Source organism: Glycine soja, chromosome 4, assembly GCF_004193775.1.
Source record: "Glycine soja cultivar W05 chromosome 4, ASM419377v2, whole genome shotgun sequence".
NCBI lineage: Eukaryota > Viridiplantae > Streptophyta > Magnoliopsida > Fabales > Fabaceae > Glycine > Glycine soja.
In genome coordinates this window covers 1,926,115-1,996,032 of record NC_041005.1, presented here as the reverse complement: position 1 = coordinate 1,996,032, position 69,918 = coordinate 1,926,115, and the positions used below count along the sequence as shown (strand labels likewise).

The 69,918-nt window shown below is 30.9% G+C and overlaps 10 protein-coding genes and 1 long non-coding RNA gene across 18 annotated transcripts in view; 4 read left to right on the top strand and 7 right to left on the bottom strand.

The window, feature by feature from the left end:
• The window catches only part of LOC114408585 (probable cytokinin riboside 5'-monophosphate phosphoribohydrolase LOGL10), a 2,937-nt gene extending 2,508 nt beyond the window's left edge, over positions 1–429 (top strand). Inside the window, exon 7 of one of the 2 annotated variants that reach the window (XM_028371682.1) lies at positions 14–429. In XM_028371682.1, the coding sequence (XP_028227483.1) occupies positions 14–109 (96 nt within the window). In that variant the 3' untranslated portion in view covers positions 110–429. The remainder of the gene's footprint in view (positions 1–13) is intronic. The other variant, XM_028371683.1, reaches the window with a different exon arrangement.
• A 7,002-nt stretch (positions 430–7,431) lies between these two features.
• On the bottom strand, positions 7,432–14,793 carry LOC114408584 (endoglucanase 2-like). Its single transcript, XM_028371681.1, has 6 exons — positions 14,049–14,793; positions 13,630–13,913; positions 12,543–12,980; positions 11,887–12,034; positions 8,161–8,327; positions 7,432–8,079 (listed from the first exon to the last, which is right to left on the bottom strand). The coding sequence occupies exons 1-6, from the start codon at positions 14,266–14,268 to the stop codon at positions 7,747–7,749; spliced, it is 1,590 nt and encodes a 529-aa protein (XP_028227482.1). The 5' UTR covers positions 14,269–14,793; the 3' UTR covers positions 7,432–7,746.
• Positions 14,794–20,609: 5,816 nt separating this feature from the next.
• On the top strand, positions 20,610–23,399 carry LOC114408583 (putative HVA22-like protein g). 2 transcript variants are annotated; one of them, XM_028371679.1, is made up of 7 exons: positions 20,611–20,956; positions 21,165–21,205; positions 21,322–21,420; positions 21,510–21,566; positions 21,664–21,727; positions 21,832–22,041; positions 22,860–23,399. In XM_028371679.1, exons 2-7 carry the CDS (start codon positions 21,174–21,176, stop codon positions 23,253–23,255), a joined length of 858 nt encoding a protein of 285 aa, XP_028227480.1. In that variant the 5' UTR covers positions 20,611–20,956; positions 21,165–21,173; the 3' UTR covers positions 23,256–23,399. The 2 variants fall into 2 exon arrangements, with proteins under 2 accessions (XP_028227481.1, XP_028227480.1); XM_028371680.1 differs by lacking the exon at positions 21,322–21,420 and having other exon boundaries at positions 20,610–20,956.
• A 4,363-nt stretch (positions 23,400–27,762) lies between these two features.
• LOC114408582 (transcription factor E2FC-like) lies at positions 27,763–31,614 on the bottom strand. Of its 4 annotated transcripts, none has more exons than XM_028371674.1 (14): positions 31,164–31,614; positions 30,878–31,064; positions 30,736–30,786; positions 30,556–30,641; positions 30,326–30,414; positions 30,184–30,238; positions 29,307–29,359; positions 29,169–29,219; positions 29,040–29,088; positions 28,892–28,957; positions 28,695–28,807; positions 28,376–28,574; positions 28,246–28,298; positions 27,763–28,101 (listed from the first exon to the last, which is right to left on the bottom strand). In XM_028371674.1, exons 2-14 carry the CDS (start codon positions 31,062–31,064, stop codon positions 28,059–28,061), a joined length of 1,095 nt encoding a protein of 364 aa, XP_028227475.1. In that variant the 5' UTR covers positions 31,164–31,614; the 3' UTR covers positions 27,763–28,058. The 4 variants fall into 4 exon arrangements, with proteins under 4 accessions (XP_028227475.1, XP_028227479.1, XP_028227478.1 ...); XM_028371678.1 differs by having other exon boundaries at positions 31,410–31,586; XM_028371676.1 differs by having other exon boundaries at positions 27,832–28,101; positions 28,241–28,298; positions 31,410–31,611.
• Positions 31,615–37,645: 6,031 nt separating this feature from the next.
• LOC114408053 lies at positions 37,646–38,387 on the top strand. The gene has a single exon (XM_028371179.1). The coding sequence runs from the start codon at positions 37,693–37,695 to the stop codon at positions 38,068–38,070; it is 378 nt and encodes a 125-aa protein (XP_028226980.1). The 5' UTR covers positions 37,646–37,692; the 3' UTR covers positions 38,071–38,387.
• Positions 38,388–40,932: 2,545 nt separating this feature from the next.
• On the bottom strand, positions 40,933–43,819 carry LOC114408581 (WEB family protein At1g75720-like). Of its 2 annotated transcripts, none has more exons than XM_028371673.1 (2): positions 43,192–43,819; positions 40,933–41,730 (listed from the first exon to the last, which is right to left on the bottom strand). In XM_028371673.1, exons 1-2 carry the CDS (start codon positions 43,336–43,338, stop codon positions 41,254–41,256), a joined length of 624 nt encoding a protein of 207 aa, XP_028227474.1. In that variant the 5' UTR covers positions 43,339–43,819; the 3' UTR covers positions 40,933–41,253. The 2 variants fall into 2 exon arrangements, with proteins under 2 accessions (XP_028227474.1, XP_028227473.1); XM_028371672.1 differs by having other exon boundaries at positions 40,933–41,736; positions 43,192–43,807.
• Positions 43,820–48,977: 5,158 nt separating this feature from the next.
• Positions 48,978–53,117, bottom strand: LOC114408579. Of its 2 annotated transcripts, none has more exons than XM_028371670.1 (13): positions 52,826–53,117; positions 52,527–52,678; positions 52,366–52,423; positions 51,905–52,011; positions 51,572–51,794; positions 51,232–51,469; positions 51,061–51,127; positions 50,919–50,979; positions 50,716–50,785; positions 50,543–50,633; positions 50,081–50,422; positions 49,774–49,989; positions 48,978–49,466 (listed from the first exon to the last, which is right to left on the bottom strand). In XM_028371670.1, the coding sequence occupies exons 1-13, from the start codon at positions 52,911–52,913 to the stop codon at positions 49,032–49,034; spliced, it is 2,148 nt and encodes a 715-aa protein (XP_028227471.1). In that variant the 5' UTR covers positions 52,914–53,117; the 3' UTR covers positions 48,978–49,031. The 2 variants fall into 2 exon arrangements, with proteins under 2 accessions (XP_028227471.1, XP_028227472.1); XM_028371671.1 differs by having other exon boundaries at positions 52,527–52,682; positions 52,826–52,955.
• An 8-nt stretch (positions 53,118–53,125) lies between these two features.
• Positions 53,126–53,647, top strand: LOC114408580. The gene is made up of 2 exons (XR_003665909.1): positions 53,126–53,226; positions 53,333–53,647. It is a non-coding gene; the product is annotated as an uncharacterized LOC114408580 (long non-coding RNA).
• Positions 53,648–56,940: 3,293 nt separating this feature from the next.
• Positions 56,941–58,199, bottom strand: LOC114408578 (gibberellin-regulated protein 1-like). The gene is made up of 3 exons (XM_028371669.1): positions 57,932–58,199; positions 57,752–57,791; positions 56,941–57,350 (listed from the first exon to the last, which is right to left on the bottom strand). The coding sequence occupies exons 1-3, from the start codon at positions 58,010–58,012 to the stop codon at positions 57,169–57,171; spliced, it is 303 nt and encodes a 100-aa protein (XP_028227470.1). The 5' UTR covers positions 58,013–58,199; the 3' UTR covers positions 56,941–57,168.
• A 3,786-nt stretch (positions 58,200–61,985) lies between these two features.
• Positions 61,986–65,444, bottom strand: LOC114408576 (putative ER lumen protein-retaining receptor C28H8.4). Its single transcript, XM_028371666.1, has 6 exons — positions 64,931–65,444; positions 64,504–64,703; positions 63,641–63,781; positions 63,365–63,445; positions 62,625–62,749; positions 61,986–62,263 (listed from the first exon to the last, which is right to left on the bottom strand). Exons 1-6 carry the CDS (start codon positions 65,301–65,303, stop codon positions 62,215–62,217), a joined length of 969 nt encoding a protein of 322 aa, XP_028227467.1. The 5' UTR covers positions 65,304–65,444; the 3' UTR covers positions 61,986–62,214.
• A 756-nt stretch (positions 65,445–66,200) lies between these two features.
• LOC114408577 lies at positions 66,201–66,961 on the bottom strand. The gene has a single exon (XM_028371668.1). The coding sequence runs from the start codon at positions 66,795–66,797 to the stop codon at positions 66,366–66,368; it is 432 nt and encodes a 143-aa protein (XP_028227469.1). The 5' UTR covers positions 66,798–66,961; the 3' UTR covers positions 66,201–66,365.
• Between the last annotated feature and the right edge of the window lie 2,957 nt (positions 66,962–69,918).

The window sequence follows — 69,918 nt, the reverse complement described above, 5'->3', positions numbered from 1 at the left end:
CCACTTTGAACAGGAATATGTCCCCGAGCACTGTGGTGTTGCCCCCAAACTAAGTTGGGAGATGGAGCAACAGTTAGTTAACACTGCAAAGTCAGATATTTCCCGTTGACTAACCAAATAATATTAATCTTCTTCAAGCTCACTAATGCACCTTCAAGGACCCTAGATTTAGTGTATAATATAACCTCAACCAAAAACAACTCAACCCATGATGTAGTTGTAAGCTCCACAGAATAGGGCGACCACAGTCGTTTTTAGTTTAGCTGTGGATCTATGTAATTTCTTTGTTGATTGGCTTTCATGGCTGAGACTATATGTATTTTAATTATTTCTTAGAGTTACGAACTAATTGTGCATTAGAATTTGACCTGGATGATAGATCGAAGACATATTTAATTATAGTAATATACTATGCATTAATTTTCTGTCGTGTCGGTGATTTGTAATGCTATAAGTTTCAAATAAAAAATAATCAGTTGTTGAATACAGCTCTTAATGGAAAGAATTGATGTGGATGGACAACAATGATGACACGTTGAAATTTGACAGAAATAGAACTAAATAAAATTGGTTGGAATGTTGACATGAATCACATGATGAGGTTCCATCGGCATCTATCTATCTATAATGACTGTTATCGTCCCGGTTATTTTTCATATGTGGGTTCGGGGACGGGACCCTATTCTTTTCCTTTTTTCTTTGCTAACTACTCGATGAGGAAAGAAAAAGAAGAAAAAAAAGACACTTTCTGAGTCTTATTCTAACCAATCTTATGGTCCCCGATCGGTGGAACCCACACAATTTGACCACATTTAATGGATAAATCAGCATAACCCAACCACAGTTACCATGTATTGCTCCATTCTAATAGTTTCAAGAATGTATATGAAATTTTTGTTTGCCCTCCTCTTTACATGATAGAACAACTATTACGTTGGGGCAAAATTTTTTTCTTTTCTTTCTAGAGGGGATCCTATTAGTTATGATCGAAGGAAATGGGAAATAGGCAACGGCAGATTCAAGGGGAGTAAGGGTGGGTCCGCCCTCCCCCAAAAATCTTTATTAACAGTTTGATTACTAATTTAATTAAAAAAATGATTTAATTATGTATTATTACAAAAACATCATATACATCAATGATAGTAAGTATATAAAGTTTGTGCTTATTATGCATGTGTTGTAAGTATATGTATATTAAACATATAGCTATATTGATAAAAGAAGTTAAAATATTATGAATATATCATATTGTTTAAATGTCCAATAAACATAATTTAATTGACAACACACACTAAAGGAGAACTTAAGATTCACATAATATATCTTTAAAGAAAGGTAAAATAAATTTTAAATGTCACTAAATTTTGAAAAAAAAAATAGACATATAGTCGCCCAAAAATCATCTTCTCTTGTTTTACCAAATTATCAATTCTTAAATGTTTTGGGGGAAAAAAAGTAGTCCTATTTGAAAATCGGTACCTCGTGTCCATTTTAGTTTGAATTTGTTTTCAAATGCATCGGATGCCGTCAAAATCAAACTATAGATAGTTTTGAAAAGAAAAATCAAACTCTACACACAAAAGTATACAGACGATCCTCTGCAGTCAAAAAATTAAAACCATGAGTAATTCACGGTCTATAGTTTGCATCATTATTTGTATCGTAGGACATTTGGAGACTTAGGCAACATAATTGGAGCAGCAATTTAGCAGCATGGTCGAAGTTATTTGGTTGATCTTGAATAATTGAAGGGCTGAAAGGACACCTGTCCTTGACCGTACCCAGTGGACAACATACACGATGCCTCGTGTACAAAACAAAAACAAAAGGGAAGGATAAATAAAGAGGTGAGGGAGTGCCAGTGTCCCCATTGGCCACAGCTTAGTAGGTTGGCTGGTGAGTCTTCAATAGACCTAGCTATAAGCTATTGACTTACAAGATAAAGAAGTCTTCCAAATTCTTCCATAACTAAGATGGATTCATATTTAAGTAAATATATAAATTTAAATATATGGGAAATTGAAAAAGAATAAGATATGCATACGAAATTATGGAGTATTTTTTAAGGGCTTGAAATTGATTTTTTTTAATTTTGAGACTTAAACACTCCACTTAAGAAATTAAATATTAGGGTTACAAGAAGTTTTGTAAATGTAACTCATTTATTGACATCCATCACTCACTCTTGAAGGAAGTCACACCCCTCTCTTATAAATAAGAATGCTTATGAAGAGTTTGAATATCTCATCTCATCACATCCAAAGAGAAACAAAGCAAGAGTGATAGTGAGAAAGATGATTCTAGTTTTCACAGTACTTGATGATAGTTGAGAGAAATTATAAATCATCCTTATTGGGCGATGTGTAAAGATATTCTCTTGTATTGAAAGAGTCATTGTAATCCTACTTTTAATAGTAGAGATATCTATCGACTTGGTCTTCTGATTTTTACCTTTCACATTGAAAGGATTTTTCACGTTAAAAATTCTTTGTGTCATTCTTTTATTCTTTATTCTTGTTTTTTCCTGTTTTCGCTAAGTGCCTATTTTAAGGAAACAAATCTTGGATCTTGTTCATTCAGATGTTTGCTCAATGTTTGAAAAGTCCTTAGGTGATGCCCGATACTTTGTTACCTTCATTAATGATCACTTCAGAAAGGTGTGGGTGTATCCGCTGAAGATGAAAGATCCAGTTCTTCAAACTTTCAAGGAGTTCCATGCCTCAGTAGAACGAGAGACTGGAAGAAAGCTGAAATGCTTGAGATTAGACAATGGTGGAGAATACAAAGGTCCATTCGAGGCATACTGCAAGGCTCATGGGATACGACATAAGAAGGTACCTCCCAAAACTCCTCAGTTGAATGGATTAGCTTAAAGGATGAATAAAACAATTGAAGAGAAAGTCAAATGTATGCTTTCACATTCAAAACTCCCCAAGACATTTTGAGGTGAAGCAGTAAAGACTGTAGTTGATTTGATCAATTTGTCTCCTTCAAGACCTTTAAATGGAGAGATACCAGAAGAAGTTTGGTCTAGAAAGAAAGCCTCCTATGGTCACTTGAGAGTCTTCAAGTGCAAGGCTTTTGTCCATATTCCAAAAGATGAAAGAGCAAAGCTTGATGCTAAGGTGAAGGAATGCATATACCTTGGTTCACCAAGAGATGAACTTGGATTCAAACTATGGGATCCTATAAACAAGAAGATTGTTCGAAGTAGAGATGTGGTGTTCTTCGAAGATCATACAATACATGATATCCAACTATTTGAGAAGTCAAAGCCTATAATGAGAAACTCAAGGGAAGAGACTCTTCTAAAAGAGGTAGAACCCACTCAGATGATAGAAACCAATCAGATAGAGCAACCTCCTCAGATAGAACAACTTGACTAGATGAAACAGAGTCAAATGGAGCATCCAACTCAGAAGATGGAAGAATCAACAATGGAGACTATTCAGACAAAAGATGAATCCCAACTGAGGAGATCAAAAAGAGTCAGATAGCCATCAAAGAGGTATTTCTCTAATGAATGTGCCAATCTCACTAATGATAGGGAACCTTAAAGTTTCCAAGAAGCCATTGAGATAGATGATAAAGAGAAATGGATGCAAGCCATGAAAGAAGAAATGCAGTTCCTGATTGAAAATCAAACATATGATTTAATGGAGTTACCAAAAGGAAGGAAAGCATTAAGAAACAAGTGGGTGTTCAAACTCAAGAAGGAAGAAAACAACCCAAACCCAAGGTACAAAGCTCGCATTGTGGTGAAAGGATATAACCAGAAGAAAGACATAGATTTTGAAGAAGTTTTCTCACCGGTAATGAAGATGACATCCATTAGAACAATTCTTGGTCTAGCTGCAAAACAAGACTTGGAGGTTGAGTAGCTTGATATCAAAACAACATTCTTACATGGAGACTTAGAGGAAGAAATTTATATGAAGTAACCAAAAGGTTTTGTAGAACCAGGAAAAAAACACTTAGTGTGCCGCCTAAAGAAAAGTCTTTATGGTTTAAAATAAGCTCCAAGACAATGGTACAAGAAGTTTGATCTCTTTATGGCTCAACATAATTTTAGAAAGACCTCCACAGACCATTGTGTGTTTGTGAAGAACTACAAGAATGGTGAGTCCATCATACTCTTGTTGTATGTTGATTGTTGGCAAAAATCAAATGAAGATTGATGCTTTCAAAAAGGCATTAAGCAAATCTTTTGCCATGAGAGATCTGGATCCAATAAAGAAGATTCTTGGAATGAAGATCACTAGAGATTGATCTAGAAGAAGGCTCTAGATATCTCAAGAGGACTACATTGAGAAGGTTCTTGAAAGATTCAACATGCATAATGTCAAGCCAGTGCATGTTCCTCTTCATGGACATTTCAAATTAAGCAAGATGCAATGTCCAAAGAATAAAGAAGAAAAAAAAAAGATGAGCAAGGTGCCTTATTCGTCTGCTATGAGTAACCTTATGTATGCAATGATCTACACAAGACCAGACATTGCCTATGTTGTAGGAGTTGTGAGCAGATTCCTATCAAATCCAAGAAAAGAATGTTGGAACGTTGTGAAGTGAATACTATGGTACCTTAGAGGAATCGCCAAAAGATGTTTGTGCTTTAGCAATGGAGATTTAATGCTCCTTGGATATACAGACGCAAATATGGCAGAAGATGTGAATTCTAGAAAGTCTACATCCAGATATCTGACTACTTTTGCAGGGGGAGCTGTGTCTTGGCAATCAAAACTTCAAAAGTGTGTTGTATTATCAACCACTAAAGCAGAATACATTGTTGTAGCTGAAGCATTCAAAGAAATGTTATGAACGAAAAAATTCTTAAATGAGTTGGGACATGATCAAGACGATTATTATGTGGTAAGCTGTGATAATTAAAGTGTCATCCATTAGCCAAGAATCCCATGTTCCATTCACGCTCCAAACACATTGACATCCATTATCATTGGATATGAGAGGTGTTGGATGAGAAGAAAATGAAGTTAGAAAAAATTCATACAGATTTTAATTGGTTTGATATGATGACCAAGACAATACCAACCAAGAAGGTTGAGGACTACTGTCAAGGTGTTGGTATAGTGGTGCACTCCAATCATGTTGGAAGGGGAAGATTTGTTGGAAATTCCTCCATAGTTAAGGTTAATTCACATTCAAGTAAACATGCAAATTTAAATACATGTGAAATTGAAAAATACATTTCAAGGCATGCATAGAAAGTTGTGGAGCACTTTTCAAAGGCTCAGAATTGGTTTCTTTGACCTTGAGACTTACACATTCCACTTAGGAAATTGAATATTAGAGTTACAAGAAACTTTGTGAATGTAACTCATTTATTAACATCCATCACTCATTCTTGAATGAAGTCACACCCTTCTCCTGTAAATAAAAAGGTTTGTAAAGAGTTGGAGAATCCCATCTCATCTCATCCAAAGAGAAGTAAAGCAAGAGTGATAGTGAGAAAAAAAGTTTTAATTTTCATTACACTTGGTGAGAGTTGAGATAAATTATAAATCATCCTTGTTAGGTGAGGTTGAGAAATATTCTCTTATATTGAGATAATCATTGTAATTTTACTTTTAATAGTATAGATATTTATTAACTTGATCCCATGATTTTTTACCTTTGACATTGAAAGGATTCTCTACGTTAAAAATTATTGGTGTCATTCTTCTACTCTTTATTTTTGTTTTTTCTTGTTTTCACTAAATATCTATTTTGAGTTTACAAAGAGAAAAATAATGTTGATATTTCCGAACAAGAACCAAGAGTCCATAGAAAAAAAATTAAAAACATTACATGATTTTAGATTATCATATGGTTATATTTTCACATGATATACAATTAACTTTTTTAGTTTATAAATGAAAATTTTTATAAGACTCAATTATGTAATACGAGTAAATTCATGATTGTAATGATACGAGAATAAGCAATAATTTCTTGGCGGCAAGGAACCACAACGAGTGCATGCCCACGTGGACATGGTGTTTCGCTACTAGAATGAATGGGAACTGGTAACGTTGTGATTCTTTCTTTATTCGACAAAGGGGGGCATGGCAACGGTATGAATTCGGAACTAGGACGTGTATGGAAAAGGAAATTAAAAAAAAAAACCCTCTTGGTCTAGCTTTTTATTACTTTTTATTTTCCCATTTTTCTTCTTTTGCTCTTTTTGAGTATTGGATAAGCATAAGCCAGGTCGATAAAATGTCCAGTGCCGGTGGGAATCATGTCTTCATAGTCTTTAATTGTGTGCATTGATCTTTCCCTCTTTCCTTTTTATTTTATATATATGCTGGTCAAAAAGATTAAAGGGAAACCAAAAGAAAGTAATTATAACGTTGATTAATTAAGTGTTGTTTAAGTTGTGCTAATAGCGAGCGTATAGCTAGTGACATAATGAATTTAATTGATGTCCCACCAAAGCGGGTTTGCAATTGAATCATTAATTAGCTTTTTCCTTACTTTTCAATTATTAATGTGTTTTTGGCTTCCGTTTTCGCATGTTCCTTTTGCTAGTTTCACACAAGTTTCACCGTCAAACAGAGTCGACATTCGGAATATTAATACGATCGGGTATATGTTAGTACAAAGCATGTGTGTATGTACGTAGTCTCTGAATTATGTGAAAGGAAACAAAATCATTGGCGTTTTGAATGTTTGGCGACCATCACGAACTTAAACTTGGACTTCTTTGGTCAAATTCCAAATTTTGGGGTCTCGACATGAAACTTTCTGCCACAACAATTCCTGTTGAACCCAAAAGTAAACATTCCCGTCTGGTTCTCCCTTTATGCATTCAAATCACTACTAGCTTATTTTTTTTCTTTCCATCAACCTCAAGTCCCTCCTGACTTTTTGTTCACCCTGTTAACGTCGGCTTCAACTCCATCTTAAGCCATCTATGATTTTTTAAACCTCCGCCATTGTCTAATTCATCATTTAATTGGTTTGAAAAACCATGCAATACAGCCTTTTCCCATTGCATAAGATTGACTGTTGATTGTTGACTATGCGAAAAGAGTTAGCAATACACTTCTTAAACCAAATAAAGCATTATCGCAAGATTCTTCATTTTTTATGCAATAGGTGTTACTCTACTATATTGTTATTGAATATATTTACTTGTCTGATTTATTTATTTATTTTTTACAAAGGCTGTAATGAAAATTAAATTTAAGTCCTCATGCATTTACTCTAACTCTCACCACTAAACCAACTCTAGTAGGCAAGTTATCCTTTCCTCGTAAAGTCATATTGGCAGAAGAAAGGAACACTGCATATAGGCAAGTGATCATGTGCCAGCGTTAGTACTAGGTAGTCGTAGATGCCAACAAAATGTACATGTCGAGGGTTGGTTGTGTCAAACAAAATGCTCGTACAACAGAATGAAACCAAAGATCAATAATGTGATCATAGTCTGTCTAATGATGATGATAATAATAAAAGCAGTGGTTATAATAATAATAAATTTTAAAGATTTGCTCTACATACTACAACAAAATAGCTCCACACCTGCTGAGCTAATAATGCCAAAGCAAACTACACCCGTACATATTCACGATAAACCTATCCAAACCTCAGGGTTTACACTCATACAATCATGCATATCGTTACAATATTATGTTTCGTGCTTTTGACAACACTTCATTTGTAAGGATTGGGAAGTGAATAAAGCAACAAAAAACATAAATCTACGTCAACAAGTGCAACTCAGGACGGATAGGAAGCTACAGCTTAGGTAAAGGATTGAACGGCAGAAGACGTGGTAACTAAACTTGATAAGAGACCGACTATGACAGCACTGTTGTACGTGCTTGGTTCTGTTTGCATGGAATTGTTCCTGGAATCAATGAAAGTCTCATTTAAGAAGGGTCCACCAACAAGTGCTCCAGTAGCTACATTGGGATTAGGATCAGATGACTCAAGCCACTGGAAGCCATCCTTGCAGCCAGTTTTTGCATCAGCAGGAATTGAAGCACCCCTATGATGCACAAATTGAGGGTATTTATCTCCATAGCCCACCAGAAAACTCATATGCATAGGATTCTTGCCCAATACGTAATCAGCCTGAAAGTATTACATAGATTTTCAATTTAAACACGGATCACTCCAAGCAGATAATGTGTGCAAATAATAATGGATGCATACCTGAGATTTGGCAAAGTCTCGAAGATCTGATGGGGTAAAGGAATCTGAACCACATTTTAGTTTTGGTGTCTGCGATGTTAGCATATAGTCACTGTAAACAGCAGCTAAGAATGCGGATGCAACAGGATGTTGCAAAGAGTTCCATTGGCTCACCCATATAAGACCATCTGTATCAGAGAAAAAAATAAAAAAATTAATTATTGAACATATATCAGTAGAAATATAATTCTAAAATGAATTTCAAACATTTAAATTTGAAAAAATATTTTCATCCAGGAGTATGATAGGCCAAAACCTGATTTAAGCAGTTACAATTCTGTACTAAGAAGTTACTAGGCAGTTATTTTTGTATTAATTTCATATTAGGGAGTTATTGGTTTTTGTGTGACAATTATAACTATATAAAAGTTGTTACAGACATGTAAAAGGGAATTAAGGTTACTTACTATGTTTTGAAATAGGAAACTCCTTATTAGAGGGAAACCTTGTATGTGTTAGGGAGAAACCTTGTGTTTGTACTCAAATCTGGCCTAAAAAACAGATTATTTCCATCTTTAGTCAGAAATCAGTATGTTTATTTCTTGAGTCCAACAATTGGTCCAACCTTCCTGTCGGATGTCATTGAGGAGGATGGACTTTAGAGTGGAAGCATCAGAAAAGCATGTGGAGGAGATGAGTGCTGAAGAGATACTAAGATCCCATTCTCAGTTTCTCACCACAATGAATATATGCGAGAAATGGAAGATGCAATCCAAGATGTTCGCAGAGATTTTGGAGAAATGAGAGAAAGGCTTGACAGTTTGTATACCATTCTACCATTGTTGAAGGGTTTGGTTAAGCAAAAAGACCCAATTAATGTAGAATACCCTGCAGGAAGTTCTGACCTGGTTAGAACTAGTCAACCACATAATCAAGGGCATTTCAGCACTCATTCATCCAGCCTTGACGGTGGGGATTCAGATGAGTTTAATTATAAAGGCGGTGCATAAAGTGGAATTGCCCAGTTTTGATAGGCAAGATTCAACTGGATGGCTGGCCAATGCTGAAAAGAGTTTTGAAATTCAAAAGACTAAACCAAAGACTAATATTAGACAAGTGGCCTCAATAACTTAAAAGAAAGGATGAATTAAGTTTCAAAATTTTTCACTAACAAACTTTTAACCCCCTTTTAAATGATAGACTCAGAATGCAGAAGAAGCAACAATCAATTTAATAATGTTCTTTAAACATGTAAGACAAAATTGATTGCAATAACATAAATGAGATAAGGAAAGAGAGAAATACAAATTCGATTTATACTGATTCGGTCACTTCCTGTACTTACGTCCAGTCCTCAAGTAACCCACTTGAGATTTTTCATTATCTCTGTAAATCCTTTGCAGATTTTGAACACATCTTGGGATCCCTCACCCTTGTGTTCAAGATTCTCCAAGAGACAATCCGTCTCTTGATTACAATTTTCACAATCCAAGAGACAATCAGTCTTTTGATTACAACTGATCTTTTGAGATGAATAGAAAGATTTCTTTCCTTTATAGAGTGGATGATACAAATTGAAGTTCCTAAAATAATTTCTCTCTTTTAGAGATAATAATAGAGGGCGAGCCCTGGTGCAGCGGTAAAGTTGTGCCTTGGTGACTTGTTGGTCATGGGTTCGAATCCGGAAACAGCCTCTTTGCATATGCAAGGGTAAGGCTGCGTACAATATCCCTCCCCCATACCTTCGCATAGCGAAGAGCCTCTGGGCAATGGGGTACGAAGTTTTTTAGAGATAATAATACAATTCCTTTGCAGATTTTGAACACATCTTGGGATCCCTCACCCTTGTGTTCAAGATTCTCCAAGAGACAATCAGTCTTTTGATTACAACTGACCTTTTGAGATGAATAGAAAGATTTCTTTCCTTTAGAGTGGATGATACAAATTGAAGTTCCTAAAATAATTTCTCTCTTTTAGAGATAATAATACAATTTGAAGTTCCTAGATGAATTCTCAATAGATTTGCAAGTGTTTACCAAAGAGTTGTTGAGAGAGCATTTGACAATTAAGTTCTCTTATAATATCTCTCTCTTGCTTTTCGAAATCAGACACACATATATATAGACCCTTCGTGCCTTCTCAAAAAGATTTTCTGAAATTCTTCACTAGTAAATCGATTACACAGTTATATTTTGAAAGGTCATGTCTTTTCAAAGTATTTTCTGAAGTGTCGTTGCTGGTAATCGATTACAAACATCTGGTAATAGATTACATGATTCAAAATTCAAATTTAAAACCCTTTTTAAACCCTTTGAATGTTTGTTGAAACAACCTTGTTATTTGATTCTATTTTGGCATCATCAAAACCTTGTATTCATACAATCACAACTAATACACACTAATTTAGATATTTGAGGAAGAGACTAGCAAAGATGACATGGGAGGTTTTAGAAGTAGAATTATTGAAAAGGTTTTCTAGAAAGTGGAACTGAAAATCCTTGTGAACAATTAGCAACCATCCATCAAACAAAATTTATGATGTCAAGGAAAATCTAGTGACATTATGATGTTGAGTTTAGGAAAAAAAATTGAAATTCTCAACCTCCTGTCTGGTGTGGTTTGCCTCGAATGGAGAAGTTACAGATCAACACGAGGCAATTTTGCACATAAGAACACTAGGTCTAATCGCTTGGCTGTTCAACATTCTGTTTCTTCTCTTAGTGTGAGAGCAGGTGGAAATACTTTGGGAACAGGTGCAAGTTTTGCTTGTAGTAATTTTGAAATTCGTTGTTAAAAACTGGCACTAGGCATTTACCTTATCAAGGGTATGTTAAAAGGAGGGAAAAAGGTTATTTTCCATGTTGCCAACCATTTGCCTCACTTCATTGTTGTCTTAAAAGGCAGTTAAGAGTGCTTATTTGGGGGAAGATGATGATGTGCGAGAACAAGGAGAATTGAAAGAGGTTGAATTGATGAAACCAAATTCAAATGTTAATCTGCAAAGAACAGTTTCCTTATTTCAGCCTTGAAGACAAGGCTGTTACTGTAGCAGGAGTCATTGATAGATCAAAATCTAACTTGAGCAGTTGCAATTCTGTATTGCGAAGTTATTAGGCAGTTATTTTTATAATAATTTTGGATCAGGCAATTATAGATTATGGTGCAACAGTTATAGTGATATAAAAGTTGTGTTGTAGACTTGCAAAAGGGAATTAAGGAGTCAAATTGTTATTTCATGTGTTTTTAAGAAGGAAACCCCTTTTAAGGAAGAAACCCGTGTTAGGGGGAATCCCCATCTCTGTACTAAAATCTGGTCTAAAAAACAAATTATTTCTATCTTTATTCAGAATTCGGTGTGTTTATTTCTTGAGTCCAACATCACAGGCAACCAAAAAAATAAAATCTGCATGTCAATTATTTGATATCCGTCTACAACTCAATTTAATTAATTAGAAACACTCAAATTCCCTAGCAGTTTAGACTTGAGACTTGGGGAAGCAGTACTGTACTGCTGCACCCTCATAACCATAATGGGTTCTAATAATGCAGACAGCTGGCTGCTCATGAGGGGTAAGGTTGCAAACATTTGATCCATTTTAGACCCCCTTATGTATAAGACTCGTGCACTGGGCACTTGGCATTTACTAACAAGATGTAAAGATGTGAAAAATGGTATGTGGCAGGGAGAAAAGAAAAATAAGAATATAAGTGAGTATCCTATCATATAGCATTCAAGGAGAATATTACCATCTGTTCTGCTTTTTGTGGCTGTTGGAGAATCCGGAAGAAGACCACACATTACAGCCTCAGCAGTTTTCCTGTAACTATGGAGCCCAGAGCTATATGAATTCGAAATGTCCTTTGCCTTAAAAAAGCTTAATCTAGATAACAAAACCTGCACCAAGAAGGAAGAATTATTAAAGGAAATATGTGTGAATAGCAAAAGTCAGCTTTGTATTGTAATATAACTAGAATAACTAGAAGCATGATCCTGAACACGAGAATGCCACAAGACTCTCAATATGGGCTCAACTCTGTTCATAGGGCAGAAATTTAAGCCAATAGGTCATTTTGTCTTATCCATGTGATGTGTAGGTAAGTAGGTTGCGATAAAATTTAAAAAGCCATTCTCTATAGCAACACTCATAACACTAATGATTGTCCCAAGTTAATAAAATCTCAAATTGGAAACGGGAAAAAAGATTGAGCTTTTTCTAATGCGTTCTACTGTGCTGTATGAACACTCTTTGTGTGAAATTTGACATGTTCAAACAGTATTGGTTGAATATCAAAGTAAAAACAAAACAAAACAGAGGGGGCTTGATGGAAATCTCTTGAGAAGTGTGTTATTCAGTTTTTGTGCAAACAAATTTGTACCATCTACCATTATCCTTTCTTAATACCTGAGTTCCAGCAAGCTTGTTATCCCAACTGAACCAGGTTGGGCTTCCCCATTGAGCATAGTCTTCTCCATCTTGGCCAGTCACAAACTGAAGGTAAGAATCATCACCCGTAGCATGATAGAGCCAACTAGCTGCCCATAAAAGCTCATCACCATATCCAGTTGAGTTATAATATGTCTGGACTTCGGGTATATTCTCACTATAGGAACCTCTATTCTTGTCAGCAAAAGTAAACAACTGTTTTGCATGCTTGAGTAGAGTGCTTGAATATGTAGGATCAGTCTTTTTAAAGACCAAAGATGCTGAGGCCATGGCTGCTGCAGTTTCAGCTGCAACGTCTGATCCAGGACAAGATGCATTCACTTGTATGAGTGGTCGTTCCTCAGTAATGGCTTCTGGTTTTTCCCAACACTTGTGATCTGCAACAGGATCACCCACCTGCCACAATGATTTGAATACATGGAACAAGTTAGAAAAGGTTTAACTAAAAAAAGGTTGTTAAACTTGAAGGCTCGATAGTCCTAATACACCAAAAGAAAAAGGCTGAAGTGGCTGAACATAAAAAGGAAAAAGAGTAATCAGACTTATTCAATCATCATATACACATACAACAAAGAATAAAAAAATGAAGTCTAGAAAATCTCAAATCAATAGCCTGCCCTGAACAAAATCCCTTATCTAACTTCATGGCCTGGCATGGGATTAACACCAAAATCATACCAATAACCTTACAAATAGGAAGAACAACAACATAGATCTGATCTTAAATTTGATTAACTGTCAATGTAACAGATTTTCACTGTAAGGAAACAACAATATGCTGCATAATTGTCGTAACTAATAAATATATTACACTGCTTGCTAAAGCATTTAATTGTTTTTCAAACAGGTGGCATCATATAATTCGCTGATTGTGTAAAATCTCTAGCACGATCGATGGATTAAAGTCAAAATCTTATAGTTTAACTATACAGAACATTCCAACAAATCAGAGTGTCCGTGTCCTTATAAGAAGACAAAAGATAATAAACTTATGCATTCACAGTAGCTAACTTGCAAAGAAACGAAAGTTGCAAAACACAGTAACCTGAATATAGAGAACATTCTCAGAAGGGTGAGCATTGATGAGATAATCAGTGATCCACTTGAGCGAATCTTGCGCAGCGTCTAACTGGCCAACGTGATCCATCTGATCTCCATATTCCAGAATGGACCACGACAGCACCGTCGCCGTAAAAGCCATGGGAAAACCAAACTTCATGTTATCCCCAGCATCGTACATCCCTTTTGTTAGATCCAACTTCGCTTGGCTCCCATCCTTAAGAGCCGAATTCCCTCTCCAAGATATTTTGTTGTCAACTAACTTCCCAGCTGAATCACATGACATTGTTAAATAGGCCATTCAATGAATCATTATAGGCATTAGCATACCATGTGTCAGGGGAAATAAAATAATAAATAATTAAAGAGCCACATTGTGAAATATTGAAGTAAAAGAATGAATACATTTCTGAATATCGAAGAATTGCATCGCAGTTTTGAGTGCAGTGGAATATTTTTGGTCAACGGCGCCAGGGGGACCGGGAACCGGAGCAGGCTTATCGGAACCGGAGTGACTAAATTTCTTCTTAACGGTAAAAACAATGGCACCGACGACGAGAGCCAGAATGATAAACGCGATAAACCAACCGCAGCACCCTCCTTTGGACCTCGATTTTTCTCCCATTTTTATTTATTTATTTGTTGAAATTGCAAAATGCGCTTCACAGCGGGAGCCTCGATCTGCGTAATATAATCAAACCCTAACGCAATGCATTGTTGTCGCTCACGGTATCGCTTTCTAAAACGCAATGGCTTCTCCTTCTGACAATGACAACGGCTATCTTTGGAATGTGGTTCGGTTTCAGACAGAACAACTCCAACAACTCTCTCTGTGTGTGGAGTTGTCTCGTCAATACCCGAACCGACCCGGTATGATGGAGGGTGACAAAAATGGTGGCGACGGCGAAGGATGTTCTCGCGGGAGAATATCTTTGGCAGTGGATTGGGGGGTAGGTACCGGTGGTTTATGACTTTTGTCTTTTTTGTTTGAGAAATGACGAGGATGTCCGTGCCAAAGAGAAGATTGTGTCGGTGGTAGTGAGGGTATAATGGTAAAAGGAGGGAGTCAACATGTGAGTGATGCCAGCTTCTGCGTCGGTGGGCTTTTGTTATTGAGTGAGAAGGACCCTCTCCATCTTAAGCAACCACCCTAAAACCATACATTTTACTTCAACTTCAATCAAACATTGATGTGTTGCTAACTAACCATCAGGATTTTGGCCTTTCTCAGTTAAATGTATCATTTCTTCTTCTTTTAATTTTAAAAATGAAAAAACAAATATTTTAAACACATTTTTTCTCAAAATAAACATGCATAAATTTATTATCATTAGAAAAAGGTATATATATATATATATATATATATATATATATATATATATATATATATATATATATATATATATTACTTTCCGTCCTTAATTTTACTGTGAATGAATAGATAAGATTTAACAACTAAAATCCTCTGCCCACATACCTGGTACGTGTTTCATTTGCAATTCGTAATCTATCTTTCCTTTCTAAAACTAGGAAGTTTATTCCATTCTCTCTTCTCACCTAATTTACATTTCTTTGATTTCCATTTTGATGCTTTGATTATAGAAACGATAATATAAATTATCACAAGCTTGAGATCGTACAAGTGAACAAAAGGTTACGATCGTTTAAGTTGATTTCCATTTCGTAATCAATTATGCCTTTTCTTTAAATTTGATAAATTTTGACTATTCTATTTTTTTATTAATTCAATTATCCATTTCCTAGATCTTGTCTATATAATTCAATAATTCATTTAGTGAACTTCCGCTGTCCTTCAATTATCCATTTCGCAAACTTGCTCTGTTAATTTTAATTTTCTTATTAAATACAATGATGGCAAAATGCTCTTTGCTACAATAACAATTAAATAAATTAAAACTGTAAATATTAAAAAAATGATTTTATTCTTATAAGTTCTATGTAGAAAATACTACGTAACGTAATATGAAAATAACAAATATAAAAAAATAAGTTAATAAAAAATGGTGAAATGAAAGTCTCAATCCAAAATTATTATATAAAAATAAGAGTTAAATATATTTTTAATTCTTTCAAATATGATAATATCCATTTTTTCTCTAAAAAATAATTTTCCTTCTTTAGGTTTTAGAGCCGGTTCTTGCCCTTCGTTAAAAAATGTTTCTTGTGTACCTTTTATTTATACAAATAATTGACTACAAAGAGTTCATTTGTTTTTTATCTCTAAAAAAAGAGTTCATTTGTTTTTTGTCACAAATAAGTGACTACAAAAAGTTCATTTATTTTGAGAAATTAAAAATAATTATTACCTTACTTTTAAGAAACATATTTTGTGCATATTTGTTTTGTAGTTGAAATTATTGCAATATGTAAGTGTATTTTAATATAGATCCAACATATAAAAACTGAAATGAAAACAAAAATAAAGATTCTAAATTTCAGATTGTTTGATAAAATTAATTTTATTTGAAAATTAGTTGTTCACCGAATTTCTAAACACTTCATTCATGAGATCGAATATACTTTGATGTTGCAACATTGGCATCATGAGCTACGATTTTTTTTTTATATTGGGCTTTTGTATGTTCCATTAGATCATGAAGTCGAATATTTTTTTGCATTGGGCGTTTGCGTGTCCCATTAGATCATGAAACGGAATAGACTATGGATCACTTATACTTTCAAAAGGCTTTTTTATTTTTATTTTCTCATTATTCTTTATCTCTTTTTAAGAGGAAACATCCACTTTCTTTAGCATCTGCAACTGCAATCTACACGTTTCTCCTTTCTGATTTCCTTTAGTTTTATGCTTAATATAATACAATACAATATTGTATGGAACAAATTATATTTTATTTTTTATTTTTATTTAAATAAAAAATAGTTTTCTTACTTAAAACATATTTTTCATGAAAAATAAATATAGATTATATTTTAGTATTTTTTTAATATAAATGAATCTCTTAATAGTTAATAGTAATAAGTAATTGTGAATTTGTTTATCAGTGATATTTTTTTTTACAACTTTTCATATAATTAATAACTAAATTTGAACAGCGTATTATTAATTTTAATTTTAAAAAAAGTAGAACGAAGTTTAAAATATTATTATTTTCAGTTTTAAATTTTTATCTTAAATCTTTATTTCATTTTTTGAAGGTTAAAATTGACAATTGATATTTAAAAATAGTTGTTAATTATATCAAGTAGACATGACAATGGAACAAAGTGAGAACGAATATTCTCCATCAGTTTTCCGATCTCAAAATCTCCAACATATTTTTATATTTGTCTTCAATGTCTCGCACTAGTTGAAATTTATTGCCCCTATTCATATACTTGTATAAGATAGTGAAATAGTTTTTTTAAAATTATATTAAATATAATTTTAGAAAAAATAAATTGATTGTTACACATTTATTTTTAACTATTTATATATCAATAAATTCATTTTAGTGTGTTTGTCTACAAAAATCATTAAGAAAATAATATTAAATTATATAAAAAAAAATTAAAATAAAATTAACAAATAATAAATAAAAATTTTAATAATTTCATATAGGTGAATACGAGGACGGGTATAGGACGGATAATGATCCGTCCTATTAAAAAAATCGGATAATCCCAAAATTCACACCCATACCTTGTCAACTCGAATGTTATTAATCAAAGTCGGAGCAGATTTGGACGGATACCTACAAGTACATATTTCGTTGGTATGTCTAATATCAAGAATTTATGAGAAAAAAATATTTACATTAACGTGAATCTATAACTATATATAAAAAAAAGATGAGTGTTTTGATATACATATCTTTATACCCATTTTATCACTATAATTATATTCATAAATTACTATTTTATTCTCAATTACAATTATCTCACAAACTAAAAACTACCTGCTATCTTCTATTATCTTTTTTTTTTTATCAAAAAAATCAAATATCAGTTAGACACTTCGGCACCTATTTTTCCGTGAGAATCTACAAATATATATATATATATATATATATATATATATATGTATAATAGGGATGTTTTGATATACATATTTCATATTTTTATATTCATTTTGTTTCCATAACTACATTCATAAATTATTATTTTATCCTCAATTATAACTATCTTTGCAATCTTGAAACTATCACTATCTTTTGTATTGAAAAAAAAAAATGAAAAGACAGTGAGGCACTCCGAAGTGTCTGTTTTCTGCTAGTTAAGTTAATACTTATTGATCTTTCACAGTAAAAAGAAAAGGTTAGATTTTTTATATATAGTGTATATATTAAAAAAAACATGTATGCATGAGATCCGTTGACAAAAAGAAGCATGAGATCCGTGGCCTCCGCTCCACCCCTAATGAGACGGACTGTGAGTTGATGGCCATTAAGTCCACTAAGGACATATGATCGATAATAAGACATTTGAATCCCATATTGGAGTAGTGCAATAATTAACTCTCGCAAAAGTCAGAACTCAGAAGCTTCCGTTATAATTATCACACTGTAACAGACTAATAGTCATGCATCCTTCCACTTTAACGTATAAAGACTTTAATTTCTTTATATATTATTAATCTAAAAAACTTTATTAGATTAACCAGAATGAATTTTAAAAAATAATAAACTTATTATATATGAGAATTTATCATTGAATAATGATGTAATTTTCTTTGCACTGTTTACTCATGCACAAATTACTAATATTAAATTTGTATTAATTAATATTTATTTTATTCATTTCTATATTATTAATTCGAGCTTTGAATTTTGAAAATACGTAAACTAGTTAATAGATGAAATCTTCCATAAAAAAAAGTTAATAGAGGAAGACTAATATAATTTAATTAAGTTTCGTCACAAGAGTTATATCCGAACTCGAATTGAAAAAATCTTTAATCTATATTTTTTTTATTAACGCGTCTTAATCTGTATTATGTATTCCTTCAAATAGGCGATTTTGACTTCAGTCCCCATCTATTTAACAGAAAGAAAATATTAGGCTTAAATGTAATTATTTATTTTGTTGAATTTATAATTTTGATTTTTGAATTTTAAAATGTAGATATTTAGTCTTTTATTTTAAAAAATTTGTGATTTTAATTCTTTAATTTTAAATTAGAGACATCTAGTTGTCTTATTTTCAAAAAATTATAATTTTAATCAAATTTTTAATTTTATCTATATTTTTTTCAATTGAACTCTAAACCTAATATAGTCATTTAAAATATCATCTTTAATTAATTACAAAATAAGAAATAAAATATAAAAAAATAAGTATTAAACAAAAGTTATAAATTTTTTAAAATAATGAAATCAAAATTACAAATTATCTAAAATATAAAGATCAAATACTTATATTTTAAAATAAAAAGAACAAACTTATAGATTTTAAAAATAAGAAAATCAAATATCTTAATTTTAAAATAGAGATATCAAAATTACATATTAAATAAAATAGAGAGTAAAATTACATTTAAACCAAAATATCATCCCTACTGAAAAATCATTAATTTCTTGTGGAATGTCTGGACATAAATTATCGTTTCAGTTTCTGATCATATTCTAAGAAATTAGTTTCTCAACTATTAAACGGAGGATATTTTTTCATTTTGAAGAACAAAAGAGCAATAAATTTTCCTTAAAACAATATTTCATTAGGTAAACAACTGTTTACAATCTTTTAAAATTTCAAATTTCTATGCTTAATATTTTTTTACAGTTTCTTAATATTTTTTTTTACAGTAATAAGTCTATGTCATAATTTAAAATTTTCATTATAAATATAAAAACATTTATTTATTATAAATTTTAAGTATAAAAAATAAATATTCATTCTTTATGATTTACTTCCATAAAAAAAGGGGAAGAGACGTAAAAGAGGCCACACTGAACCCAAATCCAGGGTTGGATAGGGTTGGGTTAGGTTAGAGTTTAGACTGTTACTTCCTGCATCATTTCCGAAATGTTTTATTTATGTTTTGGATTGATGATCATTTTGAAAGCAAAAAAAGAGATGTATTTCGTAACGTAATTCTAGAAGCCATAAAAGATGTGTTGAAAGCAACTTGGGAAATGCACGAAACAATAGTCTAGAGTTTAGGGGCTACTATTCTCAATAGTCAATCAATAGATTACTTTTCCTATCTCTTACTTTTTTTTTAAAAAAAAAAAAAGAGACAAAAAGACACTCTTATCCTTTCCTATTTTCTTGTAACTATGGATTTTTTTTCGTTGATTCAAAGGAACCGTGTTTTTGTTATGTTATTTGTGTAAACTCATATACATACCTAGGGAATCCAACTAAGTATTTTGAACAAAGTAGTGAGTTATTGTATATTCTTGATATTATTTTTATTTTTAGGAATAAAAAAAATAAACGCACAAGAAAGATTTTGTTATATATATATTTATACTTTTTAGAAAAACTGGAAATTTTGGCTCTCATAAGTTCAAAAACAATATTTATAATGAGGGACAAAAATCATTGATTTTGTAAAGTTAAAGAATGATATTGATCAAAATTGAAATCTGGAGACTAAAACCAAATAATTATGATATATATGATTTTGACTACACACGTTATCTGTTTTTAATAATATTTTTTAAAAAAAGGAAATAATAATAACATAATTAACTATAATATTTATAATTAAAAAAGAATGAATTTTATCTTAATTAATTTAATTAATATCAAAAAATAATTTATATCACCATTAAGTTGATTAATTTAAAAATTAAATTAATTAAAATTATTTTGTGCAGAAAATTAAGATAACAAAAACACGTTTTTGCAGAGTAAAATAATATGTTTCCATTAGGAAGGAGTATTTTGGGAATGTAAAAACAAAGAGTGGGGTGAAAAGAGCAAAAAGAAAAGATGAGAATAGGAAAGCCCTAGAGTGTAGAGTTTCCAGCAACGAACATATAGAATTAAAAGATTAAACGGCTCCAATTCCCAACTTCTGAACACATTTCATTTTTGGATTTTTATACTTCCTTCTTTCTTTTACACTGCACACACACACAGAGGTATTTTCACTTCTCTCGCTTTCATTTTGCGATGCGTCGATTAAAAATTGAACAACCTTCACTGACTCGTTCAGCGTTGGGTTATTGACTTTGATGGTTCCAAATTGTGTTCTGTTTAGAGACAACACCGCTAACCAAACGCCTTTCTCTCAACTTCAACGTCTTTGCTATTTAAATTTAAATCACTGCACAACCTATTGCAGTGTACCTCATTCTTCGTTTGGTTTTGGTTTCAATTTGCGTCGCACAAGTTGACGTTTCCTCGTAAGTAGCATAACGTTATATGAATATGTCTTTAATTTGTGTTGACCCTAATTTTCTGCATAATAGCGTGGTCTCTCATATTAAAGCATGCTTAATTTAAGATTAGTGTATTTTGAGACCCATGGCACTTCTTTAGTTTCAGTTTCTTGGAAGTTGAAAGCTATCTTGTTTGGCTTCACTGATTATCTTCTCTTTTTTTTCATGGCAGGGATACACAATGATAGGATCTTTTATTACAAGGGCACTTGTGTATGTTTAAGCTATTATACTAAATCTCTGATCATTTTTGTATAATGGGGTTTTGCCGTAGTTTTCAAGATTCACTGAATTTATTTATATTTTCATCTATTTTGTTGGCATGGCAGGATGGTTTTTGGCTATGCCTTCCCTGCCTATGAATGCTATAAAGCAGTTGAAAAGAATAGGCCAGAAATTGAACAACTTCGTTTTTGGTGCCAGTACTGGTAGATTGCACATCCATTCATCTGCATAAAACTTAAACTTATGCATAACTGTTGGTAAAGACTTCTTTTCGTACCCATTTGTGTTGCAGGATTTTGGTAGCTGTTTTGTCAGTATGTGAGCGGATTGCTGATGCTTTTATATCATGGTAATGGATACTAGTATCTTTGAGTGGATTTTCTGTATTGAACAGAAAAAGTTTATTGTGCTTTCATATTAAAATAATCAACTTGTTCTTCTTGAAGGGTCCCAATGTATAGTGAAGCTAAGTTGGCATTTGTCATATACTTGTGGTACCCGAAAACAAAGGTATAAAATTCATTACTGTGGTAGCATCTGAATATCTGGTATTGCTCTGTTATTTGCTTCTCTTCAGCTTGATGGTTGAATTTAATATCATTTACCTGTGTTAGGGAACAACATATGTGTATGATTCCTTCTTTAGACCATATGTTGCGAAACATGAGACAGAAATTGACCGCAACTTGTTGGAACTAAGGACAAGGGCAGGAGATACTGCAGTTTTGTATTGGCAAAAAGCTGCTAGTTATGGCCAGACTAGAATATTTGAAATTTTGCAGTATGTTGCTGCACAGTCAACACCTTCGCCACGCCCTGCTCAGGTATTCATTGAGCTTGTCTTGGTTTCTCTATTATTATATTTTAGGTGTGGCTTAACTATACTGGAATTTGTATGCAGAAAAACTTTCAGCTTTCCTTTGTTCATCAAACTTGGTGTGTTCGAGATTTAGCACGGAGAAACAATTGTTTTGTATTTTTGTCAACTTAAGAGAATTTCTGAAAAAAAACAGAAATAAGCTTTTCAAATCACGTGCTTGGTTTGTGCTGTTCTTTTGTTTATATATACATATTCAACATCTGTTAATCTGGGAAGGAGATTTATTTTGCACGTGTAAAAGAAACTTGTGCCTGGAATGACTTTTTTTTAAAGAGGGGGAAAAATCTAGATATCAAATATTTATTTCCAAAGGTGTTGCTGCTACTGCATTCTATGTTGTAGGGGATTATTTTTCAAATAAGTTCTCAATTTCATCCTCAAAGTATTATTCTCTCTCTTAAATGGTCACTAAAGTAAGAAAATTATCTAAGTAATCTCTCAAGTATTAGAAATCATAATAAATAGTCCTTCAAGTATTGAAAAAACCATCTAATTGATCCCCGAACACTAGTAAAATAAATCAATTTAAGGTCTAAACTGATAGATATTCAATACTTTAGAGATTATTTATATAATTTTATTACTTTAGGGACTACATATGAGAGATGGTAATACTTCACAGATTAAATTGATGGTTTATTCTTATTTTTCCAAAATAAGTTGTTTCGTGAATCTTTGCTGCATCAAATGTCATTTTCTTTGTCTTTATCCCATTTCCTTGCTGACTGACTCACGTAAAAAAACATTTTCTTTAATTCACAGCAACAACCAGCTATGAGGGTGCGTCAAGCCGCAACTAGTAATAGCCAACCAGCATCTGCGACAGAACCACAAGCTGAGAATCCATCTTCTCCTACTTCTAGTTCATCCAGTCAGCAACAGAAGGAAGTAGCAGAGGAGGAGTTGGGTTCTTCACAAGTGCCTAAAGCACCTTATACTGTAGCAGGTTTAAGTAGCCAGAAGTCTAATCCTATACCTGAAACGGCCAATCAATCGGTACCTGAAGAGGATGAGCCAATGCAGATTGAAGCAGCAGCACCTTCATCCTCTTCTGCAAATGAAAATGAGAACCCTCCCTTGGAAGATACAATAATGGAAGAAAGCATTAGGGTAACGCGTGGTAGACTAAGAAAAAATCGATCAGCTCGAATCCGTTAGATATCATTGTTTTCAAGTTTTAGCCTGGAAAACATGGGTAGATGGATAATAGTGGGTGTGGAATAGTAAAGTTGTGTGTATATTTTTGCCTCAGTTTCATTCCATTTATTGCTTTTTTTTCTTATGAATAATTTTTTTTTACAACACCTTATCAATCCCCTTATTAAATGAAAAATGCATGAAATGCTTATTTTATGTTTCTAAAATATTAAATATATTTATTTATATTTTAATATTCTATTTATAAAATATTAAAAAAAACAAAAGAAAAATATTATTATATTATTTTTTTATGATGTATTAAAATTATATACTTATCTTTTTAAATATTAAGCATGTTAAGCTATATAAAGAATTAAGCATATAAATTTATTTAAAGATAAATTTATGTTTTATTTGGATGTTTTATTATCACTCCTATGAGTAATAAGGTTTGAGATCGAGGATGAAGTATGATAAGATTTTATAAGGGTGAGTTACAACTTATTTGTCATAAAATTTGTGTTCAATATGTTTTTTATTATAAAGTGCATCTTATGAACTCATGATGTGATTGATAATAAGATAAATCTCATGTTGCTAACTTGACATGCATTGACGGAGCATTTTGGTATTGATTGAGTCATAGGAAAACTAGTTGTAATTGCAAAGTAAAGACTCCAAGATAGGAGAAGGATAACCTTGACTTAATTAACTCATTTGAAAACATATTAGTGACTTGGGTGAATGAAAACTTTCACTCCCCTTAATTTCAATTCGTTGTTCCCCAATTATGAACAATCATGCCACTTTACTAGGACATTTGGTTTCCCGCAAACAAGGCGAAAGGAGCCTATGATTGACTTAGTAGAGGCTTAAGAGAAGAAAATGTCAAGCGGAAATATTGTTTTGATAAATTGCATGATGTATATAAGTGTCAAATAGTAATAACTGAACAAGTTGTAACCATTGAGAAGCGTAATAAAATTTATCAAAAGAAACTGACTATATGCACAAAATAGACATATGTGTATATTGAAAGAGACGGGTGGGATACATTGACTAGGTTGAAAGTGATCCATCCATATTGCACCAAAGTGTTGTGAGTAATTTCTATGCAACAAAAAACAAAAGAAACGTCAATTTTTTTTTTTTGCGTGCCCCAAAAAGTGCCTAGAGTGGCTCTTTCGAATGAGGAATGTTCTAGTAAGGACGTTTAATACCTCATAAGATCTATTTTCACTAACACTAAATCTCATATGTTAATATCATTAAACCGTATGGCTAAAATTATTCTAATTAAAAAATTAAAAAAATAAAAACAAGACAATCACGCGAGACATTATGTTTCATTTTAGATTTCAAAATCCTTATCTCCTCTCACTTGTCAATGTTTTTTCTATTTTCATCCAAGATTTGAAATTTTCATAGCCGATGATTTTATTCAAGCATTGTCACCACCAAATTTTAAAACCAATTGAAATAAAGGAGATGGATTTTTTTTATTAGCAAAAAACTTGTATATTAATAAAAAGGTACAAGGAATACCAAAACCCATATTCACATATCAAAAGACATATACCTAAAATTGACCATTAGATTTGGCTAAACAAATGAATGAGATTTGATGTAAATCTAAAGACTTATATGTGATATAAACTGACCATGTCATATATATATATATATATATATATATATATATAATATAATATAATTAAAGTCATGTTTAACTATAAAATTTCTATAAGATTTATCAAACAGAAAATCAAATATTTTAAAGATTAATTTACATCAAGATCGTTATCACAACTATCACCATTATGATCGCTCGTTCCTATTGCCACTATCATCATCATCATGATCGTTGTCATGACCACTATCGTCGCCATCAACATGACTGTCACTATCGTCAGGGTCACAAGCGGTGGCGACAATGATATTCATGTTGGTGGCGATAATAATGGTTATGGAGACAATTATGGTGGTGGTGGTTACAGCGATAATAGTGGTTATGATAACCATCTCAACTTAAATTAAATATTTAAAATATTTAATTTTCTGTTTGGTAAATCTTACATAAACTTTATGATTAAATAAAACTTTAATTTGAATTTAAAATATTTTAATATTTATTCTTTATTTTAATTTAATCAATGAGAATAATCATTCTCATCCTTATCTAAGAGAACTACGTTCATATCATATGTCCTCTCTATATATGTAAAGTTTCATAATAGTTGGTTAAAGTGAAGTTATAGGGCTTCTAGGTAAGTTTAGTTATCTCTGTTTAATAATTGTGTTTAAGTTAATCATGCAGGCTATTGTTACTGCTACAAATATGGAATTCTTTTTCTAGTAATGACTAGAAAATGGAGTAATTATTAGTCTTTATCTATTCTAGTTTGACATGTTTTATGAGAGTAATTTGGTTTAATATATTGGTTCTGAAATCTTGCTATTAGTCTTGTCTACTAATATTGGTATTCCTATTATGTTTTAATTTATTGGAGTTAATTTACAAATAAAATATGTTAATAATGTAAGGATGTTTTACTTAAATTCAATCATAAATTATCATGTAATTAAAAATTATTAATTTTTTATAATGATTACTTTTAAAAAAATCATGTTCATGATTAATTAATTGATTGTTTAAATATTTTACCTAATAATATGTCAAAATCAAACTCTAATTAAAAAAAAGTTATTTTGTGTATCAAATAGCATACCACCAGATGGAAAAGGATTGAAGGACTTGAGGAACTAGTTCTTATCATCCACTATTTTGTACAATTCTCACACATTTACTGTTTTTTTTAACAGAAATATTTTACAGTTTATGCAACTAGAAAAAGCACATGCATTATATTCATTTTAACTCTTGTTAGAATTGTCTAATAGTACTCCACTATATTTTATGAAAGAGCTTTAATTTAAGTTGTACAACCCAAGCCCTATTACTATTATATTTTTTGTTACTTTTATTGATACGCGCTTAAATCAATTGGTGTTTAATTTGTAGGTGCAAATTAGTATGCAATTCATAAAATAGATGTCCTAGTGGTGCTGTGGAGAAACACAGAATGGCTTTGTATAGTGCACAAGACATAGAATGGTTTTCGATTATAACTTTTCCAAAATAATAATTTAATTCTTTTTCTTCCTCTTCTCTTTTTTTTTTCATATTTCTATTATTTCAAATGACCTAAAACTATATTTATTTTATCATCATTTTCTTATAATTTATTTCTATTCAAATACTTTTTCTCTTTTTTTTCTTATTTGTTTCATAAACCAAAGTGGAAGTGAAATTAGACTGAAGCAAGGTTGTATAAGACTCAAACTTCACCTATTTCTCAAATTTAAGACTTACACCTCGAGTATTTACTTAATATATAAATCCTTTTAAAGGCCTAACTTAGTATTTGAACAAAAATTATTTGACTTGAAAGTGTATTTAAAAGCCAACTTTATCATCAGAGCAGATCAAATGACAAATAAAGCCAAAAGTAATTTTTAAAGAATTTTTTTACTTTAAAATAAGATAGTTATATGTTAGTCATTTTTGTTAATATATATGATATTTTTTGTCAATATATGAGATCTTTTTTATTTTATAAAAATCAATTAATTTTTTTTATCTAAAGCTTTAACTTTGTCTTGTTTGTCATAAGACCCTTATTCTTGTAAAAAAATAAAAAAAGGCCTTTTAGATGGGTAAAAGAACTACCTCTAAATAAGCAAATAAGTTTAAACTTGTATGTGTATCAGTGATGTTAAGCCTTTAAATAGATAAACAAGTATATAACGTTATAATATTAAAGTAATAATTTAATACAATAAATATTATAGGTCATTATTATTATTTATTTAAATAAATCAATCTGTTAAGTCTTTTATTTTTTGTATGACCTAAAATTTGAACTTTTTAACTAGGTTAGATTTTTAAAACGTTTTGACCTAATTTGGGCAAAGCCACGAGTTCCGCCAAGCAACTTTGCTTATTTTTATACCAACTTCAAGTTAATTATAATGTTAGGGGCTAAATTGACCAATGATATAAATTGTAGTAAATTAAATTGATTGATAATTTTAAGTTAGTGATTAAATTTGCATTTCTAGTATTTAGGGATCCAAATTAATTGGTGTCAATTTCAAGAAATAAATTGATCTTTTACTCTATTTTATTATAGGATTATATTTGAATCTAGAAATTAATGAATATGTATAATGATACAAGAAAATTGTGTTCAACAAGAAATTAGGTCATAATAAAGAGCAACAGTAATTGTCGGTCAAATAATTTCTTTCTGTGAGATATAAATACTTGTAATGAAAATTTTTGTAATATGAAAATAAAGGAGAAAAAATTATAAGTGCTGTGGGGATTTTTTTTTTGAAATTGTGTTCTCATAAAAATTGCACTACTTAATTTGAAACTTTATTGAGAGAGGATTTATGTCTTTTTTTTTTATCAAATCAATCAAAGACAGATACAAAAGTTATAATAACTTATGCACTATGTTGAAACAACTAACTTAGACCCTTGGTTATATCTTTATCTATGTAAAGCTATAATAGATTTGAGACACTTCTATTTAAAAGTTATATCTCAATCTTATTCGTAAGTTACATTGTTGAACTAGGACACAATTATCCTAGTTAAGGCAACTGCTGATAGAAAAAAAAGCCAAAAAAAGGAGCCAAAATTTACAGTTTGAAATGTATCCTTTGTGTCATCTGGAACAATTAACAGTCTATCTCTTATTAATCGTATCTGTTAGTGAAGCTTGTGTTCAAGCAAATCCCGCACCTCTTATTGGATTAATCGTCTGAAGCACGTCTATCAGAACCAACTACTCCTTCCCTGAACAGAAAAGAAAGAAAGGGGGAAAAAAGAGCATTCATTAGTATGAACTTTAAACTGGTCACCTTGCTTCCTCGTGCAGTGCTAAAATCAGAGAATCAAATTCATATAATAAGGATTGTTTAGAAGATATTGCTACCCCACAATTCTGTTTGGCTCACTCCAGGATCTGATTGAAACCAATAGTCATCTTCCATCTGCAAATAAACACAATGACTTAACATTGTCTTTCTAGTTTTTGGTTTTATCATTTAGAGCTTCAAGTTTTACATACTTCAAAATCAGTGGGAGTAATTTCTTGAATTCCAAATGCTTGTGAACCCTGCAAACTGAAACGCTCAGAAGGATTATTTTCATCATTTTGGCTTTCTAATAATCCCACACCCCTCTTTCTGTAGAGATCACTATTCCATGATGGATTTGTTAATTTCATCGGTTTGGCACTATCATCCTCAAACTTGTGGTCGTCCTTGCTTCAAAGATAAAAAAAATATCAGTTATTAAAGACTCAAGAGAAAGAAGTAAAAAATGACCTTAAGCCAACTAAGAGCAAAGATTTTAACAAAAGCAAATGTCAGAGAACATAGAAATACCAAACTTTTGGTTGCAATGTTACAGCAGAGAAGTACCTCAAGAGGTACAAATATATTGGTCCAATGGCACTTCGAACAATCATTTTGTACTGCCTTTGCCGAAAACCTAATTCCTGCTTATTTGAGTGAGAAGTCAATTAAAAGCTTGTTATACCAAACAAGTTGCAACACCCATATTAGCAGAAGGTAGATCCCACCTCATCAGGATCAGGAACCTCGATGGAACTAGCTTTTGGAGCCTTGATTGCAATAATTTCTTGATTCTGTGAAAATAGTAGATAAAGGTCATAATGGATAAACAGATCATAGCTTTATAAAATTTTAAATATTTAGACAAAAAATCACCTGGAAGCATGGAAGGCCAAGAATATCTTCCTTGGTTATAAAGAGGTACCTAATCATCAACCAAGCTTACTATCAGGAAAAGAAACCAAGAAATTGTAACTTATAAGACAAGTTGTCAGAAGTTCATACTTTTGAGAGCTTTCACTTTCCTCCAGGTTTCTTAGAAGCTCCTGCTTTTTCCTGAGAAATTAAAATGATAATTGTTTAAAAAAAAAACTGATAGGTCAACCATCATGAAACTTTTCACACACAATATTAGTAGCTAACCTTATACAATCATCAAGTTTGCATTCCTCGGCATATAGACTATCAACTTCAGCCTGTATAGAACCAAGCTGTCAGAGTTGGACCAAATCACTAGCATACAGCAGCATTCAAAGATGGAGCTAAAATCCTACAACCAACATGCATTTTAAACTAAAAATTATAATCAGTTACATCAGTCCAAAGCTCAGGAAGAAGCTTGCTATGATATCTGCGTAGGTATATAAAATACAAGGCAGAAGTGGCGAGACCTATATTCCTTCCATAATATGCAATTTATACCTGGTCTATATTTAAATAGTACCATAAGTCATGGTATCATATCACATTTAGATTTTGCCTAGTCCAATAGCCTAAATTAAAAGGCGTCATATCGTATATTATTCTGTAAGATAAACTTGAGCTATTTGAAAACATGTCAAGCTTAAGTTTCTACAGAAAACAGATATCCACGCAAACAAGTGATCCTTTTAGATGCCTATGTGCCCAGAATTTTTCTTTTGTCTTCTAGAACAGTGCCTTGAGTAGTTCAAGTTTCACTTTACTGCCAGCAACTTTAATTTTATTTTGATCAATTTCTTCATCCTAAGCAGCCTTAACTGTACAATTACCTACAACTATTTTGGACAGGGGTATGACCATATATAAATATTGAAACCAAAGATTCCTTGGAGTAATGTGATCCCAAGAAGAAATCCAAGATTCCTATAAGTATAACCCATGGTTTGAAAAGAAGCAAGGTATGTTTTCATTTTTCACATATATGTTCATATGTAAAAAACTAAGTGATGCTTACAATTAAAAGCAACCATGTAAGCAGTCTAAAACCAGGAATTATGGAATACATCTGCACTAACTAACAAGTAAAAAAGATCAAAACCTTTAAACTATTAACTTGGTCTTCCAGTTCTCGAGGTCCAAGCCCATCACATCCCCTGCTCGTAAGGCACAGCGTTTATCATCATATCATATATATGATGATGAAAAGCCACAAAGTAACAAACAAAAGAATAGATATTTACTTCCACTTTATATGATTCTTTGATGTTTTCTCTATCAGTCCTACCCCTTCAAGAACATTTGTAATGTCATAAATTCTCCTTTTCTGAACCTGCCAAAATTAATTTTAGACATATTATAAAACCGAAGGTCAAAAAAGCAGGAAGCAGAAGTACACTATACTAATAGCACGTGTAAGAAAAGCTCAAAAGGAGCCATCAGTCAAGAAAACCATGAAAGACATATTATTTACCTCCAAGATTTCAGCGGTTCTATTTAGATCCAGGGTTCCATCCTTAGCATCCTGGATTAAGCTCACAAATTTCTTGGTTAACAGTCCTGCCCAAGTACGTGATAAAGAGAGTCACACTAACTCAGAAACTTGCTTAAAAAGGCATCACGGAGGAATACTCGAGTGTGGTCATACACATACCTAAGGAACTGTCATAACGACAGTTGTTAACCGCAGTCGAATTAGTGGAATCTGATAGGGAAAATCCACCCAGCATAAATTCAAGCAAAAAGAAATAAATGAACGAAGAGTTTCACAGAATCATAGTCTAAAAGACTGATACCGGCATAAGGTCTGTGAGCCGCAGATTTTGCATTTCTTGAACCTTTTGGTTTACCATTTTGCTTTCCTCTTATGGTAGGGTCGGTTTGAAGTGGGGGAGGAAGATGAACTGTTTGGGTCATACCGGGAGCAGCTTCAATATTACTTATGTGAGACTTGAAAACATTGTTTTCATATCTTTGACCCATCTGCACAGATAGTTGAATACAAACATTTAAAGCATAAGGGAAGTGCCTTATTTACAAGAGCCAAGATTTGCTGACAAACTATATTTTCAAATATTTGACCTTGGAATGCTAGTGCCCTAACAAAACTCTACAAATCCAACTCGGCGCGTGTAATTAAAATAATTTTTTGTAGAATTGATAATTAGAGCAGAGAAGATAAAAGCAACTAGCAGATGTGGTTAAGATTGTGAAGAATAAATCAAGCAATGATATGATGAGATTTGATAATTGGAATGGGGGGAAATGATCCGATAATGTATGTCATTGAAATAAGAAGAAAAGCAGAAAAGAGAGAAGAGAAGTCACTGTGAGGGAAGGAGAAAGCAATAGCTGGAATTTGAATGGGGATGGGATTGATCTTGGGCCGTAGTGGACATGAACACACTGATACTCGAGAAGGGTAATAATGGTAACAGTAACACTGTTATATAGCAATAGCAATAGAAAATGAAAAGTGATGTGGTGTGGCCGCCAACACCAGCGCAAAAAAAGCGGTCAGTTCAGTTCGAATGCACACGCCACCCCGCCCTTTTCTTCTCCTTTCCCTCCTTTTGGGCCTCACTTTCTCTCTGCCCTCCTTTTTGGGCTTCTCTTCTCTTTAAAAGTTCTGTTCATTTTGTCTATTTATCATTTCTTGAGAAATGATAATTTGTTAACCAGACTCGCAATGCTAAACTATCAAATTCTGCATTTTTGCTTGAGAACCCACCAAAGAAAATGAATTTTCCAGTTGAGAGAATGATCAATAAGAGGCGATAAAATGATGAAAAATAATAATTAAGAAATAACAAATTCTGATAAAGAAAAAAAAATATATCAAACCAAACAAGTCAAGAAACTACACCAAAACATCGATTAAAACCTATGGTGGATATTTACAATCCAATCCTCTTAAATATTAATATAAATAGTACCACAGGCGATTGACTGCATTCGAATAAAAAATGACCAAAATACTGGATGAAATAAAAATTTGGAAGACTGGTCTCCAAAAAATTAAAAGACCATAATAACAAAAGTAAAAAAATTCAAGAACCCAAAACATAATTTATCCTAAAACAAAACCATCAATGTATAAACATTTGTATTTTACATAGTGTGCGTTTATATATATAGCTAACATACAAACACTTGATTTTTAGTATAAGTGTGATATTAAGTTACACCATTGATTTATTTTAATAGAATTTTTAGCTATAGTTTGTTAACACAGACATACTAAAAACAATTGTGTATATATTAACAAATCTCACAAGGATTTTCTAACATATACATACTTGATTTTTAATATGATTGTATTAGTAAGATACACCATTGAAGACAATATTAAGATATAGTTTGGTAATGCATTCATATTAAAAAATAAACATGTATATATTAGCAAATTTTATATTTATAATTAGTGAAATATATTTATAACATATAAATGTAAAATACTAAATGTCAAATATGAAAAATGGAAAATTAGAAATACCTTTCTTTTATGGGATACTAAAATGGAAAATTATTTTATAGTAACTAAAATTAATAAACTATAACATTTAGATAATATTCCTATTAAATTTATCAAATTGCTATTAATTTTAAAATTTAGGAGATAAGAATTAATTATATAATAACTTAAATTTGATAAAATATAATACTTAAATCAAATTTCCTTAAAAAAGATAAAATTGTGATTGATTTTATAGTTTAAAGAGAATAAAAAATCAAGAGATAACAAACGATTGTATAATAGATAAAATTAAAATAATATAATCTTCAAATTAGATTTCTTAAAAAAAAAAAGATAAAATTACTATTGGTTCTATAGTTTTAAAAAGTCTAGCAATAACAACTTGATTGTATAATAACTAAATTTTGATAAAATATAATATTCCTTAAATCAATAGGATATCCCTTTTGTTAAGCCAGATTTAGATTGCTTGGAGTATTCAATTTTCTGATTTAATGTGTTATAATAATCGAGAATAATATTAACATCTTCCATTCATAGATTTGCACCAGCTTTTTCAGGCTTTTATCAAAACTGTTAATAGAGGAGTGTATTTTTTTGAAAGAGGATATGAAAAGGAAAGTGTATAAACAAATGAGAGGAGTGAAAATAGCAACTGCCATAGTTAATTGTGTTTTAGATGGATCTGGTAGAGTTCTAATCGTGGGCTTATTTACCAAGAGTGTCATTAATAAGGCTGATAACTTAGAAGGTGGCAAAAAGTATAAAAAGTATAAATGACGAAAAGTAAAATTTATATAAAAAAATAACGGTGAACATTGAATTTAAAATTTAGAAAATATTAGTGAAGGCCAAGGCCCCTCACCAGCCCACCCTTAAACGTGAGTCCACATACCCTGTGCCTGTGGACTAGGGTCAACCATAGGCGTTCAATAATGATTTTCTTTAAAATTAAAATAAACCCCAACTTACAATAATTTTTTAAAGAAAACATGATTCTGAGTTTTTTATATACGAAATTCTTTTTTTTAAAAAAAGAAAGGATATATTTTTTTAGGACTTAAATAAGAGAAAAAATAATGTTTAATTGATGAAAATATAAATAAATTTTAATTAATTTCATCTTATTTAATGATATAATTTTTATAACATTATTTATTCAATTTATATTTTAATTTTAACGACTCATTTCAGTCTTAATATCAAATTTTAATTAGGATATTTTAATAAAATATTATTTTTTAAAACGAGGTTATTAAATTAAATTTGGGCTAACTAACTTTCTTAATTAATAGAAAATAGTCTTTTTAATTATATTTGAGTTTGGAGAGAGTATAAAAAAATTAAACCATTAAGTAAAAAATAATGTTTATTTTTTTTTATAAATATATTTTAGTTATTTTTAGAGGTTAGAAGTTTTTTTTAATTCGCACATTGAAATTCAAATAATTGTTTCAACCTTTTTATAGTTTATGTGTGATGTTTGGTCTTTTTTATAAGGCTCAACCATAATGCCTATTGTATTAATTATTTTTAGACTAAAATATTCCTAATTAAATGAGAGATAGTAATAACAAACAACTAAAAGAAAGCGAAATAGAAATATTAATGATAATGAGAATTTTTTTAAAAAAATTATAAATTTGAGTCATATTTACTATTTTAAACTAAATTAAATATTTTTTAATCATAATAAATTAAATAATTTAATCTTATAAATAAGACCTAAAGGTACCATTTTCAAGTACTTAGTCAAAATATTTTCAAAATAACATATTTTATATTTTGTCAAAATATGACAACATTACAAAGTTTATGATTTTCATGAAGGGATGAAGAGTGTTTTTATAATATAAATATACAATTTATTATGTCTTTAATTTCAAAAATATTTTAAACACATCAAACATATTTATGACATTTTCAATAAATATGATTCATAAATATTATTTTATTCTCGAGCCTTTTATTGTTTCTTTTTCATCCATTACTTCTAATTTATAATTCAATTTCTTCAAAAAAAAAAGTTTTTATTTTCCTTAAATTTATGTTAAATATTTAATCTACCTTTAAAAGAATTTTGTTAAGATAATTTGATTTAAAATTTTAAAAATTATCAATAGATCATTGATTTAAATGGATCCGATTTGAATCTCTTAAATAAAATATCACATTTTAATCTTATAGATGATAAAAACATGATTGAGAGAATTTCCCACTAACCATAGCCTAACAAATTTTTTGATAAAAATTAATCATCAACAAATAATATTTCACCCTAATAATATGATAATCTATATAAATCCTAAAATTTTATTTATAATAATAATAATGTAAAAATAATATTATTATTTATGTCAATACTTGATAATAAGATCTATTTAGTATTTACCAACATTTGATTTTGTTCATATTTTAATTTCTTTATTAAATATCTATATAAAATTGAAGGGATAAATTGTTCTGTTTTCCGGCATAATCATTGATCGAACTAGTTTGTTAAAATTGAATGTATTTTTTTATGCAGAAATGACCTCATCCTATCCTAAGGGGTTATTTTGAGACGAAACAAGTACAAGACACAATGATAATGTCTTACGAATGAATCATGATTACCGCGAACCTTTGGCCTGATGATCAAATTCGTCCAACAGAATGCTAGCTGAACGATTCTCATTCATTATCATCACCACGTTTTACATTCTCGACCCCCGAGAAGTTATATAATACGAGATTGTTATATGCATATGATCCTTACTTATTGATTTGATGCTGTGCGTAAATTTGTGCTTTGATATGATGTGAGAAGATATAGCAAATCACAAAGCCAAGAAAGCAATTGGCTATTTTTCATGTGATATATATGTAGCATTTTTTTTATAATTTAGGGAAAAAAGTTAATAAAATTCAACAACTAAACTAATTACGCGATTAACCAAAATCATAGACAAAAAAATAATCCCTCAAATTCAATAATTTCTTCCCCAAAATGCTGGTAGTACGGAAGCCATTGCTTTAATCAAACTTTTATAACCCGCAGGTTAATTTGCCTCTACAGAGAGAATTTAAGCGAGTTTATTGTTTGGACCACTATTCGTGTAATCCTGCTGGTTTTAACTTCAAATGAAAATATCCATTGTTTCCCCTAAAACTTGCCAAAAGAATGCCAATCATTATATTCTTAGCTTCTAATCTACTGCCAATTTGTAAGTAATCACATGCTCTCACAAATCATTTATTAATGGATTAATTACTTCAACATAAACGGATTTAGCAATAACACTTAGGGCGAGGTCATGCCAATATGCTATTAGTATGATTGGTTGAAGGGAAATCTTAAAGGAAAAAGAAGGACTTTTTTCTCTCTTCAATTGTAAAGAAAATAGAAGGATTTTTTTTTCTTTTCATTTTCATTTTGCATAGTTTACAAATTTACAAGAAAGAAAATAAATATTATCAAAATCAACAAATTTTTGCTTCTTATTTTTATCTCTTCTTTAATATCCAGAAATATAGAGAAACAAGTAATTTATAATTTATACAACGTATTAATTAAACTGCCTTGGAATCAATTTTTACCTCACGTGCATTTTCTTAATATTTATAAGAGTGTGTATTTTTTTATATACACTATAAGAGTAAGAGTGTATATATACATACACACATATATGAGAGAAATTGACTTATTTTAGAAGTAAGTCATATTTATATATAAACTTAATAATGGAACAAATTTAAGTTTGTTCATTCATTAAAAATATATATAGTTGATAACTTGATTAACAAAATTTGGAAATAAAAAAATAGATAACTAATAAGTATTATTGAGGAATGGTAATAATTCTTAACACATCCTGTTGGATTTCTCAATTTAAGTATCAAATGAAAATATAAATTATTGAATGACTTAAAATTTTAAAAATAATTTATTATTTAAACAATTCAAATTTTATTAAAAAGATCAATTATGACACTATAGAAGTACTTATAAAGTTTAATTTTAACATACAGATAATCTAAGATTTGTATACTATTATTTAATCAAAAAAATTTCTAGATGTGTTTTTAAAAATTATTATTCTTTTCAGAAGAGAAAATTATTATTCTCAGTTGTATAACAATTCATGATTGAATGAAAAATGAAGGAAAAAAATCTTGAAACTATCTTGAGGATTCGAACTAATTTTACATTTGATGGACCTGCTCCGTGCTGATGTCATTTATCTCTTTTTCGTTTTATTCTCTCTTGTAAGTTGTACCCAAAAAAAAAAAAAATCTTATAAAACTACTCGAATAAAAGAAATGAATATGACTATTAACTTGCGTCACCGACATTCATATATGTCTGCGGATGTGTGTCTCCCTATGTACAGTTATAATTATGAAATCCCCACGTAGATTTCGGGTACAAAATGATTTGGATTGGTTGTGACAAATACAATATATAATTACACACACACAAATATTGGTGAGCTTATTCCTGCATTATTCACGTTATCTTCGCGATGATTTCCTAGTGAAAGCTGAAGCGTTTGCAGGATTGATGACTGTACAAAAAAAAAAAAAAATCCAGAAAGAGGGAATGAATTAGGTCAAAATCACTTGCTTTAACGTTGGACATGTTGGATGGGTTCCACTAATTGTTACAAATGATTGTTGTTGGAGATCCTTCAAGGTTTTTATATTTGAGGCAGTGTGGACCGATCATCATTCTTCTCCTTTTATTAATAATAAACTTGAAAATGATCAAATTTTATTAACTCTATCCAAAGCACCTAATTCTGCCACAATTTTAATTAAAAAGAGTACTAATTAATCCTGCTACTGATTATGAATTAGCTTAAGATGTTAATTGAACGTAATCAACAAACCTAAGCAAAGAAACCAAATTGTGAGGACAGGAAGGCCATGCAAATGATCATTTGGGCACATGGCACTTCTTACTTGTCCAATATCTTTTTGGCCTTCCAATATGGAATATATATAATCTCTCAAGCTTAATTAATTTAAATGCTCATCAATTTCTCACCCTTTATATATATATATATATATATATACCCTCCAGAAAAGAGAAACCAAACCATGATAACTATATATTTCAAGAGGGTGTGCTTGTGTGAAAGGGAGAGAAAAATGTACAAGAAGCACAACAACCCACATAAATCAGGAACAGAGGGTTTTGTTGTTATAAAAATAAGAGGAGGTACTGAAGAAGAAGCATACTTTGAACAAATCCCTCAGCCTCGTCCAAAGTTGAACCTCTCTGCCATGAAGCTCTTCCAACGCTTCCGCAAGATCTTCATGCGCCTAATGTTCTCGGTACCTAATTCTCGTCGCTCAAAGGATTCGAAGCACAAAGTTAATGACCGGTTTGAACCGCCCAAGACTTCATGCAGTTCCTACTATTCCTCTCAATCGCATTACAGCGAGGCCATTGCCGATTGCATCGAGTTTTTCAATAAGTCAGCACAAGATGGCGTTTTGGATGGTCGAAAATCTGATGTTGTCTGAGTCTGACATTAATTGACCTTCGATTAATGTCTTGTGCCCTCGCGTTCTTTGATTCGGTTGCCATCATATGTGCTTTGTTCATTATACTTATTATATTATTTAATTTCCTTATGCTATAGTGATTCATCTATATATATTTATATGGGAGAGCATTGTATTTTTGCATATATAATGGAATTACTTCTATTCAATCGCTGGCTTCTTTTTTATGTACTCCAATCGTGTGTATACAATGAGGGAGAATAATGTTGACTGTGTAGGTTTTTATTTTCTTTTATTAGTAAATGTTAATGGCTAGTATTATTAGTTGTTTGATAGCTAGAGATTCAAACTCACAGTTTTTTTTTTCCTTTATCACTGAATTAACATTATATCTCCATGGTGTAGTGGTTCTGGAACGGGATTGAATTGAATTAGTTTTCAGATTCTATTAACAAAACAACAAAACAAAACTAGTGTGTAAAATCATGAAAGAATAAAAAAATCATCACCAGACTAATTTGAAGTTGGATCTATCCACGCTAAATTTGAGGCTGATAGGCAGTATATATTTCCCTGACCAACGTAACATGTCAGGATCAGAAATATTAAATAAATATTATTAATTCAATTAATAATTAAAATAAATATTATTCTATTTTAATATTCTTTCTATTAGAGTAATATTTAATTTTTATTCTTTTAAATGCAAGCAATTCTATTTTTATTCTTAATCAATTATTTCATTCCTCTTTTATTATTATTTTTATAACAATTCTAATATTGTTTAATAATGTACTACAAAAAAAATAATCAATCAGTTTATTTGATTTGATTTCTTTTTGTACTTTTAGGTTAACAATATATCTTTTTTAGGTGCTATGCATTAAGTTATATCAATTTTGCAGGACAAGGATAAATTTATGTTTTGCATCATGTAATTAAAAATTATAAGAATAAAATATAAAAATGAAATTTTAAATTCGTAAATCATATTTAAATATTAATTGATAAAATATGTTCAAATGTTAAAGAACATTTGAAATTTCAATAATAACATTCACTCATTTGAAATAAATTTTTATTTCAAATCAATTTTTTCCTTATTTTTTTCATTAATTAAAGAAGGCTTTTATATTAACTTATTTGATTAATGTTCAAATTTCATCGATTAAAAATATATAAATTTATTAATTCAAAAATATAGAAAATATATTAAATATAAAATAAAATTCATACAGATACATTTGATATGAAACGCGAAATTTTATAAAAATACAAACTCGATGCATGTATATAAAAATATAATATACATCACACAAAAATTTTGTATAGTTTTTTATAACATTTAATATTTTATTATATATTAATATCATTAACTATTATATGTATATACATACACTACTATATATTTTTATCAATTAAAATATAATAGATAAATACATTAAAAAGTTATAATATATAAAAAATTATAAATTATGAAAATAATACCTTGCAGGACACGAAACACTAAGCTAATAGCATATTATTCTTAACTTATATTGATAAAAAATTTAAAATAAATAAATATTATGTATAATTGATTTAATCAGAATAAATTTATTTTAATGTTATAAAGTATTAAATATATAATTTAAATTTTTTATTTTTAGAAAAGTGAAAAATTATTTTAATTTATAAAAATTAATTTTAAAAGTGATTTATAATTATTTTATTATATAATATTAATTATTTAAATTTAAGTTTTGATTACAAAAGTAACTAGTGGTTATAAACAAATTAAATATTTATTCTTTTACATTTTTACAACACTAATAAGCATCAGTTGATTAGACAAATTTTCTAACTTATATATATTAATCAACACAGACCCACGTTCTGATTTTATTTTTTAAAAAAACAAACCCGCGTTATTTTTGGGGGTTACCATTCCCAATTTCCCTCAAGGGGTTGAGGTACAACGCATTATGACATTTGTGTTACTATAAGTCCACACAACATAAGTACTTAAAGTTGACTGTTGAACCCCCAAAGATTTGAGAACAAGAAAAAAATTACATGTAATATAAATTGATTATAAGATTTGTTTTCGTTTTGGGTGTGTTACAATCAACTTTAAGCTTAAATTGTAGTAGTATATGTCCTTCATTTTATAAACCAAACTTTTATTATGTGCATCTCTGTTTGTTTGTTTTTTAAAGTTAAAAATTCTCTAAAATAAGAGGATTGAATCTTGCACATTGAAGACCATATTTATGTTGTGCAAGTTATGCTTCGTTAAAATCTTATCCAATGATTCTCATCATGAAGAAGGCTAACATGTTAGAAGCAGCACAATATTTTAAAAGATTCCTATATTCAATATCATCCTCGACAAATATTTGAGCCACACTGCTAAACTTATTTTGAGCATATAAATAAAACATGATTTAATGATTATGTATTGTAAAAAAGGAGTACACTATGAACTAATTAAAAAATATAATAGATATAATTTTTAAGGTATTTATTATAAAAAAAAAACTTATTATATATATAATTCAACAATAATGTAAAAATATTTTACATTATAGATACAATCTTCTCATAAAACATGTTGAGGGTAAGGATTCACCGTAATAGGCTAAGATACACTCTAATAATTTTTTATTTGAGATTTTCATCTATCTTTATACATCTTATTTCTCTCTATATGTCACCTGTCATAAATTTATCCAACAATCGATCTTCTCAAAGAAACAAATTCTTACACCATATTTATTAGTGTATTCCATAAATTTAGGCCACGACTTATATTTTCTAATCTGTCACTTGGTCATTACACGATTTTGACCCCAACTCTTGAAGTGGAAATAATTGCTTTGATTCTTTGGGCCTCATATGTCTAAATGAAAACTGAGAATGTGAAATTGTAATTATGGTGCTTTATTACATGAACCACACTCCACATGCATACATATTCCGCTACTCTGCTACTGAGTTTAACTACATTGTACGGGCCATTTGCCATTAAAGTCTGTTACGTTACAGAGGACAAGAAAATATACCTTTTGAGAAAAAAGAAAGAAAAGAAACTCTAAACAAAATGCAGTTGGCAATTATTCTGGTAATTAACATATTAGTAAACCGAAAACATATATGGTACTTAGCGTATGTTTGGAAAACCAACCAAAGCCCTGAACTTACGTTTGATTCAAATTGGTTTCATGGAATTTCTTGGCTTCCCTTTTTCCTTGAAAAAATGCCTCCAATCAAAGGAATGAACGACTTCTTGTTCTTCTTCCTGAGAGAAGGGTGCCTTTCCAACTTTTCAACCCCGTGTTGCGGTAGCATCACGTGATGAGACACCGATGGCGGATTCGCGAACGTGACGTACCTTTTCTTTTGGAACTCCATATTTTCCTGGTCGAATCTCGAACTTTGCACTCCAAACGTCGTTAAGTTCTCCACAAACTTGACATCTTCAATTTCAGATTCCACCGGGTGCTTCTCTGTTTCCCGTTGCTTCAGTTGTTGGAGCTCTTGCTTCGTGCGTTCAAGCTCTTCCTGCAGAGAAGACAGGCAATGGGCCATTACCATGCTTTCTTCCTTTGCCCTCTGCAGGTTTTCCCTCGTCTCCTCTAACTCAGCTTCAACGTTTTCAATTCTCCAAAAATCAACGCCGTTTTCATTTGCTCCACTCTGTATCTATAACAACCAATTAGATCTATGTGTGGAGTGGAACAATACACTACTATTCTATTATATATTGGTAATAGCTAACTGGTGTTCTAAGAATATTTGTTAAAAAATTTAAATTATAAATGATTTTTTTATTTTAATTCCTTAATTAATATCTTAAGAATATTTGTTAATAAAACTCTTCTTTGTAACGAAGTGTAAAATTCACACAATAGAAAGTAGGAAGAAGATTAAAAAATGGACATGTAAGATAAATGAATTATGTAATTGAAAGGAACAGGAAAAAAAGTATTGAATAATCCTTTAAAAAAAAGTATTGAATAAGTATAGTTACTATTTCAATATTTTCCCACAAAGCTTGAGATATGAATAGATTATAATTAAGGTATCGTACGAGCAAAAGCATAAATTAATTTAGTTTTTCAGTGCCTTTATTCTATGACACGATAAAGAAAGGAAGACACGCAAATTACAAGAAAGCACACGACACAGGCTGCCGCTGAATAACCATCTGTTGTTGTTTGCACCCTGTTACAAGCAAGCATAAGGTTGGAGCAACGCATGCTTCGGTGAGCTCTCCTTAAATATATATCTATTGTTTAAACTAAAATATATTTTTGTTTCATGATAAACTAATAAATTTTATTTTAAATTCTTTTTTTCATTAAGTTCCTAATAAAAACAAAAATTATATTTTTAATCTTTGTTATTTTATTTTAATTCTTTTAATATATCTATTTTTTATTTTATTTTAATCCATATAAAATTTTGTTCATTTTATGTTAATCTTTCTACAAAATATTTGATAGGAACTAATAATAAATGATCCCCATATTATAGGGACAAAAACAAAAACATATATATTAAAATGACTAAAGCAAAATAATAAGAATAAAAAATATATTTTTGTTTCATTTGAAACTCAAAACAAAAAAAATTATTAAAAACTTAAAACAAAATTTACTAATCTATCATAAATTAAAACCATATTTAAACTTATTATCAAATATATTCTGAATTCATCTTGTGTAAAATTTTGGGACTAATATATAGTTAATTTAAACCTTCTAAATGTTTGTAAAATGACTTCTAAATTGGAACTCAAGTAAAATTGTTACTATTAGTTCAAAAGTTTAAGGCCATCACCATTGATGCCTAAGACTACGGGTACGAGTCGCCGAAAAACTAAACAGATTGAAAACAGTTTTGTTGTGCAAATGTTCTAAAGCGGATTGTAGATAAGTGATGCTACATGGCACAAAGGTACTTCGGTCAAGAATCAACGTAATCAGAAAAAAATTAATGAAATAAAGAGTAAAGAAATAAATCAATAAAGCTTTCGCACGTAAGATATTTTTTAGGTGGCACCAAGTAATTTTCACTGTAGAATGTAGATTAATTGATCATATAATGTATGTGTGTATAAATGAGTAACCAATAAAGATAAGTGATTTGTAGAACCTTTTTGAGCTTGTTTGCACTTGCATAAACCTCTCCAGCTAAGACTTTCTCACCGAACAATGAGACAGCCTCTTTGACAGACCGGAATGGTGCCCTTGTGTCTATCTCTGCCTTTCTGACCAGCAAGACACCACCTTCCATGTTCATGTTTGTGTTTCTTCCACAATAAAGCTAAGAAAATTAAAAGGGATGGGAGTGGAAACAGCGAACAAGGATGGCTGCTAGTGAATGTGTATGTGAGAGAGAAGATTGAGATGGATTGTCTACAAGTAGGAATTAAGTACTAGAATTGGACAAAGGAGAGAGGGTTGAGATATAACATATGAAGATTGGAAGCTTCGTTTCTTCGCGTCCACTTCACTAGAATTCTGTTATGTTTGAGGGTGGGTGGATGGATGCTCTTGGGTCTTGGTACTGTTGGTGTTGGACCTAAATGGCCCAAAATATTTATATATTTTTAGCACAACTAAAGACAAGGACTCTTCACCCGTAGCCAACTTAAAGAGCCCCACTGTTCTTTCGTTTTTCTTTCCACTAGAGAAGCCTATGGAAACCTACAGGGTTCACATTATAGGAAATGTGATACAAAAATTAAAAAAATAAAATGATTAATATCAGTGGGTGTTTATACTTGGAGAAAAATAAAAAGAGTAAGTGACTGATATGTGATGAAATAATAATAAAAAAGAAATAAAACATATTGATGAAGTGTTTGTATTCAATGGTTGTCCAAAAAATGATATACAGTGATACAAAAATACATATATAATAGAATATATGATGTGATAGAAATATTGACAAAAAAAAAATGTCAATATGATGTTTGAAATTGAGAAGTATTCATATATCATTACTTTATTTGTAATAATTCATAAATAATAATAATAATAATATTCAGTGTCCATCGGTGTAGGGGAATAGTAAATTCATTAGAATGGCAATGATGAAGTGAAGTGTTGTTTCTCGTTTACTAGAATTTTAATCCCCTATTCGCATTTGAGTTAACATATTATGACATGTAAAGTCAAAGATGCATATACAATGTTCTTATGCATATAAAAATGAATGTTAAAATTTAATAAGGAGAGCAACAAAAGAAGATAATTGTGTTGTAGCAAAAAAGGATCTTGATTGGATGAGAGCATGTAAGTTGACAATTGGTCAAACAATTCAAAAGAGAAGGGAAGGATCTTGGTTCATATGACCAAAAAAGTTTTACTAGGAACCCACATGGTGGGTGTCTAATGTTCTTGCCAACATTTCAGGTAAGTCATCTGACTGCACTCGACAAAACCCATGAGCAAAGACCATGTTGGTTACCCGCAGGGAGTCTAATGTTTAAGTTAGTTTAGACTCATAGGAATAGGTAGGGAAACAAACATATCTCAAGTACCCCTTGGTGTGTTGTGCGCTTATATAGAGTGAGTGCAAAGGAGTAGCTTGTTCACGTTAAGGTGTGACTTCCACAACTTTTATGAGGATTGGTGTGATTGGAGCATTGATTGAGGGAGCCACCCAATCAAGGCAATCAATAATTATTGCCAAGATTCTCACCAATGATGAACGACATAATTTAAGGGATTGTTGGGTCTAACAATTATGATTGATTGAAAACTTGTCCATAGCAATAACTATACTTTTTGCCTTGAAAAAATGGTACTTCATTGCACAACCAAGGATGAAGGGACGCAAGACTTCTAATAGTGGTGCTTACTTTGTCCTCAAGGATCTCACATAATCTCACTGATAGTAGATAAAGGAAATATTTTTACAAACTAAGTTAGGAAAAAAATGTGAGATGCAAAAACATTATACAAAATTTACAAATAAGCTTTGTAAATGTTCATCATTCATCAAATAAATAGGGTATGAGATAATGACAACAATAAGTATGATGAGTAAATGCATACAAAATGATTATGACTTTATATTTCATATGATACTTTTGAGTTAATGTGCTAATACTTTGGTGAATTTTACACCTAGTCAACACCACACGAATGTAAATGTGAATTGCATTTAGGAAGGTCCATGATCATTTTAGTCAACCAAATTTTATACGTAAAGTTAAATGTCCCTCAAAGTACCAAAGAGTGAACATTTTGGTTTCTCCTTTTATTAGTGTCTCAGGCAAATTTATCCTCACAAGACTACACAAAGAAGCATTTAATAATTGCTAACCAAGTCGTCGTTTATTATTCACTCATATATTCGTTGTAGTAACGCTTTAAGCGTAAAGGACCATAAGAATTATAGTTGTTAGATTACTCCTCTCAATGCATTATTATTATCATAGAAAATGAAAAAAAAAGTCCATCTAACCAAGCATGAATCTTAATCTTGATCAAGCGTTATAATTTGTTAGAATGAAAAGATTGGATATTGAGACACCAATTTGAACATATAAGTTGTTCCATGGGTTGCAATGAAAAAACAAAAATAAGCCAAAGCAAAAGTAAAAAAATCAGTAAACACTAACTTTATCAAAATTGTGAGAAATACTTAATGTAGAAGCAAAATCAATGATAAAGACAAACAAAAAAAAAGTTGCGCCCAAGAAGAAAATTATTAGCAATTATTAACCGAAATAAACAAAGCAACAAACTAACCTAAATGCATGCAACTAAATTGCAAACATGTATGGAATATAATATCTCATGATGGTGTCATCTTTATTTATTACCAGCAAGACTTCTACTACATAAGAACTACATTTTTAAACGATTCTCAAAGTTCTTTAAGGAGAAGTAAGCACTATCACCAATTCACAAGTCCTTTGTCCCTTCACCTAGGTTGTGCAATTTGAAGCCAAAGCCCACCAACTGTCAACACAAACAAGGAACTGCCTAAATTAATGACAAAAATACCTACCATTATCAATCATGCAATTAAGTACAATGTACCATAATTAAATTAATAACTTTTTTTTATAATTCTTATAGACTTATCATTTTATAAATACAAAAAGAAATTACATGGTACAAAGTAATAATATGAAAAGGTTTTCTCACCTTCAAAGAGTATCAAAGGAATAACAAATCAAGTTATTTTCCATTGAAAAGTGAGAGAAAAAAAAACAGATTTGGACAAGGAGAAAGATTCACTTGCTTTCAAAGCATAGATATGAAAAGACAAATGTTAAGGGAGCAAGAGAAAGAGATGTATAATATAGATCAAGGAAAATAAAATGAGTCACTCATCTTCGAAGAGTGAGAAAGAAAGCACATATCGGGTTACTTTTCATCAATGAGTGATAGAGGGATATCATATCTGGGAAAGAGAAAGATTCACTCACTTTCAAAGCATGGATCTAAGGGAAAGAAAGATAAGAAGCTTAGATGAAGGAAAGAAGAAAGGTTTGCTCACATTCAAAGAGCAAGAAAGAAATAACAAATCAGGTTGTTTTCCATTGAAAAGTGAGAAAGGGGAAATATATTTGGGCAAGGCAAAAAAATCACTTTCTTTCAAAGTGTAGATTTGAGAAGAGAGGAGCAAAGGGCGTGAGCAAAAGGGATAAAAAGTATAGATTAAGAAAGGAAATGATTCATTCACCTTCAAAGAGTGAGAAATAAAACATAGATCAAATTGTTTTCCATTGAAGAGTGATAAAGGAATATCAGATATGGAAAAAAGAAAGATTCATTCACTTTCGAAGTGTAGATCCAGGGGGGAGAGGGAGAGACAGAGAAACATAAGCAACTTAGATCAAGGGAAGGAAAAATGTTTGCTCACCTTCAAAGATCAATAAATAAAAAGCAAATCAAGTTATTTGCCATTGAATAATGAGAGGAAAAACAAATTTGAACAAGGGAAAAAATCACTTACTTTCAAAGCGTAGATCTGGAAAAAAAAAAAAGGCATAGAAGGAGCAAGTGAGTGAGATAAGAAGTATAGATCAAGGGAAGGAAAATTAGTCATTTGTTTTTGGAGAGTGAGAAAGAAAGAATAGATCAAATTGCTTTCCATCAAAGAGTGATAGGAATATTAGATGGGAAAAGAGAAAGATTCACTCACTTTCAAAGCGTAGATCTAGGGAGGAAGAAAGAAAGGGGCAGAGAGAGATAAGAAACTCAAATCAAGGGATGGGAAAAGGTTTGCTCGCTTTTAAATAGTGAGAAAGAAACAACAAATCAGGTTGCTTTCAATTGAAGAGTGAAAGACAAATAATAGATCTGGACAATGAGAAAATGTAGATCTAGTGACAAAGACACGTAGAGAGTGAGCAAGAAAGATAAACAAAAACATAGACCAAGGGAAGAAAAAAAGTCACTCACCTTCAAAGTGTGAGAAAGAAAGCACAAATCGAGTTGTTTTTCATCAAAGAGTGAAAGACATATATTAAATCTAGAAAAAGAGGTCTAAAGGGAAAGGGAGAGAGAGAGAGAGATAAGGGATAAAGAGCTTAGGTCAAGGGGAGACAAAGGAGTCACTCACTTTAAATAGTAAATTTTGGGAGAAAGGGAGAGAGAGAAGGAGGGAGGGATAGTTCAAAAGCAATAACAAGAGAGAAAATTTACAAATAAGGTTAAGAACTTAATTTTTAAATAAAAACTAATACAATCAAGAAGAAAACAACAACTATGAAAAGCCAATGTTATTTTAAAAAAAATGAAAGATATTTAAGTAATGTGTAATTCTCATTTGGAAAGAAAATAAAAGTTATATAAAAAAACAAAAACATGTAAAAGTGATTTAAATCCAATAACCCATTATACATGAACCTTTGTCAATTTACAAGAGATGATACTATATGAATTATATGCATCACGACTTAGAGGATTATAAGTTAAGTATTCATTACAAACTAAATTAATTTCTAAGTTTGCTAGTCATAATCTCACGTCAATGAAAGTAAAGTTTAATATCGATCCATTTATCATGTTAGTGTAGCATTTTTTCAATTATCATTTAATTTCATGTTGACACTTGATTCTGAATGTTAAAAGGTACATGATTTGAAAATAGTATAGTTTTTTATTTTAAAACTTTCAACTCAAAATAATTTAATTTGAAATTTATGTCTATTAAGAATTATTCTTTTTTTTTTAAGACAACGTCTACTTTTAAAATGGGCACTCTAATCCTAAGTCCAATACAATTATTTGTCTTTCTTTTATTTTTATTTCAATTCCTAATTGGGGCTCGAGTCCAACATTTATGACCTTTCTAACTGGGCTGCATGAGCTTAAAACATTTGTTGTCTAGTTTTGCTTGTTTACGCACTTTTTTTCTTTTGTAAAATAAATTAAATTTTATTTATCCTTTAAACATCACTCTTTGCTTGTCTAGATAGTAGATACAAATGAATCTTACTCAAACCAAAAAAACAACACATTATAACTTTATAAAGACAAAATATATTTTAATCTTATTTTTACGTTTACCATGAAACATTAATACTTCTTAGTAAATATATTATAAACAAATGTTTCATTGAAGAATAAATAAAGTAGTTAAAATTAGTATAGAAAATTGTAAAACAACAAATGAAAATAATTTAGTCTAAAATTTATATAAATATAGTAGTATACTGTATTTTTTTAATTTGTGAAAAAAACCTTAAACAACCATTTGAAATGTAACCCTTTTCTAGACCTAAAGCAAGGTACTCCAATCCATTTACTTGATGCCAAGGCAGGGCAGGCCCTGTCGGTCTCAGATTTAGCTAAATATTTACGTTGTGTTTCCCTTTCCCAACGTGTTAAACAACGCTGGCACGGCAAGTTCCGTGCCACGTTGATTAACGTGGCAGGTGTAGCAGTAGCAAAAAGACCAGCGCATGCACATATACAACAATGAAATAGTAGTATATTTCTATGCCTTATCCTTTGTGTTCAATTTCAAATACGCTCATCACATAACAATTGCAGTGATGGGGTACCACTATTACTACTACGGAACCTACCTTTACTTTCATCACACACAGACGAAGCAAGATAAATGCCTTGCCCATTTGCCCTGGATCTTGATGAAGCGAAGCTGAATAGGTTCTGCTCGGAGATTGAAGTGATTTTGGATCCAAGTGTTTCTAAGGATGCAGATGCAGATGCAGGGGAATGGGGAAGGATTACTTGGGCTACAGAAGAGTCATGTCTACCACTTTGCCAATTAGGATATTGGGCCCTCACAATGCTGCAATTCATAGAAGAAGACCCACCTTGAGCTGCTAGCTGCACCGCCCAAAAACTTTGCTGCTGTTGTTTATAGGAAACTGTCGAACTATAATGAGTTCCACGTAACGGGGTACCATAATAATGAGGCTGCTGCAATCGAACCTGCAGTCAATTAAAGCATTACTACGAAACTGAGCTTAATATGATAATAAGACAAAGGGAGAGGGTGCTATTATATTAAGGATATAAATAAATTGCATGGCTTCTCTCTCAAGTCTTTCTTTTTTTTTTCTTCGAGGGTGGCCGGGTGGGGCAGGTTATTCAAGTTGACAATAAATTTTAGCCGCATCATTAATATCATGTTGAACAATATAGTCACTACTTTAAGCTATTTTTCTAAAACTTGACTCTAGATTTTGTAGTTCTTTAATAGTATAAGATTGATAGGAGTCTAGTAAGTAAAAAAAACCTGTGGTCCTGCAACAGGAAGCTGATCAAGGAAAGTTGAGGCATACGTAGAACTTTGAATGGGCATGAGGCCATGCTGCTGCTGCTGCTGATGTAGTGACTGAAAATAAGGCAGTTGCTGTTTTGAATATGGTTCCAACTTACTTTCACCTTTATTAAAACTTTCGTTGACCTTTAACTCACTACCTCTAGTTGACAAGGACAAGAAGTTGGAACACTGTGTAATATGAATAGACATCAAATCAGGCGCGAGGAAGAGGGGACACAGGGAGGTACTATTACTATAATCAAAATTATCCATAGCTTACTTGCTTTTGAGGATCATACACTCCAGGTGTTGGGGGAGCCTGAGATTTTTCATGATAAAGGCCATGCTGAAGAATACCATTCTTGGTTTCACGTGAATTACTCGTAGTAGCAGAATAAACTGTTCGAGTAGCATGACTATTTCCACTTCTCATCCAATTCAAGTTGTGTGCTTGTGTTAGAACCCCACATTTTGACCCTTGGTGTACTCTTGTTTGAGGACAAAGCTCATGTTCTTTGCCCACCTGTCGTTTTGACACTTCTAAACTACGGATGAGATGACTGATGTGAACATGAGCTGCACACCTCTTCCATGACTTTTTATGAGTAATAATTTCGGAAATCTGCACCGATGAAGAACTTTTTGAGTGGAGTACATTGACTAGGATGAAGAACTTTTGCCGTTATACAAAAGGTAAATCATGCAAAAAAGCAGTATAAGTACAAATTTGTAATTCATTTACCTTTCCACCAGAGGAACAACTTTCCATCAAATTCTGTTTCGAGATACCAATAGCAGTATTCAGCCAATCTTGAGCTTTAGCAGAAGAAGACCTTCAGAAGGAAAATCCATCAAATCAGGACATGCTGAAGAGGGGAAAATAGGTCAAAATGAAGCGGAATAAGAGAAACTTACTGCAAATAAGAAGCACTAGTGATCCCAGCTGATGCAATCCGAGACAAGTCTGGCGACAATGCTGAACCTTCTAATAAAACAACCAAAAAAATGTCTTAGTCAGACAACTGATGAAATACTTTAGCCTATACTTATACTTACTGAAATTAAGAAGAAAAAGAAAATCACTGCTTGTAACAGGCAGGCTTCGCCCTCGAGCGTACCAGTTTCTTTTTGGTACTTAATTAGATGTTGTTGTTCTTGCTTATAATCAACGCTTCTGACCTGAAATGTAAGCCAATAACACCAATAGTACTAACACTAGCCAAGAATTTTAGTGCAAATTGTGAAATTTGAAATGACTACCGTCTGAAATCCCCCGTCTGATTGCCTTTCTATATATGAAATCTGTGGTTGTGCAGGCACATTTAATCTGCAATACGATGAGAAAACATGAAAAAAAAAATATTAAAGATTTGAAAAGGATAGAGTCGAGAGATTTCAGAATGCAACTGAAAAAAAACTAAAACTACCCACCCCATTTCCAGAGACAACAATTCAGAGTCATGCAATGCAACGTTGCCGCCACTTTCACTTTTAACCATCATAGGCACGGCCTGCAGATTTGTTTTTGGAGCAGTGCTGTGAGTAGCCACCAAGAACTTAGCACTCTCGGGAAAATCAGTCTGTTCTTGACAATTGGTTTCATTCAAAAAACTGATTTTTTTACACCCCCTAGGTGATCTTTCTCCTCCATCCTGAGTAGCTCCCGAGGCTATAGAATACATGACCCAAAACATTAAAAGATAAAATAAGAAAACTTAAAATACATAAATTAATTAATAGCTATTAAAAGTGCCGTGAGGGAGAGAGCAACCTTCAACAGTAACATTAGCACTCTGACTCTCCTCTTGGTCCTGTAAAACCGTGGAGTTTTCTGGTAAAGATTCACTGCCAAGTTCACTCTTAATAGCATTGGAGGCATTATCTGCAGGGAACATTCCAGCCAATGCATAGAGAGTCTCCACAACCTCTTCCTCATCCTTTGTGATGGGCCCCGGTGAGACTAGCCTCGTGGACCAGCCCGGGGTTCTTTGTTTCTAACAAAAGCAAAAATGCACAAGTAAAGAAAAGTGAAATTGAAATAATGGCTAGAAAAACGAAGCAAAAGGTGGAGTTTTGAACCACAAAGACGTGTTGCAACACTCACTTTGGATTTCTTTATGCCATCTTTTTGGGGAGATTCCATTCCGTTCATCCTATGGTTCACCTTTTCAGAATCACCAAAGATGGATTCGCGACCCCGTTTCTTCACAGCTGTAATTTCAACAGATACAAAATCCCCACCTTTTAAAATAAATAAATAAAGAAGATTTGATACTATAGAAAAAAATCCCAAGTCCTAACTACCTCAATGGAAAGAGTGCTGCTACAAAGCAAATCCACCGTAGAAATATCTCTCAATAATAATTTTATTTTTAAAAAAAATATATGATTATTCATTCTTTTCAAAAGTACCACACACTGTTGAAAAATTACACTGTACAGCCTTTAATTTTATATTAGAGCGCAGATGGAAATGTGAGTCCCCTTCCGATGAATAATAGAATTTGGATAAAATAAGAGAAGATAAATGCGACATCTTTTACTGTGAATCCGAAAATAGGGCACCTGAACGTATCTTCCGTGGAACAGAGGCATGATCAACGCCATTGCAGTCCTTCAGAAACTGCCAAATCATTAAATATTAAAAAAAACATTTCACAAATACAATCCCGGAATCGAAAATAGCGGCATACATAACTAACTAGTACTAGTACCAGAGGTGGTACCTTTCTGGGAAGCTTAAATTTCTTGGTTGGTTTATGAGAGTGAGAGACACGGCAACCCATTGATAAAGCTTCATCAACAGCGCTCAAGCTTCTCACCTTCTCCTTCTTTGATTTCTCCGAAAACTCAAGGTCCCCACGACTCGCATTCAAACCTATCTCAAATAGAGAGAGAGAGAGAAAAAAAAAAGTGGTAGATATTTATCTATGCTATTTTATTTGGAGTGAGAAGGGGTGAGGCGTTAGTTATCGGAAAGCGACAAGAGGAAATAGAAACAGAAAATGAGTGGTGAAATAGTTACCACACGCAGGAGGGATTAGGTTGCGTCCCCCAGAAGAAGAAGAAGAAGATTGAGATTGTTGTTGTTTATTAGTGTGTCGTTTCGTCATTTCTTCTGTCACTCACCGCCTTTCATTTCTCTAATTCCGAAACCGCACCGCAAACAAAATCATAGAATCACAACCACTGTTCAGTGTTTAAGTTTCGGTTCGAAGCAATAAAAAGGCGAGCAAGGGAGAAAAGTAATTCGTTCGTGCCTCGTGTTCCGAGAATCAGGTTCTTTGTGAAATAAAGTAGTAGTAACAGATTGAAGCGAGAGTAGAGAGAGAGAGAGAGAGAGGGGTAAATAAATGGAAATACTCACGAGAAAAGAAAGGCAAGGCAACGAAGGGAAAGAAAAAGGAAGCCTCTCAAGTCTCAAATGTATTTTTATTTTGTTTTCTAGGATTAGGAAGGACAGTTAGTATTTAATTATTTGATTATCGTGAGTCTTCAAAATAAATCTATTTATATTTTCTCTCTTTTGCAGAGTGAAAGGAATTTAATTAATCCCGAATCCCGCAGTAAATTAACGCGATCGAATCGAAAGTAAATATAGAAGCTGCGTTTTGGAGTGCGTTGAATGACTGTGGAGGAGTGACAAAGTGAATCAGTATTATTTTTTAGGATGGTGCACTGCGGAGCACCAGAGGGTGAGTGTGTGAGAAGCACGTGTCAGTTCTGTTATGAATACGTACTTGCGGAAGGCGGGGTTGGAATTGGAGCGAAACCAAACAAACACTCCTAAGTCTTCCCCTTTTGAAATTCCATTTATGATTATTTCATTCTCATGTTTCCTGCGTGACTGCCACATCTCTTTCTTCCTAATCCACCCTTCAATTACTTCGCTAATTACTGCATCCATTCTCTGTAATTCGCCTACTCAAGTGTTGTATATTAGGGTTCATTTTGACCAATGGTTTTAGTGTACAAGAAAGGCAAACATATTTAATGCTAATATAATTTATTGGAATCAACAAGTTTTTTCAGTGGAATGATATTCCGTTTTGTTATTTAAACTGATCAGATAAATTTTTTAACCAAAATTAACCATTGATAGATTTTATAAATATTTTGTATCAATAACATAATTTTAAAAAAGTATTTTATTATAATTTTTACTAAAGTGTAAAAATTAGTCTTACTATGTCCTAAATGTTGATATTTTGTCTTGAAATCAAACATGATTAAAATATAGATTTTTTTCTGCTTGCTAATAAGATGTTTTGCCGACAGTGACTGAGGAAGTGTTAACATAATTTACTCATTTTTTCAATACAGTTACTCCACACAGTTTTTATTGTTAAATTAATTAATTTTAATGAAATGCAGTCGAATACAACCAAATAATTTCACTTTCTTTATTCTATTGTATTGGTTATATTTGCTTGGTAATGACCATGGCATTCCACCTCAGGTCTCAGGTTGAGAGTTCGCGAGTAGAGGAGGCGAATGTCAAAAGTGGAATAAATGAAATGTAGGTTAAATGTTATTTTTGTCCAATATATTTTAGTGTTTTTTTATTTTGTTATATTAATTTTGATAAATTTCATGTTGATCTTTTATGTTTTCAAAACTTTTATTTTAATACATTAAATTTTATTTTGGTCTTTTATATTTTTAAATTTTTTATTTTAATTATTTCTTCTCATCTTCATTCACAAACATTAGCAAATCAAAGGAAAACACACAATCACCACCATTATGTGAGACTAAAGTTTCTCATCATCATTGAAATCATGCTTTTGATTTATGTTGGTGTTGGATTGTTATGTGTCTATGGGATGACACATAGCTGATGGATGGAGGTGGTAGATTTGAGTTATTTGTTGATGATAATTGTAGTGTTTTTAAGGTTGTGGATTTGAGTGAAAGGTAGTTACATTATTTACGTTATAGTGGTTATGGAATTTGAAGAAGACTTTAAAGAAGTAGGTAAATTAAATTATTTTAAAAAGATAGTAATGCTTTTTAAACACCATTATTTTAAAATTAACTTAATGATGCATTAAATTTTGCTAATGAAAATTAACAAAAATAATTAAAATAAAACTTTTAGAAATATAAATCATTAAAATGAAATTTTCGAAAATATAAAGAATAAAAATAAAATTTTTGAAAATATAAGAGATCAAAATGAAATTTTAAAAAATATAAAAAATCAAAATAAAATTTTTAAAAATTAAAATATAATGGACCAGAGTAATGTTAAAAAAATGTATAATGCCAATGTTTTTTCAAGCAATTCGGTATTTCTTGTAGCCAGAGCCCAAAGACAATGTAGGCTTCAAATTGGATAATGAGTGACACATATTCGGGTTCGAGCACGTAGATTTTGGCCCAAGAATAGAGCTTTGTCTTATTCAACCCACCATGGATTGATTTGTTTAGGGCTAAAATTAAATTTTAAATAATTATAAGTATTATTAATGTTTTTATTTTAATAACTGTTGCTATTTTTAGCTGTTAAATATATGTTTATCAAATATTTTCATCTAATTTTTTAAAATTTTGTTTACTAATTAAAAAACTTATTTGTATTATTAATTGTATCCGATAAATAAACTTATTTTAATAATCTATAATATTGTTTGGAATGTTACTTTAAGTAACATTTTGTAAATTATCACTTTCTAACTCCTTATATTTTATTTCTATTTATCCTTATAATATATATTAATTTTTATTACAATTTATTTTTTTACTTTAAGTAGAATTTTATTATTCTTGGTGTTTCTCTTCTTCCTCTTTCTACAATAGGATTTTATTTATTTTTTTTTTTTTAAAATTACACGTTTATTTTAACCACATGTTTACAATGTTTATCTTATTATTATAGAATAAGAATATAGTATAATATACAATATATATATATATATAATTGAAACTAAAAATGTAATTAAAATAATTTATCTATAAATAAAAAATACAAGAGTTTGAAATTAATTACAAATTTAAATAATAGATATCCCAAATATATTTTTATCAATAAAATAAAATTAAAACACAAAAGTATCATATAAGCCTGTTTGTTTATGTAATCTCACTTTTATCGGTTACTTTAACATGTATTTTTATGAAACTCTTATTATTTCATAAGTTAGCTTAACAATTTTAAACCTTTAATTATTAACTAATCTTTCAATATTTAACTAATTTTTCTTTTACTTTTACCAAACATAGAATAAGAAAAAAAAACTATATCGACAAACATAACTTTTAAGATAAAAATAATAACTATACCAAACTGAAACATCAATTTTGATCGAACATCAATACTAATAATATTTATATGTAAGTTTTTTTATTTCATTAAATTTTATTATTTCCTACATCAGTATAATATTTTTTATTTCCTAAATTCTTGTTCACATTGAGATGAACAAGCTAGGTCCAATCCTCAAGCCTCAAAGGGTAATAAAGCCAACACCTTGCCTTTAGATTGCGCGTGTAACCTAGGATATGTCATCCTGGGTAGCTTCTAACTCCATTTAGGCATTTACTGATGAAGAGGATTAAGGAGGGTTAAATGGAGTGTGTATAAAACCCCTTAGCCCCAACCCAAATTGACAATTGTTACCAGTGATCCAATTCCCTCCCTGGATCCTTTATGTACATATAATAAAAAAATTAAGATTAAAAGAAAACTAATAGAGGGAAATATATAAGAAAAATAGATTTTTGAGTTTATATATACTTAACTTTTTTCTTTCTAGTAGATCATATATCTAATTTTACAAATAAAATTAATAATAATTTTTTTATTAAACTTATTATTTATTAAAAGTTAGATTTTTAAATAATTGTATAAAAAATAATTTTCGGTCCCCTTTAATACAGTGTCCGTCCCTGATAGTTACCATGCATGTTATCATTATGTATTTATGATCCCAATCAGTAAGCATTAAAGGGGGCCGAAAGTGTATTATTTATTATTTATTTTTTAAAATAAAAAAATTCAATTACGTGTCATATAATATTAGTTGGATCATGGACATGTGTTTGTTCCATATTATTCAACAAGTCAAGGTTTCTAGATCAATCGATATTAACACTATGTAATGTAATAAACCTCTAAATTTGTAGTCTCCAGTCTCATTAACCCAAAATAGCAAAACAATGAAGCTTTATTATTATATAAGTTTGATGATCGATACAACAGGCGATAAAGAGAAAGCATAACACTCACAAATTCTCGCAACGACTCAACATGCATTGAAAACATACAGGTTTATTTTCCACCAACGCTAGTAGTCTTGGAACAACACTGACAATTTTATCTGTATATGTAATAACTTGCATGGGTTGGAAGGTATCACACCCTAATTAAGGGCACTTGCGTCTGCCCCCGTGGGTTCTGAGACTGGCATAACAGGGACACACTTCTTGGTTACCGGAAGTTCCCGGTGGCACGCAGTTGCAGCGTCTGCAGCAAGTTCCACACGCTCTGTGGCACATGCGCTGACGAGATGCTAAACGGCACCTCGCAGCACATGCAGCATTACAATCTGAAATCAATTCATCAAGTTCCCAATTAGTTCAAAATCAAATCAATAGAATTTTCGCTGCTCCATCAATTTATTCTCTAGGAGCACACCATGCGTAAACTGTTTGATAAAATTATAAACTAACATTATGGTTACATTTTGCTTGCCACAATTATCTTTTCTAATCGATAACATCAATTCTGTTCTAAATTTGGTGATATATTAATTGGTTCAGACGACTTGATCAGAGCTAAACAGAGTTGTCCGAAAAAAAAATCAGGGGAGCATATACCTTTCCTTAATTTAGTAGGTATATATTCAAAATTAAGCAATTCGTTGTCATTGCCCACTGTTTTTTTTTAACAAAAAATATTTGCTCTCTAATTAATAAATTAACGCGCGTACAGATGCTGGTGCAATACCTATCTGCTGAACAAGAGAACCCTGAGTCTGTGCGTATGCCTGCGGTTTCTCAAAAGCATGTATAAATTAGTTAAATATTAAAACAATAATTTAATTATAAGGTGAACAAGGATTATTTATACTATATAGAATGAATCACTAATATATATATAGAAATGAACAAGGATTAATTAAATTACCGATTGATCATCAGCATCAACGAGATGGAAGAGGACAAAGGATACCAGAAGGGATGCAACTAGAAGCTTTGAGAGAGCCATAGCAAAGAGAGTTTGAAAGAGGTATTGTGCTTGAAAATGTAAAGTGCATGGAATGTGAAACTAGGAGCCTTTATTTATAGTTAAAAGAGAATACTACAAACAATGTGTGAGTGCTAGCTTGCTTAAGCTCTTCACTCTTCAGTATGCGTGTATAAGATTGTTAATTAAAAATAACAACAAACAATGAAAAGTGCATGGAATGTGAAACTAGGAGTCTTTATTTATAGTTAAACTAGAATACTACAAACAATGAGTGAGTGCTAGCTTGCTAAAACACTAGTATGCGTGTATAAAGATTGTTAAATAAAAATTATAACAGCTAACAAAAATTAGAAATAATTTTCACCGCTCTACTCTATTTATTTTTCAAATTTTTGATTAAAAACATATTGTGAAACTAATTAATTTAAAATAACAATAAATATAATAGCATTTTAATTTAAATTATAAATTAATCCATGTGTATAAAGCACGGATAAGATAATGTATAATAAAAATGGGAGCGGGATACTCTTGTACTGATAGGACACGCTGAAATTGAACGTTTTTATTACATACTCCTCCATTAGTGACTGATGTGTAGGCATTTGGTAGTGAAAAGAGCTGTTGGAATTAGAACCATCGATTGTACGCAATAAAAAAGGCGACAAAGTGCTTTTGCTTCGTGATGAACTAACTATCCAGATGGCTATCTAAAGTGACGCAGCCATTCATTAAGCCATAAATACAAGTATTGTCTTCTGCCAAATACATTGTCTAAGCCATATGTTATATTAGTGATTAATATACAAGTCAACGACCCTTAAATTTTTCAACAATTTTAACATAGTAATCTTCTTGAAGTAGTTTTTTTTTGGGTGAATTACAATGATTACACTTAGACTTAACCTATAATCTCATACATTTTACTCCAACTTCCACCACTAGGCAGTCCCTACAGTGGGTTATATCTTTTTGAAGTATAACATCACGTCAGATTTATTTGCAACAAACCTAACGCAAAACAGCTTAAGAATAGTATGATAATATACAGAGCAATCTGAAGTTTCATTTAACTACGCCTTTTGACTGCAACTGAAGGGGAAGAGCATGCTATACTATTTTCTTGGCCATGTCATATGTAGCGCGACCTAATACAATTTGATTATGTGTATATAAGACCACAAAAGTAGGATCATTGTATTGGGACTAAATTGCATTACTGGGGAGGGGGGAGGGGAATAGTGGAAGATATATGAATGAAAGGGTTCGGCTTTTGAAACCAAGCACGGAAAATTACAGGTGCTGGGGTTATTATTATAACAGCCAAGAATTTGTTAAGTGGCTCGCCGCCAACTAAGGCTTTGAGAGATGGTGATGTAGGTTTTTTTTTTCCCTAACAACACTTTTTCTCTTTTATTTTTTTTTCAATCTACATTTAATTTAATTCCTAATATACACTACTTGAGTCTTTCTTTTTTCTTTATATTTTTTAATTTAAAATATTATAAAATATAAATATTATATTATATAATTTTTTTAATTGGTTTTAAAATTACTTATTTATTAAATTAAATTTTATAATTTTGTTTTTATTTTTTAAAGAAAAAATATACAAATAAAGAAAAATAAAAAGATTGGATAAAATTATAGTACAATTTTTTAGTTACTTTGTATGTAATTTTGTAATTAAATTTATGTATTGTTGATATTTTTTTTGTTATGTTCGTTAATTAAAAAAATAAGAAAATTAGTTAGTAATATTAAAATAAACTAAAAAGTACAATAAAAAAAATAATTGATAAATCTATCTTGTACGATAGACATTAAAATTTCAAAGAGTAGTAACTGCTATATTGAAAATATGTTTAAAAATACAAACTAATTATATTTAGTAATATAATTATATTAAAAATAATTATATTAGAAAATTTAGATTTTAAATAAAAATATTCACCTATGTTAAGTAAATTAAATAATAAAATAAAAATAATTATATTTAATAATATCATTTTATTTAAAAAAATAAAAAAACAAAATTATAAAATTTAATTTAATAAATAAGTAATTTTAAAACCAATTAAAAAAATTATATAATATAATATTTATATTTTATAATATTTTAAATAAAAAAATAAAAAAGAAAGAGAAAATCTCAAATAGTATATATTAAAAATTAAATTGCTAAGTAATATATATTGAGAAAAAACAGAAGAAAGAAGATGTATTTAGGGAAAAAAATCATGAATTTTGATATCAAGTAATAACATTGTGAGATAGGAAGAAGTAAAGTAAGCTAAAATACAGGAAAAGAGATACAAAGGCAACCCTGACAGCTGTATGCTTTGCCACCACAGCTGTTACACGGTAATATGAGACTAATCTTTTTTGTCTATTCTGTTCAATGCCCGTATGGACAAAATAAATCAAGCTGGACATAAGGATTAGAGATCAAACTTAAAGAAAATATTGAAAGGATAAACGATTAAAGGGATAATATATATAAATAGAGAAAAAAATAAAATAGTTGAGATAGTGAAGAAATTTGTTTTACTAGTTTCAAGGTTCTAACCTACACTTAAGGTGGTAAAATGTGCATATTCTAATTATTCACAGCAGTATACAGTTGAGATAGTTAATTCAAATTTAACATTCTTTTAAAAAATACATACAAGGTGATATTATAACTATGTTCACATTTATCATAATTATCATTACCATTATCACTATTATATTATATTCACTATACATTTATCATCATCAATACCATTATTATTATTATGATTATGGTTATCATATTTACTTTTGTCACACTATGGTTGTAAATAAGATGATAGTGAAGATGGTATTAATGGTAGACATAACACCAATAAATAAATAGTAATAGATGGTATATTTTTTTTATTTCCTTAAAAATACTCACACAGAAAGTTATTAATATAGAACCTAAACCTATTTCTGCGACAGTAATTAGATACCGTGGTTAGCCATTCTTAGCATGCATGATCTTCTGCGACAGTAATTAGAAGCAGGTTTTGAAAATTTTATACTGAAATTTATTATGGACTTTAAGATAGGATTTGGAAATATAGATTACTCTATTGTACAGTATCATTTTAATTATAATTAATTTAACAAAGTTAAAATCATTCAAAAAACAAAATCAAATCACACACACTGGACAACGCCGAAACTAAGTTTCTTTGGGTACATCTTAGTTTCAGTGCTGTCTAGAAAAAATAAGGTGCTGTCTAGTGTTCCTTGCGTCATTTGATTGATTTTTTTACTTATCAAAATCATTTTTTTCAGTAAATTAAAAGAAATAAAAATGATTTACAATTTTCAGTTTGTAAAATTAATCACAAACATAAAAGTGCATAAAATTAAAAATACGTTTGTATTTCAAAAGCCCGCTCAATCATATTTTGATTTCTCAATTAATTTAAATAATGTATGATATTAATCTTTTACATTCTTTTTTAATCAATTAAATCTTTAAAATTTTATAATCAATAAATTAACTCTTATAAAAAAAAATTGAATATCAACTGTATGGTCAAACATAAACTGAACTTATTTACACATAATAGGAACTTCATGAATATAAAGCCTGTTTAGATAATTTTTCCCACAAGAACTTGTAAGAAAAAAATAAAAAAGTTTTCCCGTGAATTAAAATTAACTTATGCATAATCTAGCTCCTTCAAAAAAATGTTTTTAACTTATGTATAAAATAATTTTAATTTATAAAAAAATCATTTTATTGTTTTCTTATTTTGTTCTCCTATAAATCTTTATAGAAAAACTTATCCAGATATTTTTTTTCCTGGACTGCGAATGGTTAATTTAGAAAGCAGAGAAACCACTCCAATTCCAAAGCGCACAATGCCTTAAAACACCTTGTGATTTTCTTAGGCAACATTGATACGTAAACACGAGGTTTGGTAAAGTAGAGTTCTGGTTTGATCATATCCATCAAGCCCTGCGACTGGTATTTGCTCGTATCCAAAGGATCATTTAATATATTTGTTATCTGTTAACTACCAACACAAACTTGAACTGATCAAAAGATAAATTAAAATTTCACGATGTTACATGTATAGTACATTCTCAACTCTGTTCACTCTGACCGCAGATAGATACATAACACGTCAAAGATCAACTAGCTACTCTGACTTACCGAGTGCTGCATGCTAAAGGAACGTCCTACTTGAATGTTTAAGTTAGACCACTCCTAAAGGAAGTCGAAGAACAAGTTGTCCCCCAACAAGACTGTAGCCAAAAAAGAAGAAAAAATGGTCAGAAAGTTGACAAGAGCATATGTGTGTGTGATTTGTTAATGTACACATCCTTGTTTTTAAGTATGAATGCGTTAAGAAGTTACAACATTGGTGTATTTTAACATATTATCTAATTATAACTGACTAACACACTCATACTAAAAAATAAGAGTGTGTACATTAGCCAACCCCACAAGCATTTGCTAACATACACACCCTTGTTTTTCGGTATGAGTGTGTTAGCAAGCTATATTATTGTATATTTTAAGATATTCTGTAGTTGGTGTGTATATTAGCAAAACCCTATATGTGTGTATATATATATTGCATATTCTGATAATTTTATTATCCACCTCTTGACGTAGTAGTAGCAAAAATCTGCCAGAATGAAAGTTTGGACAATTTCTGATAGAAGAACCATAGAAGGCCACAATCCATAACCCAATGCAGTCAGTAGACGTCCACGAGTATCTAATACCTGAGGAAGACAACACAGCCATGCTCTTAATCACAGAATCAGTTTAAATAAACTTCTTAACAAATACTCATAGGAAACGAAATTAAAATCAATCGAGGGGGTAAATGAATCAAATTTCTTGCATAAGTTAAAATTAATTTATGCACTTCAACTTTTTTAAAAGCTCTTTTATATAATCACCTACCAACATAATAGAGCTCGACATTCTTGGCCTATAGAGTTTTACTACTGAAAGGCTGACATAAGGTAAAAGGTAATCAAAACTAGGCCAAAGTATATCGTAGGCCTATCTATCATTGGATATTAATGGTTGACAAGGCCAAAAGATATAACTGGCAAGCCAAAGATCTTGATGCCAAAATTCTTATGCAACAACTCTCCTTAGGAACCATCAGAACCCTATCGTCGTGTGGTAAATTAGTTTAAAGTAGAAGTGTCATACAGAAACAATTAGTTTAAAGTAGAAGTGTCATACAGAAACATTCAAGCGGCAGACCCAATGTTTTAAATATGAAATTCTCCATACCAAACATCTCTGGGATATTACAATAAATTTGTATACGTATTTCCAGAATTAGGTGATAAAAACTTAGAGGAGTTCAAATTTTGACAAACCTGGAGGACCCAATGTGCACAACTCAAGAACCTTGCAACTCCAAGAGCAAAAACATAGTGTGCTGTGAATGGTTCAACAATCTGAAAGTTTAATTTAAAAATTAAATCCAACTTTGTTTAGAAAGACTAACAGGCAAAGTTGAATGATAATTGTATTTATGAAGAGTGAAGACAAACTAGCAAAAGAAGATGTAATAACCACATCATCATCACCATTTAAAACATTCAAAAGATAATAAAGAAAAGGTAAAAGGCAGAAATGCATATCTTTGAGACCTTAGTGTTCTGCATGACCCGCAGCTGAGGGAGAACAGAAACAGCTTCAAGATAAACACAAAATGCCCAGAGAATCCTATTAAGTGGATGATGCCGGGTTGTTGGATGAATTAACAAGGACAGCACAGCACAAGGTATTACCTGCATTTTGGTAAAAGAAAATTAGAACACTCCATACTCAGGCATAGCAATTTAATCATCCATTCATTCAGTCACATGAAAGATACAATATCCTAGTTCTTATGACAGAAAATACTTCCATTTTAGAGATAAAGTTGGTTACTTGGGTTTGAAACTAAGACATTTCCATTCCAAAAATTCACAGGTAAAGGGAAAACTACAAAAATAGTAACAAATGATAAGGTGAAATTTCTGCTTCCTTGAACCCATTTTGAGATTTCAAAATGTGATTCATCAATAAAGATTTAAAAAACAAAAATTTGAACTAAGCACGCCTCCAAAATCACTGTCCTCATAATCAGACATTAAAATATCTGTTTTTGAACAGGTAATCAAGCCAAACAAGCTTGCAGGAATGACAGAACACACAATCAAACAATGCCCTTCCCTTCCCCTTTTCTGGAAAACTGTACGAGGAATCAACAATAAGAATCACAAACTAAACTTTAGTTTGAGGCTTTGAGGTGCAGTTTCTATGCAAGATAAATACAGTTAATAATAACCATACAGATAATAAACTTTATAATTTTATAAATTTAAGAAGTTCCTAAACTGTTTTTAACACAATCCTACCCTAAAAGTTTGCAGAATAAATTACATTTTCCACCAATTGCAGTTTTGTAGTTAAAAAAAAAAAAAAAAAGTCTCTTATATCAGAGTTGATTAGGCATTGGATAACTAACCACATAGTATATTGCAAGGTTGTCCTTATCATCCATATAACTAGATTTCAATTTGAAACGTATCATATAAATAACCCAGAGGGTGGTGGCCAAGGTTGCCATATCGAGTAGGGTGTGTATATCATATTCCATCACAAAACTGCAATAAAGTCTAACACCCAGAAACATAGCCGTCAGCTCCTGCGATTTAAGCGAAAGCCCTGCAAGGATTTAAAATCAACCGTTACATCTTACATGCAAACACATTAGAAAAGATATGTAAGACTAATTTCTGTTAAAATCCTAACAAGATCGTACATTAACACCACAAAAATGACATCAATCCAAATATCCAAAGGTCCAATTTAATATAACCCTAACCTGAAATGTTGAGGGTAATTTTTTTCATATTTTAATTTATGAGAAAAAGAAAGAGATTGGTGGGTACCGGCACAGGTTTTTTCCTTGGTGAGTTTGTAAATGAGGACGGAGATTCCTAATGCATGGACAAACTCGGCGGCGACGAAGAGGCTGTCGTGGTCGTGAACGACGATTCTGAGGAAGAGCAAGGCCGCAAGGGCAGACAGCACCGCGAGAAAGGCCTTTATCTTGGGCGGTTGGCGCCGAACCCATGTCGTGACGGCGTGGATGGGCCTCTTGCTACCCTTCATTTCCGAACAGAAAATAATCAATTGATTGTCTTGTCTTCTGACTTGTGTTGTGTCCTTCTTCCCGTGATAATCTAATGTAATGTAATGTGTGTTGGGACATGAATGAATACGTGTTAGGAGGACACGTGTGAACACTGGTGAGAGGTGCATGTTTATTAGTTATGCGACGGGTGGGGTTGCTCAACGACTTTCTTCCCACGTCATCTCCTCCGTACATCTTTCATTTACCTGACGGCACGGCCCATTCACCAATTTCGTAATGGCCCATTTATGCAAACGCCGGAAGGGGGAATCAATCTGGAGAATATGGTGATCAACCAAAATATACCAATGTGGACTAAAAATATATTAAATGGTTCGACCGCTTTCAAAACATATATAGATATATTTTAAAATAATCAATTTAAGAGTAAAAATACTATAATTTAAGGCCCAATCCAGTCTGACCTGACGGCCTAATTATATATTGTTATGCTGATAAAAACATTCACTCACTTGAACATTTAAATATTTTTTACGGGTCCTCACTCATAGTTCATTGTGTCTCATCCATATTAAAAACTTGATAAATCTATTATTAGTGTGATGGTTTAAAGGGGTTCGTTTAGATTTAGCTATGGTTCATATGACCATCCATTCAATGATTCTACATATGATTTCTATCAAATTCAAAGAGATGTTTGTAGGTATCCAAGATGGTGGTAATGATAATTGAAATTAAATTGATCTTGGAAGTCACGATTAAGAAAAGTAAAAGAAAAAAGGTTTGTTCATCTTATTGGTGAAAGAATTAAAAAGAAAAAATATTTATTGTATAAAACTATAGATGAATAATAGAAAAACTTAAAAAAAATCTTGGATAACACAATTTTTCGTCTTCTAATAAAAACACTTATACTTTTTTTAACCAATACCTTAAAAATATTAATTAATATTTGTAAAAAAAAAATTGAGGACGTGGATAAAAAAATATAAATTTTTTCTCAAATATTATTTGACTATTCTCTGCCAAATTAACAAACCATTAAGGGAGTATAATTAATTAGATTGAGACCAACTAGTAGTACTGCAATATATTCATTAATAAACTCTGATTATGATGTGATGGGATACACAAAAATTGGCCGGGTCCTAAGAAACTGATTTGGATTAATCTGGCGTATGGTATCATATGAATACGATGACTTACATTATATATGATAGTAGTAGCAACTAGTAGGGTCTCCAAATGAGTGGCGACCACATGGACCTGAAATCGGAGAGGTAAGAGGCCAAAACCAAGAGCAACACCACCAACGCCGCTACGCCCCAAGGAAACCCCCCACTCCCAGCTTCTGTGCGTACTCGAATGCCACCAAAGAATGGTGGCGGCGCCGGAACCACGAGGCGTGGACCGTATTTAGAGATGGTGTAGGCAACAAAAATCAACAGAAGGGGCAAGAACAAGAGGAACACGTGGAAGCCGATGGTGGCTGTCTGCACGGTTGACTTGAAGTTTATATAGGACGGAACAAATAACAAAAACATGACGATGGCAACTATGGCCAAGAGTTGCAACGGAGGTGCAGATAGGGAGTACAAAGTGCTTCTTGTCCACCCTTGCTTCCATGCCGGACCCCTTCTCTCCTTCAAAGGCCACACCATTTCAATTACTTGCAAATCTCTCTGCCTGCTTGTTAGAGAATTTATAGTAAGGAAAAAACAACCATATTTGTGATTTCTGTATGGTTTGCTTTAGCATAAATTCCAAGGTAGATTATTATACCTCCAACCGGACCACCTTTTCTTTGCATCGAGTTCCCAGTTGGGAATTGGGATTGATACCAAATGAGAGGCACGCGCGGCGTTTGTTCAATGGAGAGTTACAAGAATATATTCTTAATTGCTTTTCCATGCAAAGCATTTATATGGAAGGAGAAATTCTCACGCATGGGGCCGGGGCAAGAGATAACGATTAATTTTTGGGGGAGCTCCAACTATTCCTTTCATCCTTTGTAAAGAGTTGAAGATTAATATGTCAAGATTCCAAAATTCATTTAAATCATCCAAAAGATTTTTCTCATACATACAATTTATGATCGTATTAATGAATACATGGTTAAAAGATAAAATTATTTGTAAATTATGTCATATCATATCATGTTGGTAGATAATGATTAATTTTAAAATATTATTAATCGTTTCAATTTGAATGTTTTACAATATTAAAGTCAGATAATAAAAGTTATTTATTTGATTTTAAAATGTATTTTTAAATAATAAACAGTTTAACTTATATGCATGCATGGTTCATGCTATATTTCTTTTACTAAATTACATTTTTAGTCATTTTTTTTCCAATTAGATTCAATCTGATTATTTATTTAAAAAAATAATTTAGTCGTTTATCTTTTTAAATTTGATTCATACTTGATTCTTTTACTAATTTTGAATTAATGTTATTAATAATTAATAATTTTAACAAAATAATAATTATGGGCCTTAAACATACTTCTATAAGTGTAATTGATAAAGTCACAGTTTTAAGTCCTATATTTGAAAACAACATCAGTTCTAAAAAAAAAATCCCACAATTGAAAGCCATGAGATTAATATCCAAAAAATAAAGTTTTATTCACATAATCAGCAATCGAATCTCTCTCATATACTTAAAGTTTTAATCACTTATGTTACATATTGTGGGTAGGAATAGAAACAGGACAAATCAGACTTTGCATCAATAAATCTAACATGTTTTATAAAACTAATAAGGCCTAAACATGACATGTTATCTATCATGGATGTTTTTTTATAAGTCCCTTAGCCTTTTTAAAATCTATTAGCTTATTTAAAAGCATGCTGATAAAATAAATTTTAAATCAACTAACAAATCTATATTTAAATATGTTAAGTTAAACATATAATTGCTATTAAAATTTAGTTCTTAAAATTAAAAAAAAAATGAAAAACTAATGTAACATACAATAGAAAAAACGCTAACATAAGACTAACTTATAAAACATAGGATAAATAACCACTTTTTTTCTCTAAATATGTAATTTGCTGACAAATGCGTCTTTGAAAGATGAAAATACAAAATTTAGTCCTCGAAAGTATAAAAAGTGCAACAAATATATCTGATCATTAACTTTCATCCGTCACTATTAATAAAATAGTTTACGTAGCACATAGGGACGAATTTGTCCCTAAAATGATTGCCAGCGTGATCATCTCTAATTGTCAACATATGAACATATTTATCCTATAATATTTAATTGACATTTCATCTTCTCACTCTCTAGGAATATGAATGAGTAAATAACCAATTTTGTTTTTGAATGTGTAATTCACTCAAAAATACATTTTTGAAAGATGAAAATATAAAATTTAGTTCCCAAAAGTGTAAAAAAATGTAACAAATATATTCGATCGCTAACTTTCATCCATCGCCGTTAATAAAATAATTAAGATTCGAAAAAATGAAATATGAGATATATTTATCTTTTAGGATAATTTGAAAAAAAAAATTGTATTGATTGATATATTATTACAATATTTTATTTTGGTAAATTGGTACAATATTTATTTTGAATAATTTTTATTGTGACAGATAAATTATGGTTGATAATCAATATTATCGTTATTATTATGTTTATTTTAAATTATGTTTGTCAATATATTTTTTTTAAGTGATTATCGTAATAATATGCTTGTGGCGATAAAAAATGGTGAGAATTTATCCTAAAATTATATTTTACCCTTAAATGAAACGAAATTTTAGGTCTAACAAATTAGTCAAATAGAAATATACTAATATTTAGGTCCAATAAAAAATCACTTACATTTTTGTCCAATAATAATAACTTCTTAACATTTTTGGTCCAATGGAACATATTGACATTTAGGTCCAATTTTTTTTTTGACATTTTCCTCCAATAAAAAAATATTGACATTTTTATTTAACAAAAAATTATTGAGATTTACGTCCAAAAATGGTATCTTATTGACATTTTTATCCAATCTAGTCAGCATAATCACGTTGACAACCATTCCAGTGACAAATTCATCTTGTTGTGTCACGTAGGTTATTTTATTAACAGTGACGGACGAAAGTTAACTGCTGGATATATTTTTCGTATTTTTTACACTTTCGGGAACTAAATTTTATATTTTTATCTTTCAGAGACGTATTATCAATAAATTACACATTTAGAGACAAAAGTATCATAAAATATATGATAAAGAAAAAAAAAAGCTAATCTAAAATATATGGAAAACTAACGTAGAATGGTAAAAAGTCATATTATTCAACAAGACGATGAAACTATTAGTGACTTATGGATTATATTGTCGGGCGTAGTCTAACTATTATTTATTTTGATATAATAAATAATATGATCTTAGTTTTATTGATTTATTTAATCAACAATATTATTATTAGTATTATATATATATATATATATATATATATATATATATATATATATTACAGGTAAATAGGCTGACCTATTAGGTCTAATAGACTTTTTTATAAACCTAAACATATCCTACTTAAAGAAATAAATATTTTTAAAAGTCCAAACTTAGGTTTTTATTATTAAATATAGCGTACCGGACTAAACTTTAAATAGGTCAAATTATAAGTTCCGCCCCTAATTGTGGGTGACAAGCTTATGTTATGTATTGTGAATAATTGGTAGTGTTTACCTCAAAGGTATTTTCGAGAGAGAAAAAACAGAGAAGCATGATTGCTGAGGTGAATTTAGAGAAAGAAAAGAAAAAATGG

Excerpts from the sequence above, each read along its gene's own strand:
- LOC114408584 (XM_028371681.1), bottom strand. The coding sequence starts at position 14,268 with ATGGGAGAAAAATCGAGGTCCAAAGGAGGGTGCTGCGGTTGGTTTATC. Across the intron at positions 12,981-13,629 it reads AGAATGTTCTCTATATTCAG|GTGGGTGATCCTGTTGCAGA; the intron begins GTTACTGTGTTT and ends TCATTGTGGCAG. Across the intron at positions 12,035-12,542 it reads ACAAGCTTGCTGGAACTCAG|GTTTTGTTATCTAGATTAAG; the intron begins GTATTAAGAAAG and ends TTCTTGGTGCAG.
- LOC114408583 (XM_028371679.1), top strand. The coding sequence starts at position 21,174 with ATGATAGGATCTTTTATTACAAGGGCACTTGT. Across the intron at positions 21,206-21,321 it reads TTTATTACAAGGGCACTTGT|GATGGTTTTTGGCTATGCCT; the intron begins GTATGTTTAAGC and ends TTGGCATGGCAG. Across the intron at positions 21,567-21,663 it reads GCTGATGCTTTTATATCATG|GGTCCCAATGTATAGTGAAG; the intron begins GTAATGGATACT and ends TTCTTCTTGAAG.
- LOC114408582 (XM_028371674.1), bottom strand. The coding sequence starts at position 31,064 with ATGGGTCAAAGATATGAAAACAATGTTTTCAAGTCTCACATAAGTAAT. Across the intron at positions 30,787-30,877 it reads GGCTCACAGACCTTATGCCG|ATTCCACTAATTCGACTGCG; the intron begins GTATCAGTCTTT and ends TTTCCCTATCAG. Across the intron at positions 29,089-29,168 it reads GAAAGTGAAAGCTCTCAAAA|GTACCTCTTTATAACCAAGG; the intron begins GTATGAACTTCT and ends GTTGATGATTAG.
- LOC114408053 (XM_028371179.1), top strand. The coding sequence starts at position 37,693 with ATGTACAAGAAGCACAACAACCCACATAAATCAGGAACAGAGGGTTTT.
- LOC114408581 (XM_028371672.1), bottom strand. The coding sequence starts at position 43,338 with ATGAACATGGAAGGTGGTGTCTTGCTGGTCAGAAAGGCAGAGATAGAC. Across the intron at positions 41,737-43,191 it reads GTGCAAACAAGCTCAAAAAG|ATACAGAGTGGAGCAAATGA; the intron begins GTTCTACAAATC and ends TGGTTGTTATAG.
- LOC114408579 (XM_028371670.1), bottom strand. The coding sequence starts at position 52,913 with ATGACGAAACGACACACTAATAAACAACAACAATCTCAATCTTCTTCT. Across the intron at positions 51,470-51,571 it reads TGCTAATGTTACTGTTGAAG|CCTCGGGAGCTACTCAGGAT; the intron begins GTTGCTCTCTCC and ends TGTATTCTATAG. Across the intron at positions 50,980-51,060 it reads CAGACGGGGGATTTCAGACG|GTCAGAAGCGTTGATTATAA; the intron begins GTAGTCATTTCA and ends CTTACATTTCAG.
- LOC114408578 (XM_028371669.1), bottom strand. The coding sequence starts at position 58,012 with ATGGCTCTCTCAAAGCTTCTAGTTGCATCCCTTCTGGTATCCTTTGTC. Across the intron at positions 57,792-57,931 it reads TTGATGCTGATGATCAATCG|GCATACGCACAGACTCAGGG; the intron begins GTAATTTAATTA and ends GAGAAACCGCAG. Across the intron at positions 57,351-57,751 it reads TTCTCTTGTTCAGCAGATAG|ATTGTAATGCTGCATGTGCT; the intron begins GTATTGCACCAG and ends AATTGATTTCAG.
- LOC114408576 (XM_028371666.1), bottom strand. The coding sequence starts at position 65,303 with ATGCACCTCTCACCAGTGTTCACACGTGTCCTCCTAACACGTATTCAT. Across the intron at positions 64,704-64,930 it reads CAAGGAAAAAACCTGTGCCG|GGCTTTCGCTTAAATCGCAG; the intron begins GTACCCACCAAT and ends AAATCCTTGCAG. Across the intron at positions 62,750-63,364 it reads GTGCACATTGGGTCCTCCAG|GTATTAGATACTCGTGGACG; the intron begins GTTTGTCAAAAT and ends TGTCTTCCTCAG.
- LOC114408577 (XM_028371668.1), bottom strand. The coding sequence starts at position 66,797 with ATGGTGTGGCCTTTGAAGGAGAGAAGGGGTCCGGCATGGAAGCAAGGG.